General features: G+C 45.1%; 1 long non-coding RNA gene across 1 annotated transcript; it reads left to right on the top strand.

Moving 5' to 3' along the window:
- Nucleotides 1-18289: 18289 nt before the first annotated feature.
- On the top strand, nucleotides 18290-36187 carry LOC122459623. The gene is made up of 3 exons (XR_006280429.1): nucleotides 18290-18467; nucleotides 27895-27897; nucleotides 36177-36187. It is a non-coding gene; the product is annotated as an uncharacterized LOC122459623 (long non-coding RNA).
- Nucleotides 36188-72089: the final 35902 nt, after the last annotated feature.

Genomic DNA, 72089 nt, shown 5'->3' on the forward strand with positions numbered 1-72089 from the left:
CACAGATGTAGTGGCAGGGACATAGGGATGTTGAAGCACCGTAAGGACAAGGTTTCACTGGAAAAATTCATCAGGACCATATTCAAAGTTGTCCTTGATGTCCATATATTAGATGTATCTATTGCTGCTACTGTATATTTATTATTTTACAGCACAGAGTGGGAAAGGCAACTTATACAATACCGATAAAAAGACATGGTCTCTTCCCTATAGAATTTACTATTTAATTTCAGACACTACACAATGAAGATAGAGGTAATAAGACAGTGGAAAGGAGCATGAGAGAAAGGAAAAAAAGAGTTATCGCATTGTAGTTACACAGCAACGCTGTTGAGCAATGAACACATCATAATGGTTATACACATCTATGTTACTGATGATTCACTACTGGTAGATGTCATAGTAGCAGTGGGTCTTAAGAAGTGACCAATTCTGCAAAGGTGCTTCATGCATAGGGAGTGACATGAGAAAAGGCATAGAGATGGCTGTGGAAGAAGCAGCACAGTGGGAGCATCAAGGTCTCTGCATTCAGCAGAGGAGGTACTGTCACAATACCATAAAAGGCGAGGTTTGAATTAATTTAAATTCAGTGCTGTGACACAATTCACTGTGTGAAAGAAAAGTCTGTCATGCTACATAGTGGATAGCATGTTTTGAGTTCTAATCGATTCAAGTATTTGTCAAGCAACAAAATGGAGATTACATTATTTTTAAGGACAAGATTATCATATCCTTACTCACACTAAATGGCACTGTGCTCTAAAAGTGCGTCCCATTCAATACAATGGGACTACTTTTAGGTTTAGGAGTAAAGATAGCAGAATCTGAGTATAGGAGTCCTCCCCAAAAAATCCAGTAGTGGAGATTAATTTGCGCTATGCATTAAAACCATCCTCTCTCCACATTGATGAAATACCTTTTTTTATATTGGAAGATAATCTTTATCCATCCAACATCACAGGACTTTTCAATTGAGTTATTTCTCTAGCAAGCAAGATGGAATAGACATTATACCCCATGGCCTATATATCTGTTGCTGTTTCCAATACCATTTACATGAGTAAAAAAACCCCTGCAAATACACAAAGTCATTCAGGTAAAGGGAACATATTTTCTCATCCTATGGATAAACATTTTTATGATGAAAGGTGCTTAAGTCATGCATATTATGAGTTGCAGATTGAAAATACCATCAGAAAATACCAATTCCAGAGAATTGAAATGGTTCCTGGGAATGTCTCTATTCTGCTTAAACTCTTGATGGAAACCAGGCATGCTGACCAGCCTACTGGCTAATTGCTGACTTGCCTGCCAGCTGTCTTTCTTATTTCCTGCTTTGCAGCTACCTGGCTATCTTGCTGGACAACCAAGCAGTTGGCCAGCAGGGAAGCTGGTGAGCTCCTTCACTGGTAATTGTAAGGACCCAGGTCTGCAGAACCTGGGACAGCTGATATTCCTACAGAGTCATCAGAAGGTCCAGCAGAGGCATGGCCAGGGAGCAGTGTGGAGAATATGTGCCACAGGAAGTACCACACTCCGATTGGCCAAGTGCCACTACTTAACCCTAAGGGTTGGCCTAGGAAGTTGTCTGGGCAATTACACAGACCTTGGCCTGTTACTATGCTGGACTTTGCCACATCTCCTGACTTCTGGTCTCTGACTCTAGCCTGACATCAACCCTGACTCCTGTCTCATGATTCTAAGCTGGTACTGCCTCTGATCTCCAGTCTCTGATTCCAGCCTGACTCTGACCCTGAATCTTGTTTATGGAACCTAGCCTTGTGATTCCTCTAACTTCTGCCCAGAGACTCCTGTCCCTGGTGAGCAGACATCAGCCCAGCTGCAACTGCTAGGTAAGACACCTGTGCTCAGCAATGATATTCTCTTCTACCAGTTCTTCAGGATTTGTGCTTTCTTCCTCTTTCTCAAAGAGATTTGTCAAATACCTGTCTATATATGTCATAATTTAATAAAGTGCCTGTGTCTGTAGGATATAAATGCCAAAACAAAAGCCAATAAACTTGTAATAAAAATAAAGCCAGATGGGCTGAAAATAGATGGAAAACTTCAGTTGTTTACACCACCAGGTTTCAATCACAGATTCTTACACTCAGATTAGTATTTTTGCTATGGTCTTTTCAGTTTTTAACAAAGTGGTTACTCTAATGGAAAAGCAGTAGTGGAAATTTTCTTCTTGCATTTCAGTTTCTCTCTCTCTCTGGTCATACATTTCTCTCTGTAGACAAAAATGTTATTTAGAGAGTGTATATGGTTTATTCTCTGGGCAGAGATTTTTCATTTCAGCACACCACAAAACATGACCACCATCTTGCTATTCCAATTTTTCATATATGTGTGTGTGTTCTATCACTTAAATCTCATCATCTCAGCCTTACTGTCAGATGTTACAAGCCTGGAAGAAATGATTAAGAAAAAAAGTACAGTTGCAGAAGACAAAGGATTGGACCACAACTGCTATTATGGCTGACTTCACTGTTTAGCAAGTCTTGATGCATTTAGCATAAAGCGGCATGCTCTTGCTGCAGTATCCATTGTTAGTGTGCGAAACATCCAACAAACCACCACCTGTTAGGTTCTGACATTTAAAAGAATATCTACAGCCTACATTTCCAAAAGGGACTTGTGATTTTGTGTTCCTCAATTTTGAGGCCTTGCTGTTTGGAAATCAGGTCCCTTTAATGTGTTGGGCACCCAAAATGACTTTCGAAAATTTAGACCTACACATGAAAACCAAAAATTGGTTGGGAAAATAAATCTACTTCAACTTCCAATGTAAATTGTTTAGAGCAGAGACTGTGTTTTACCATATATTTATAGAGGGACCAACACAATGGGGCCCTGATCTTGATTGAGGATCCTAGGCAATACTCTCATACAACACTATTATTAATAGGGTTTATTCAGCACTTTAAATAGACTCAGCAGGTATTAGCTCATGAAATCACTATGGTTCTTAACTCTGTAATATTACATTGCAAGATGTGCAAAAAGTACTAAAATCTTGCAGTATTAATTACTTATTATTAATTAATTATACATTGTTGATTGTTGTTATATTTTAAAGCTCCATGGTGTGAGCTGGTGTGTTTAAGGGTGAATTGTTTTGTCTGTCTGTAGTAAGAAATGGAAGTTTGGAACTAGTAATACTAATGTGGCAATGGATATAAAAGGAATCAGTCAGAGGATATGGGGTGAACTTTCAAAGAACTGGGGCCAGATTCTGGGACCCACTCAAGAGCCTTTATTCAGGTGGGTAGTTCCATTGAAGTCAAGTTAGTAAGAACTACTTGACTAAATGTTGCTACACTACCTCCCCTCTCCTGGATGTGTTGGTGAAGTGGGGTTACAGTTATTTACTTGAGGGAGCATAAAAACAACCAATGGATGGGGATAGTTCTATTTACTCACTTGGGGTGGATTTTCAAAAGATCCCAGGTCATGTTTAGACACCAAACTTAGTGGAAGTGTCGAATACTTGAAAATCAGGCCCTTAGGGCAGATTCAGGAAGGTGCTGAGCTTCCCTTAAGTAGAATGTTGAGCCCACTCAACTCCCATTGAATTCAGTACCTTACATAGACATTGGCTGTTGTAGCACAAGTCTGCATTCTTCTCCAAAACTGCACACTTGGGTTAAGCCCAAGGCAGGACAGACATTTCTACTGTGAGGATTTAAAACTCCAAGTGACTCAGGAGTAAAACAGAGTGCTATAACAGAGTGCTGAGAGATGGTCACTATTAGCATTAAATAGGTACCTCCAGAGAAGGCCTAATTGATCAAAGGTGTGCCTGATTACCAGGCCAGAATGGGGTTAGAAAGTTAATGAGCTAATCATCCCATTAACAGGCAATACTCGTGAAAGAATTCTGCACCACTGCATGCACATGATTCATGTGCTGTGCATATTTTTTTTCCACAGAAAATAACTTCTGCTGGAAAGTTCCTGCAGTTCCATCTTTTGCCCACGAGAGGGTCTGTGGTTCTAGAACAGAGCAGCCATTCCCAGCCAGCCCCAGCTATCATAGGGAAGAGAAAGAGCCTGCAGTGCCTTCTTCACAGTGCCTGTTGGGACAGGTCAGGAGACAGAGAGCATTGGGCACATGGGGCTGCTGGGGCGTCACAGAAAAGGGCTCATAAGGGCTAGTGGGGGAGGACAGACTGTGGCAGAGGCTGAATGGGAGTGGTGGTGCAGGGCTCAGGGAGGAGGAGTGCAGGGCCACATGGGGTTGGCAGGAGGGGATGCAGGGCCACAGAGACAGATGGGGACAGGTGGTGCAGGGACACATGGAGATGGGGGAGGGAGCTGGATGAGAGGATTCAGCGACACATGGAAATGGGAGGGGTGACGGGCTACATGGGGGAAGGGGGATGGCTGAGTGGGGGGCACAGAGACACTTGGGGACAAGGGGAAGGGGTGCAGGGACACTTGGAAAGAAGGGGCTGGGGTGGTGAAGGGACACCTGGGCACAGGGGTAGGTGAGTAGGGGTAGAGTGGACATGGGGACAGGACATGCAGGGACACATGGGGACAGAAGCAGATGTGCCTGACTGAATGGGCGAGGCTAGGGGTCAGCCAGGGTCTTCATGGTGGAAGCTCCCTAAGAATCCCTCCCTATCCCACAAAAAACCTGTTCTATACTTTTCCCACCCACACACAACAACCCTCCAAGTTCACACCCTGGCTCCTTCCCAAATTACTTCCCTCTCCTTCAGCTCCTCCATTACCCCTGACTCCCCCAAGACTGCACTGCTTCTAAGTGGCGTGAGAAATACGGTTCTGTACTATATATATTACTGTATATTCCATTCTATGCATCCAATGAAGTGAGCTGTAGCTCACGAAAGCTTATGCTCTAATAAATTTGTTAGTCTCTAAGGTGCCACAAGTACTCCTGTTCTTTTAGTGAAGTTAATGTAAAGACTCCCATTGACTGCAACTGACTTTGGAACAGGTCCATAGACAAATGCAAAGCAGATGTAATATACTATCATTCTGATATGATAGCACATTCCATCCACTTTGCACTGATGTAACTGGTTATATAAGGTATAGGGAAATTGCCCGCTCTCCCTCAATTCTCCTCTGGGGACAAAGTGACAATGCTGCGATTTATGCCTCCCTGTTCCAGGTTCAGTGTGATTCCACTTCTGGAAATAACTACATTACTGTGTGCCTCACTTTCCAAATGAAAGCTTGACATGATGCACCCGTTGGAAACCTCATCCAGAATGCTTGTGCTCATGCAGGTTTCTCTCTGACATTTAACATAACTTTGCATGGATGCTTCACTCTACCAGGAATAGAGAGGGTCTGCTCCTTCTGTCATAGGCAACAATTACAAAACTCCCTTTGATTTCCATGGAAGCAAGAGCAGATACCTGACATCTTTACATGAGCTCTGTCCTTCATGCCATTTAATGCTGCTGTTTACAGAGAGGAGCTTTTTCCTTGAGCCTACACCCTTTTCTATTGCTACTGTGAGGAAACTGGTAAATTCCATGTCTCTCATTTCTGCTAGGCAGGGAAATATTTAAAAAACAATCACGCTGAAGCAGATATACAAAGCTGGAAATGTCATTGTTGTTTCCATTTGCTAGTCTAATGGTGACAACTATCTCTCAGGACTGATCCTGAATTATTGGCGGTAGCTATTTTAAAGTTCAAGATTTTTTTTTCTGCTGCAAGCCAATCACTATGCAACCAAACAAGTATTTTTCTTTTAATATTTCTTCCCATTCTCTTCTCCAGTTATCAATCCTCCTTTTGTCCAAACAGGCTTATTTATTCATTTACTATCTCCTCGGGGACATTCGGTTCCCTTCCAGCTGCTGATGTATGTAGTCAGTCTTTGAAGAATGCCAAGAGAACTTGCTGATTGGCAGGTTGTCATTTTCTATAATTTATGCAAAGTATTGCATGTTGCTAAAATAGTTTGTTGAACCTTTTGGGTACTATTGTGTCTTGGGCTGGATTTTCAGCATTATTCTAGCCTGATCTGAAGCTCATTTAAAGTTAGCGGAAAGATTCTCATTGACTTTTGGATCAAGCCCCAATATAGACCCCAATCCAGCAAAGCACTTAGTCACATTTGTGAGTACTCCCACTGCCACAGTACCCAGTTCCATGGACTTCAGTAGCAGCATCTGTATTTTTAGATAACACATAAGACAGCCTTTGAAGGCAAGTTATACAAGGAGGCTAAGAAAACTGAAAATGAGATATTATCCAGACTATATTTAAATCATTCCCCAGCTGTTCATGACATTTCCACTGATCTCGAATCAGAAATTTGATTTTTTTTCAAAGCTGCAGATTTGATTTAAACACTCTTCCTAAGAGATCTGGCATTTTCCAGAAAATGGAATCTGGAGATTTGGGGGCTCAGTATATATAGAAAGAATTTCTTCAAGTGGTAAATTTCAGTAATCTCATCTGAAGTTCAGTGATGTATTACTTCTCAGCCTAGTGAATGATCTACTGAAGGCAAGGCAGTTAAGAAATGCTTGCAGTTCAGTATCTGTAGCAACTGTACCAGACTCTGTCCCTCACTTGGTAGTAAGGGTGTATAATAGGCAAAAAGATGCTAGACTGTTGGTTAAAGGTAGAGGACTGGAAGTCAGGCCTCTGAATGAAAATCCTGCATTGTCACTGACTCTGTGTTTCCTTGGGTAAGTCTCCTACTTTGTCTATGCATCACTTTTCTCATCTGTAAAAGGGGTCTACTACTAGCATGCCCATTTTAGAAAAGTGTTGTGAAGATTCACTAATTGATCTTTATAAAGAACTGTGTAAAAAGAAGTTCCTCTGATGAAAGGAATTATAGAATTGCTCAATAGTATTATTAGTGTAACCACTTGGACATCGGAAATCCAACCTGTACAGGATTTGAGATTGAAACTTAATCTTTCCCCTGTGAAATTCAGAAACAGATTGACATCCTGCCTAGGGAGTTATATCCTGCAATCCTTGGTTGAAAGGTCCCGTTTTTATGATGACCAAAACTGCTGGAGGAATACAATGTTTTGGGGATGAAAGGAAAATATGGCTTGTTTGACCAGTCTCCTACATAAATTACTAAACTCATAACATTCTGTCTGTCCCTCAGGAAAGCAGTGTCCTTTTTACTTGGATCTCTGTGTTACCTAATGGAATTCAAGTTGCAAGACAGGAAAACTCTTGAAGGTCACAAGAAATATTAAAGGATCCATAAATATAATTGAAAGATTTACCATTAAATAATATTAATCTTCTGTACTTCTGCAGCACTTTCCAGCTGTGTGCTTTATAAACACTAGAGTATTAATTATCACAAGTATTATTTCCATTTGGTATATGAGGAAACTGAAGTACAGAAAGAGGAAGTAGGGTTGCCAGTTTTCGACCGGAATGCCCTTTAAAAGGCCAGTCAGCAGTGCAGTGGGGCTAAAGCAGGCTCCCTGCCTGCCCTGGCTCCACGCAGCTCCCGGAAGCAGTGGCATATCACCACTCCAGCTCCTAGGTGTAGGGGCAGCCAGGGGGCTCCGTGCTGCCCCGCCTGAAGTGCCAGCTCCCATTGGCCAGGAACCACAGACAATGGGAACTGTGGGTGCAGTGCCTGCAGACAGAGCGGTGCACAGAGCCACCTGCATGCCTCTGCCTAAGAACTGGAGGGGGGACATGCTGCTGCTTTCGAGAGATGCTTGAGGTAAACACTACCCAGAGCGTGCACCTCTGAACACCTTCTGCACCTCAACACTTTGTTCCAGCCCTGATCCCCCTCCTGTCCTCTGAACTCCTTGATCCCAGCCTGGAGCCCCCTGCTGCATCACAAACCCCTTATCCCCAGCTCCACCCCAGAGCCCACACCTCCAACAATAGCCCTCACCCCCTTCACCCTAACCCCCAGCCCTGATCCCCCTCTCACCCTCCGAACCCTTGATCCGAGCTAAGAGCACCCTCCTACACCCCAAACTCCTCATCCCCAGACCCACCCCAGAGCCCACATCCCAAGCTAGAGCCCTCCCCATCCCCCCCGAGCCCCAACCCCCTACCCCATCCTGGAGCCCTCTCCCGCACCCCAAACCCCTAATCCCCAGCCCCACCCCAGAGTTTGCACCCCCAGCTGGAGCCCTCACCCCCCCCCGAGCCCCAACCCCCTGCCCAGAGCCCCCTCCCATACTCCAAACCCCTTAGTCCCAGCCCAGAGCACCCTCCTACACCCCAAACCGCTCATCCCCAGCCCCTCCCCAGAGCCCTCCCCCCATGCCCCAACCCCTGTCCCAGCCCAGAGCCCCCTTCTGCATCACAAACCCCTCATCCCCAGCCCCATCCCAGAGCCTGCACCACTAGCCAGAGCCCTCATATCCCCTGCACCACAATCTCCTGAGCCAGCCCACTGAAAATGAGTGAGTGAGGGTGGGGAGAGTGAGCGACAGAGGGAGGGGAGATGGAGTGAGTGGGGATGGGGCCTCAGAGAAGTGGTGGGAGCTCGGAGGAGGGGTGGGGAAGGGGGCGGAGCACGGGTGTTCAGTTTTGTGTGAGTATAAAATTGGCAACCCTAAAGGGAAGTAATTTGCCCACAGTCAAAAAGTCTATGATAGGGCCAGGAAGGATCTCAAATAGCATGACTTTAACTTCATGATCATCCTTCTTCTACAATGTTTTTTTAATCCCAATTTTTATGTGAGATGAAGAAACTAGGGCTGATCTTGCTGGCTGCTAAGAGCTTTCTGAGAGGAGCACAGAAAAAACAACTTTCATTGACTTCAGTGGGAGCACATAGTGCTGAAAAGATTTCTAAAGCTGTGAAGCAAATTGCACGACCAGGCCCATAGCTGCCTATGGTACAATGGAAAACAAATAATGAAGAAAATAAAATGAAGTAGAAATGACTTGTTATACAATGGATGCTCTCTTGCATCTGAAAATTAGAATTGTGCCTGGAATCATGATTGTACCTTATATATTTTATTGAATTTTATTGTTCCCTACAAGCTCATTATATAAGTGCAACTGAGCAGAGAATCCGGCTCTTTGATTAGAAATGATGGGTAAAAATATCTGATGTGGGCTTGGAAAGGAGTTTTATTAAAGTAAGTTATATAAAGTGATAATGGTGGTGTGGGGGGGTTGTAACCATGTTCATATGCAGTGATTCTCAAGCCCAGAGCATAATATAGTAGGTGTGATGTAAAACATGATATAGACCCTTAAGGGTCCCAAAGGGGTCCTGAAGCACTGCTGCCCCAGTTTTCTTATTAAAGAGAGACAGCATCAGCCTAACTACTGAGGATTTAATGGTCTAGGACAGAGGGGAGTTCTTCATGTGCTTACAATCTATAAGTACATACATGGGAAACAAATATTCTGTAATGGGTTCTTCAGTCTATCAAAGAAAGGTTTAACACGATCCAAAAGCTGGAAGGCAAAGCTAGACAAATTCAGACTGGCAGTAAGGGATAATTTTTTAGCCGTGGGAGTAAGTAACCATTGGAACAACTAACCAAGGGTTCTGGTACATTCTCCATCACTAGCAATTTTTAAATCCAGATCAGATATTTTTCAACAAGATCTGCTCTAGGAATTATTTTGGGGAAGTTCTCTGGCTAGATGATCACAGTGGTCCCTTCTGGCCTTAGCATCTGCTCATTTATAGATTCCAAGTACTAACCTGATGGAGTAAGAGCATCAGAGTCTGACTCATCGTCAGACAAATTTAAGATCAGCATCAGAACTTCTGGATTTTTCTCCTCTGTAAGTGTGTGACAAAGGAATAACAGCCCCGGGTTGAGACATTGGGGAAAATAGTGCATCACTGTTATTGCACTTGGTCTTCAGGTTTTTGACTCTAACCCTTTGCCAAAGCATGGGTTGTAGCTTACTGTCCTTCGGGAGGCATTAGACAGTAAGACCCAGGAGCACTAATGCATTTAAATACTTCGGATGAAATTCTGGCCCCATTGTGAGAGTTTTGCCATGGACTTTACTGGGGCTGCATTGCTGACAGAGAGGTTTACATAAGAGGTATCTTATAGGCACAAAGAGCTGGCAGTGGGAAACTTCATTCCCAGGCAGCCCCCATAGGCTGCTTGGGCAGACCTGGGAATCAAGCTCTGCACGATGTTGTAGTAGACCTGACAGATCTGGGCCTGTTGCAGCTCACTAAGTTGCCATCTGGCCTTCCTGCTGTTCTTTCCTGAACTGTTAGAGAGCAGGCAGCAATTTGAATTTCACTCCTGCTGCTCATGAACTAGCTGAACTCGTTGCTGGTCTTTCATCATCTATACTGCTGCTGTTGGGCCATCCATTTTATTGTCTTCCTCATGCTCCCACTTCCTCAAGTCCTCGAGTTATAAGCCTGTTATTCGTGCCAGGATTGGGTATGCCTCAGCTCTAGGCATCCAACCACCAAAACCTCCTTGGCAATAGGGAAGAAAATAGCCTCCTTCTCAGAGAGACCTCACTGCTTCATTTGAAATCCTATCAGAACAAAGGAATCCAGATTCAGATGCCTTGCTCAGTGCCTCCAGCAGGCTACTCAACTGAAAGCAGAGTAACCACCAACTAACCATCAACACATCAATTTGCAACATGCACAGTTTGATCCTTGGGATGTCCCAAATAGATTGTCTAAGCTTCCTAATAGAAATGGAGAGAGGTTCCTTCAGGCAGTCTTTCTTCCCTAGTTACTGCCCAGTCTTTATCAGCACCTCTATAAGTGATGAAGCACAGCTACCTTTGCTAGTGAATCAGTCTCTAAAGGAACTCAGATCCTCTCTGCTAGGTGAGAAAGTTCCTCTGGATCTGAGCTTCCTCTGGAGTTCTGCTGTTCCGAGGTGATGCTGTCCTCTTTGATTAGAGAAAACGGAACTGGTTGCCCCATTAGGACATTGATGCCCAACCTCAGGAGCCCTGAAGGGTCTGCACCATGTATCACATGCAATCATCACCTGGAGTCAGATCCAAATTCTCACTTTACCTCATATGACATCCCACTGAGATATCTTTTGTTCACTCCCCTTGGGGTACTTTACATGAGTAGACACTTTCACTAATGCCTGGAAAGTCAGGGTTAGGAATCTGTTGGGTTTTTTTTTTGGGGGGGGGAGAGGGGGCTAAATATGTTTGAAAATATATTTATGCTTATGTTTATATAGGAACCTGCCTTGTGGGTACTTAAAAGGGTGTTCTGTACACTCCCTTATAGACAGAGACACACACACTCAGAAGTCATTGCTATCTCTTTTCTTATCTCCTCCTGCTGATGTTCCTACAATTCCAGCATCTCTGTCTGCTCTAATGTGCTGACTGTTAGGATGCACAAACACACACACAAGCAGAAACTGAACAATTCAGCATTGCATGGACAATTACCTGCTTCCTCATCTTTGTTTCTGTGGTACCTACATGTCACTAAGGGACCTCACCTCTGGCTTAACAGCGTTGCCTCCATTTATCCTTCCTAATTCTCGGAGCTGCAGAAAGCTGTCTTCCTACTTATTTAATAAATCAAATCTTAGCAGTCTCTGGGTCTCCTAGGAAAGCTGTGACAGGACACTCCTTGATCTTTTTTCTTAACGTGTTCTCTCTTAACATCCTTTTGACTGATAATGGGACACAAGAACTTGTCTCCACTGGGATTTCTGCCACCCCTGTTAGCTGCACTAGTACAAACGTCTAATGAAAGCTGCACCAATGAGTGAAAATTGCATGGCACCAGTGTAAATTGTGTTTACATTAGGGGTTTCCAGCAGTGCAGCCACACTGGTGGCTGAAACCCGAGTGCAGATAAGGCTTTTCTATTTGACCTTACAAATACAAAGTAGCCCTATTCCACTCAGGCCTTGATCGTGCTTTATTCCCTCTGAACTCAAAGACAGCAGAGAGGGCTTGGCCGCATGCACCATCCGGTTCATAGGTTCTTTTTGTATTAAAGAATGAACAGTGCTCTTTGCTCTAATATTCAGAATACTCTGTAGCTGCTGCAATGATACATTATCTTAATTACAGATAAAGGCCACTACCTCAGGTTAAAGTGCTGTGCATTTAGCAAAAAAGCTGCATCTGCCCACTGGGAAATGCATCTTTGATAGGCATATCAGAAGGCTGCAAATGATCAAAAATTATGTTCACAGGAGGGATGGGATTTTGTTGTTCATCTTTTATATCTGTGTCTGGAGCAGCTCATTGTGTATTCAGTTCAAAAGGGAATGTAATAATTTCCTGGATACCAAATGGAAATTGTGGTTTATAAGGGAGAAGCTATATTGACCTGGTCAAAGCCAAGAACCATTACAGATCTCACAAGAAAGCCTGCTGTCACAAGATTTCCAGCATGATTTCTCACCAAAGAGGGTCAGGCAAATTTAAGATAAGCATCAGAACTTCTGGATTTTTCTCCTCTGTAAGTGTGTGACAAAGGAATAACAGCCCCGGGTTGAAACATTGGGGAAAATAGTGCATCACTGTTATTGCACTTGGTCTTCAGGTATTTGACTCTAACCCTTTGCCAAAGCATGGATCGTAGCTTACTGTCCTTCAGGAGGCATTAGACAATAAAACCCAGGAGCACTAATGCATTTAAATACTTCGGATGAAATCCTGGCCCCATTGTGAGAGTTTTGCCATGGACTTTAGTGGGGCCAGGATTTCATCCTTCAAGCTTTATTAATACTTCCCCAGTCACCTTGACAGAGCAAATACAACACAATTGTTCCTTTTTAATGTGAGTGGTCAGGCTGCATGGAGGTGCACATTCTCTCCTAGCATGTGCCATCTCTCCTACCCCTTCAGCTAGCATTTTTTATTCTTTATTTGTTTTAGTACCAATTGTGTGCTCAGCCCTTTACATGACACAAAATAACCTTCCCCCCCCCGAAATTTATCAGCTACTAGATGCTTCTCTGCACCCAGGACTGTTTGGGAAGAGTCTAAAGTGGAAAATAACCATCTATGGAAGAAAGCATTTAGTTATGAGGGCTATGGAAAGTAGGAGGTGTGGCTGGGGATGTATCTAGTCAGCTCTAGTACTGGGGATTAGTCTACTCAGGGTTAGCTCTGGAGGAGGGAAGCGACAGAGAGACCCAGGATGCTTTCTTTATATTGGTCAATGCGATTCATGTTCAAAGCTCCCAATTTGGCAGTTAAATGAGCAGCACTCAGCTCAGCACCCAGCAGCTGCCATGAAAATCTAACCCCAGTTGTGGGACCTGAACTCTTGTAAAAATCCGGCTTCTTACGTTTAAAGCGCTGAGCGTTGTGTGAAAGAGTGCCCTGGGCTTTGACTGCTGCTGTAAAAGAGACTGACATCTACATTGTAGTGCATTGGTTTGACACTTCATTTACACCGACGTAGTAGCTGACGGTCAGCTTGTCTGTTATTTGTGTTCACATTCTCACCTGCATGCTGTGATCATATTTGATAATAAAAATTTCCCACACGTGCATTATGCCCCAAGTCTTGATGCAGGGCTGTTACTTACCATCCTATGTAAAACAGTCTGATGATTTGGAGTGGATTGTACATAAATGGATGGGTTAGGTTGGGTATCAAAGAGTCAGTTGGTCCTATGTTGAGTCACATGGTTCTCTGCAAGTATCTCAGTGTAAGTAGGTAGGCCAACTCATGAAAATTGCAAACCACTGATAATTAAATAGGTTGTTTCATGCTTGGCCCATGCTTCTGCTATTACTTTCATGTCCATGATTCCCAGACTGAGTCACCAGTCTAACCTAGAGTTTGTCTCATTTGCACACAAGAAAATGATAAATTCTAAATGAGATCAAGCTGAAATTGACTCATGCTGAGCCATTTGAATTAACTGCCAGCTCAGTGACAGAATCTTCTGCACTTTGTTTAAAATGTCTTTTTTTTACGTGAGTTTAAACTGCTTCTTGAAGGCTCATGATGAAGAGTAAGTTTATGTTTTTCATAAATATAAACGGAAGGGTAACCACCTTTCTATATACAGAACTATAAAATCCCTCCTGGCCAGAGGCAAAACCCTTTCACCTGTAAAGGGTTAAGAAGCTAAGATAACCTTGCTGGCATCTGACCAAAATGACCAATGAGGAGACAAGATACTTTCAAAGTTTGGGGGGGGGGAAACAAAGGGTCTGTCTGTCTGTGTAATGCTTTTGCCAGGAACAGATCAGGAATGCTCCTCAGAACTGTAAAAAGTTAGTAAGCAATCTAGCTAGAAATACATTAGATTTTCTTTTGTTTAATGGCTGGTAAAATAGCTGTGCTGAATGGAATGTATATTCCTGTTTTTGTATCTTTTTGTAACTTAAGATTTTGCCTAGAGGGATTCTCTATGTTTTGAATCTGATTAGCCTGTAAGGTATTTACCATCATGATTTTACAGAGGTGATTCCTTTACTTTTTCTTTAATTAAAAGTCTTCTTTTAAGAACCTGATTGCTTTTTTATTGTTCTTAAGATCCAAGGGTTTGGGTCTGTGTTCACCTGTACAAATTGGTGAGGATTTTTATCAAGCCTTCCCCAGAAAAGGGGGTGTAGGGATTGGGGGGATATTTTGGGGGGAAGATGTCTCCAAGTGGGCTCTTTCCCTGTTCTTTGTTTAACACTCTTGGTGGTGGCAGCATAGGGTCCAAGGACAAGGCAAAGTTTGTACCTTGGGGAAGTTTTTAATCTAAGCTGATAAGAAAAAGCTTAGGGGGTCTTTCATGCAGGTCCCCACATCTGTATCCTAGAGTTCAGGGTAGGGAAGGAACCTTGACAATGTTGGTCACATAATCTTAAAATCTTGATCTCTGAAAGACTTTAAGATAGTTTGAAAGTGCAACCCCATTAAAAAATGTCTCAGTTGGCATGTCAAACTTATCTCCTTGTTTCTCATACTACTCATTAGAGTTGCCAATTTCAGTTGGATGTATTCCTGAAGGTTTCATCACATAACAATCTTTAATTCCTGGTGACTCCAGGACAATCCTGAAGGTGGGCAACACTCATGGATATGCGTTGGTACTGTGCCTACTGTAAGACTAAAAGGATAGGGCACTGGACTGGAGGCAAAAGAGTTATCTGTTCATGATTCTACCACTAACCTATTGTCACTTCCCATCTCTATGCTGCTATTTCTCTTCCCACCCTTTGTCGGCCTGTCTATTTGGGGTAAACTGTTTGGGGTAGAGACTATATCTTACTATGTGTTTGTGCTGTGCCTAGCACAATATAGGCTACTAATAAACCTGTCCAATCCTTTTGTAACTATTCCCAGTCTCATCTCCACACAACATAATGCATCCCCATCATGCTCTACCATGAAAGAGAAAAGAAGATTCCCTTTACGGGGCCCATTTCAAGCTTTGGTCTTAATTTAAAAAAGCCCCTTTTTGCAGTGGAGTCAGCTAACTCGAGACAGCTTTCTCACGTAAAATCTCAGCAGACACAAGGCACTGTAGTTTTGACCTCAGTGTAGCATGTTGAGGTAAATGCCAGCTATGTGTGGTTTAATGTTTAATCTCAGTGGTGTAGGCTTAATCTCAACTAGCTATATCAAGGAAAAAACTACAGAGCCTTGTCTCCTCTAGGATTTTACATTGAGACCACTACCTGGAGTTAGCTATCTTGATGTAAAAACCCACCTATTTTTTGTGGTGAAGACATAGCTTCTCAAACCACCAAGTGCCTCCTGCAAGGTGCTATTACCCAAATCATACTGAAGTCAGTGGGAGGTGAGAATACTTACCATCATACAGATGACACTTATAAGTTTATGGGCCCTACAGCATCTCTCCATCCTTCACTTTATATCCTTTCCTTCTCTAGAAAGTCATGAGTTTGCAACTAATTTGACCTTTATCCCTTGTCACAATGTTTGCATTAGCAGTTTTAGAAATAAAATATACCTTTTTTACCCTCTTTTCCCGTTAAAATCATAACTGAGGAATATATTACTGTTTTGTTTGCAAGTTGACATTGTCTCTCTTTTTGCTCATTTAATTATCTTTTAAAAGTAGTTGCTCCTTATTTATGTATAGCCCCCCTCTTCTTTCTAACCAGTTTTTGTGTTTGTGATTTTGTGTTTATGGCCTGAAATATTCTTCACATAAATATTTAGTACAATAGTCCCTGATACTGTTGCCTATTTAAGCTTAACTAGGATGGAACTTTACAATTTCGCCACCTATTTAATTTTCTTCTGTATTTCTCAGGAAACATCTTTTTCCCAATCCACTTCCAATCCCTATTGCTCAATCCCCTACTTATGATTTTGAAAAAAGAACTTTCTATAGCAAGGCTAGCATGAAAAGTCTATTCAATCTTTGAGAGACATAAAAATGACAACCTTTTAACATTTCCTATATCAAAATTCCACATAATTTTCAGTGAACTGTGATTAAAATATGGTACAGCAAAACCAATAAATTTGGGCCCAGCTCCTGCAAACTTTGAAGCATATGTTTGACTTTATTCATGTAAGTGGTCCCACTGTAGTTGATGGGACCACTCACATGCGTAATAGCTTTAGTGGAAGTAGAATGACTTAGGATGTAATGGATTCTTAATAAATTGCAGTCATTAGGTCAATTTTTTGTTATTTAGGCTAGCAAGGACCATCAGATCCTGTATAACCCAGGCCACAGAAATTCACTCAGCTGCCTCACTATGGAGACCAATAACTTGTGTTTGGCTAAAGCATATCTTCCACAAAGGCATCCAGTATTGATTTGAAGACATCAAGATATGGAGAATCCCACACTTCCCTTGGTGCTTTGTTCCAATAATTAATTGTCATCATTGTTAAAAATGTGTCCCTTATTTCTAATTTGAAGTTATCTGTCTTCAGCTTGTAGCCATTCATTCTTCTTATGTCTTTCTCCACTGGATTAAAGAGTCTGTAGTACCTGGTACATCCTCTGGATAAAGATACTTACAGAGCAGTGATTCTCAAACTTGTTCCGCCGCTTGTACAGGGAAAGCCCGTGCCGGGCCGGGCCAGTTTGTGCCAACATTTTTATGGCTGACTTAGAACAACGCTTCCTCAGCTCTCGTCCCCTAATGCCCCTACTCTACTTGCACTACATTGATGACATCTTCATCATCTGAACCCATGGAAAAGAAGCCCTTGAGGAATTCCACCATGATTTCAACATTTTCCATCCCATCAACCTTAGCCTGGACCAGTCCACACAAAAGATCCACTTCCTGGACACTACGGTGCTAATAAGCGATGGTCACATAAACAACACCCTATACTGGAAACCTACTGACCACTATTCCTACCTACATGCCTCCAGCTTTCATCCAGACCACACCACATGATCCATTGTCAACAGCTAAGCTCTAAGATACAACGGCATTTGCTCCAACCCCTCAGACAGAGACAAACACCTACAAGATCTCTATCAAGCATTCTTACAACTACAATACCCACCTGCTGAAGTGAAGAAACAGATTGACAGAGCCAGAAGAGTACCCAGAAGTCACCCTACTGCAGGACAGGCCCAACAAAGAAAATAACAGAATGCCACTAGCCATCACCTTCAGCCCCCAACTAAAACCTCTCCAATGTATCATCAAGGATCTACAACCTAATCTGAAGGACGACCCATCACTCTCACAGATCTTGGGAGACAGGCCAGTCCTTGCTTACAGACAGCCCCCCAACCTGAAGCAAATACTCAGCAACCACACACCACACAACAGAACCACTAACCCAGGAACCTATCTTTGTAACAAAGCCCGTTGCCAACTCTGTCCACATATCTATTCAGGGGACACCATATAGGACCTAATCACATCAGCCACGCTATCAGAGGCTCATTCACCTGCACATCCACCAGTGTGATATATGCCATCATGTGCCAGCAATGCCCCTCTGCCATGTACATTGGTCAAACTGGACAGTCTCTACGTAAAAGAATAAATGGACACAAATCAGACGTCAAGAATTAGAATATTCAAAAACCAGTCGGAGAACACTTCAATCTCTCTGGTCACTCGATTACAGACCTAAAAGTGGCAATTCTTCAACAAAAAAACTTCAAAACTAGACTCCAACAAGAGACTGCTGAATTGGAATTAATTTGCAAACTGGATACAATTAACTTAGGCTTGAATAGAGACTGGGAGTGGATGGATCATTACACAAAGTAAAACTATTTCCACATGTTTATCCCACCCCCCACTCCCCACTGTTCCTCAGATGTTCTTGTCAACTGCTGGAAATGGCCCACCTTGATTATCACTACAAAAGGTCCCACCCGCCCCCGCTCTCCTGCTGGTAATAGATCACCTTAAGTGATCACTCTGGTTACAGAAAAAAAAAAGGAGTACTTGTGGCACCTTGGAGACTAACAGGTTTGTTTGGGCATGAGCTTTCGTGAGCTACAGCTCACTTCATCGGATGCATTCAGATGAAGTGAACTGTAGCTCGCGAGGGCTTGTGCTCGAATGGATTTGTTGGTCTCTGCGGTGCCTCAAGTACTCCTTTTCTTTTTGTTATAGAATGTAATCAGTCAACTCTCAATCTTCATTTTGATAAATTAAACAGATTGAGTTCTCCAAGTCTCTCACTGTAAGCTCCCAAATCATTTTTGTGGCTGTTCATAGCACCTGTCCAATTTTTCACCTTTTTAAAAATGTGGACACCAGAACTGGACAGAGTATTCCACCAGTCTGGACATTAGTCTTACACATGCCATATAAAGAGGTAAAAACCACTTCTCTGCTCATGCTCACTACTCCCCAGTTTATATATCCAAGTATTACATTAGCCCTTTTCTCCCTAGCATTGCCCTGGGAGCTCATGTTAAGTTGGTTGTCCACTATGACCCCTAAATCCTTTTCATAGTCATACTTTTCAGGATTCAGTCCCCTATTGTAAAAAGAAAAGGAGTACTTGTGGCACCTTAAAGATTAACAAATTTATTTGAGTTTAAGCTTTCGTGAGCTACAGCTCACTTCATCGGATGCACTCAGTGAAAAATACAGTGGGGAGATTTATATACACAGAACATGAAACAATGGGTTTTATCGTACATACTGTAAGGAGAGTGATCACTTAAGTCCCCTGTTGTGTATGTATGGCCTTCATTCCTTGTTTCTAGATGTGTGACCTCATATTTGGCTGACACACCTCACATTTGGCTATATTAAAGCACATTTTCTTTGAATGGGCCCAGTTTACAAAAAGATCCAGATTGCTCTTTGGGGTATTCAGTCATCATACAGTGCTTAAAGTGTTTGCAAGTACACTGCTTTATTCTGTCTCCAGTTCCTGGGTGTGCATATATTGTTACTGATTCATCTAGGATTTCCCTATTTAGATATTTCTAAATAAATTGAATCAGTGCTTGTGGTTTACTTCATGCTGTTTACCTATATTTATACACGTTACGCAGTGAAGCATATGGCAAATTAAATACGAAATAAGGGAAATCCAATCTGTTATGCAAGCACACCTACTTTTCAGTAAATATTCTAGTAATTCAGGGGAAAGGCTGTAACGAGATTTCATTCTAATATAGCTCAGTAAATCTGCATCTGTATGTCTGAGTATATAAAATACTCTATGCAGAAAAGACACATTCAGCAGAAAAACATTTTAAATCCTTAATACTTTTAAAAGGCAGAAAATAAAAATAAAACAAAAATGCCCACAAAATGATACAAAATGCATAATATATTTGTGCACATGATTTAATTCCAATATGCTTTTTTAATATTGTCTCAGAATTAGTAAGACAGGTATTAAAAATTAATGTTGCCACTGAATTATATAAGTAGGATATAAGTATGAAGGAAGATGGTGCAGCAGCAACATATTTGTAAGATTTACCTTCTGAAGAGCTGAAAAAATATAGGAGTCCATCTACCAGTTATATTATTCACCTACTACAAAAATGTAAACACATTACAGAGTGTGTAATAGTTTTAATTCTAATTACACTGGGAATGCTCAATTTGGAGAGAACAGGCATCACAGGTGGTTTAAGTTCTATGAGATAATCAATGCCTCAAGGCTCGTTCTGAATGCTAGGCATGGAATATGACAGAAAAATGTATCTGTGTATGAAGTGTGCTGAATCTCTGCAGCAAGCTAGGAGACCAACATGTAGGAGGGACAACTGAGTTTACACATATACAAATGTACAGCAGGTGCACTATGTCCTTGTATTTCCATATGAAATTTCCAATACTGTACCTGGAAGAGTCCCTTTATGGTATCATTATGCACTTGAATAACATCACTATTACTCAGATAGATTATAAAGGAGCCCTTTCTAATATATAGTATACAGTCAGAAGGGAGGAAGAACCGGCAGGTAACTGGGATGCATGTTGTAGGTTTGGCTAGTATAACAGAAAATTGTTTTGGCACAGGTTTTTCATCAAAGTGATTTATAGTCTGACAGTGCAAAAGTGCTTTTTTTTGGGACCACTGAATAGTTGTTCCGAGGTCCCTTAAGATACAACTATTCTCTCTTTTTTAAAAGCATCTTTTCTTAATTTTATTGCAATTAAGAAATATGCATATGACCCACAAATAATTCCAAATTGTATAATATTTGGTCTTGTTCTGGAGTCTTCTTTCCATTAGTTTCCCATACCTCTTGGCAGAGGGATTGAAAAACTACATACAAATCATTGCTGTTCTCATGTGTACCACCAGTCTTTAGGTACTTCATTCTCTCGTCATACTGATCCAAGGGTCTGATCCAAAGACCTTTAAAGTCAATGATTCTTTCCAGTAGACTTTAGCATGGGCTCTATTATATTCTATTGCTATACTGCCCTCATCACCATAGTATCTGAGCACCTTCCAGAAGTTTATTATGACATGAGTAGCATGTGAGGTTCATTTTAAATTTATTTGTAATCCATTTATTTGAAGGCAAGGTTTAAGAAGCATGTCTTGCACCTAGAATAGAAAATATTGAGGTTTGAGGTGGTTCTTAGTTTTTATAGGAGTTCATCCCACAGCTTTCAACCAGCACCAGAGGAAACTCAGTTTTCTGTACAAATGAGCTTTATCCTTGGGGTGAACATCCCTGCTATGCCAGAATGGAGTTATCATCACAGTCCTCATCCCCGAGCTTTAGATGACCTTTTAGGTACCTGAGCCAAGGCCATTGAGCACGCTGAAGATAAGGAAGAAGACTTTGAACTTGATTGATATTCTATGGGAAGCTATAGAAAGAGGGAAGAGAGCAGGTCAGATGTGCTCCCAGTACCTGCATTGATGAAAAGATGCTCCACTGTGTTCTGAACTAGATGGAGTTTCCTAACAGCCACTGGCTTCATGCTGAAGGCATATTGAATTGCTGCAGTCGAGATAAGGTGATGAAGTACAGGTTAGGAGGTGATGAAGGTGTGTATAGCTCAAGCCAGCTCATCATCCACTAGGATGCGATGGAGTATTGTCATCAGTCAGAGATGGTAGAAAGTATTATTCATGTGCACTGTTATGTGAGAGCAGAGTGTCAGCAAGGGATCCAGTAGCACTCCTAAACTGCAGACTGAATTTGCCAGTTACGGTCATGTCTACCAATGGAAAATGCACATGGTTGCAAACTCCTCAATATATCTCTGACTTGAGCTGGTTTGGCTTTAACCAGCTGCTATTCATCCATGAACTCCTCTCTGCCAAGCACTAGCTCAGTTTGATGATCATAGTGTTATCATATGTCATGATAGAAAGATAGAAGTATGGGTCATCTGCATAGTGTTGGCACTTGAGTCCATGAGTCCTTGAATCCTAGTGGCTGCACACGAATGTTGAATAGGACCAGTAAGAAAATTGGTCCTTCCATACCTCCACAAGTGAGAGATCTAGCTGTGGATGTGCAACTTTCCACCATTACTTTTTGGGGGCATCCCTCCAGGAAGGTGAAATATTTCAGCAAATTGCCTTGGACCCCTGCAACCTCCTTCAGGATGCCTCATGATCATCTGTGTCAAATGCTGCCAAGAGCTGCAGTAAAATGTGAATGGATTTCTGTCCTCCATTCATTGACAGCAGCAGATTATTGAACAAAGCTTCTAATGCTGCTTCTATCCCACGTCCTGGTCATCCCTTATCTTGCACTATCCCTTATCTTGCAGCTATTGTACATTCATTTTTCCTTCTGATATATGTTCTTAGTACCATTGCCAGGATTCACTAGTTAATTGGGATTTCTGCCAAAAAAAAAAGTTATTTAAAGATGCCCTGGACCCCTTCAAATCAACAATATTTCAGGGATATTTTTTCTACATAGTTGGGATCTCTTTCTGACTCAGAAAATGTTGTCTAGCACACATCAAAATAAAAAGGATCAAAAAGCAGTAAAAAAAAATTGTCCGTAAGTGGATACAACTCTCAATATACAAAGGGAGCAGAGCTGAGTAAGACAATGCGATTTTTGCTTTGCACCAAGCAATTCAAACAGAAATGCTGAATTCAGATCTGGGGAACAAATTCTCCCCTCTCTCCCAGTTTTTAAGGATTTAGACATGAGGTTCTAGTTCTGGCATAACTCTAGGGAAAAGGAGCTTCAAAAGGTTGAAGGCAGATCATCACAAACAGAAGAAACCCATGACAAAAAAATTACAGAAACCTTGTGCAATCATTTAGTTTGCCTGGTTTACAGAGCTGCTGTGCTCCAATTTCATAGTAAAATAAATAATAAATAATAATAATAATAATAATAATAACAAATAATAAGCATAGCTAGGTGCTCTCGTCATGTCAGAGACTCTAAGCAAGAGAATTCAACCAAGAGGCTATAATGAGCTAGTGGACATAGAACAAGAGAGGAATCATAGCAAAGAGCGTCCAGAGATTTGCATGGGAACAACACTTCTGGCTGTCCTTTACAGCACTGCATTGAAAATGGCTCCCTGACCAAGTAATGGTGAAAGATTACAATCATGTATGAGCATCAGGGTGGAAGAGAGATTGCAAGGACCTTTTTTTCCCATTCCCTTGAGCTCACGTATGTAAATGTAACCCACACACTTTCTGGGTGTGGTGTTCTGACCCATCTAGTGCCAAGACCACTTAAAGAGAGAGTTTAGCTCATGCTATAGAGGCTCATGCACTACGCTCCAAAGGTCTCTGGTTTGATCCTGCCCGCCGGGGTCTGTTGGTGTTACATAAAGTCCAACCAAAATCTCTGTCCTTTTGCATCTAGCGTGGAAGGGGGAGTCATGGGGCTGCTCGTGACAGTACCATCCCCAAACCTGAGGCTCCTCCCTCTTCCATGACGGCTGTTGGACTACACTCAGTAAAGGGGAGTAGATGCAGAAAAAGGTGTAGCAATGGCTGCTAAAGTGTGTGGTTCCCCAGCATCCTGCAGGCATTTAGCTCTGAGGAGGTGTTGCTGCATGACAGTCCATCTGTGGTCCTGTTTGAAGGCTGTGGTTTTAAAAGCCCTAATGAAGGCCTTAGTGTATTAATAAAATTCCAAAACCACAATGTGTTTTTTCTTTTGCCTTTTCCCTTGCTGCAAAATTAGAGCCCTTGTTGAAAGGAGTACATTATGGCTTGTCCCTAAGAGCTGTCTCTCATGTACGCCCACAGGTTACCATTCAACAGACCCAGAGTATGAAACTTTAATTGTTCACAGGATGAGTCAAACCTGGCAAAGACTTCTCAATTCGATTTGTTCCTCAGAACCAGTCAAGAAAAGGACTTTCTGAGCAGCCTCACAACACATTTAAAATCAAAAATTTGACCTCCGTAAGCAGAAGAAGAAAATGGCACCAATCACAGATTCTGCTGCTTGTCATTCTGAGCTGGCTGTTTCCATGAACTCAATTCTCTTTGTGATTAGGCAGGTATAAATCAGAAAAGACTCAACTGAAGTAAAATTTATTCTGGTGTAACTGAGGGGGAAAATCCCCCAATCTCTCCCACAAACAAACAAGCCTCTAAAAAAGCAAATCAGTATAAAAACCTGCTAATATCAAGAAATACCTATTGCTACACTTTTGGTGGGGATTTATACAGAGCTATTTCTGTTAGATGCAGAGTAATAGAGACAGTTACAGCTCCAAGGAGACAGGGTAAAACAGAAAAAGCTACCCTGTGGCTTTTAAATTACAGCCTGTAATGGGGGACACTGCAAAAAGTCCAGAGAAGCATTCATGCTGACTCAGCTCCAGAACAATGCATCCCAGAGACGTGGTTCAACTACCTTTTAATACAATGTACCCTACAGGATTTCCTATAGTCCAAAAGTAGCTGTTGTGCATATATTGTTGTTACTCTCCCCCAGCAAATAGTGTAGTAGTTTTTTTTTAAAGGGTTATCCTCCCTAACAGCATCTTGCCTTATTTGAGTAGATTAGTACTTGTTAGTCTCTAAGGTGCCACAAGTACTCCTTTTCTTGTTGCATGACTAGAAAACATGTGACCTTTGACCTCCCTGCTGGAATTTAGGGTGGCTCCCAAGCCTTAGGACAATAGGGAAATGTGAAAATGGGAGAAGATTTCCTCTCCTTCCCTTCTGAGCTCATAAAAGGCCAGTCACAGCACAGCTTAGTTTTATCTGAGACAAATAAATATTTTGGGTTTCTCTTTCTGCGCACTGGAATGCACAACAATTAGCAAATAGGGATCCCTGTTCATTGTATATTAAAGCAATATTTAAAGATTATGTTTGGAGTAACAGCACTGAAACAGAAACAAAACCCTTCTGAACTCTCTTCAGCAGCATAACAACTCCTAAGCTAGGAAAGCACCTGGGTCCAGTTTTATATATAAGGAATGCTGTTGGGCCTAACTGGGGTGGAGTAATAAGAGGGCTCAGTTCACCTGTGCACTGTTAAGGCTGTTTGCAAGTATAAAACCCTGACTTTGGGAGCTTAGGGAGAGATAGGGCTGTAGCATAAGGACGTATTTGTCTAGGGAAGGGTTTATCTAGTGAGTTCTTCCTCAGAGGCTTATTTATGGAACAGAGGTTCAGATGGATTTTAAAGGTGTATTCAATTTTGTTTGAGGGGGTGACATTTTTTCCATAAGAAAAAAAAAATCTTTCAGTGTAGGATAACTATACTTATACTATCCAATTTGCTCCATGCTAGACTTAAGGTTAGACCTTTAGTATTATCATTTATTTTTTAGTATTATATTAGCACCTGGAGACTGTTATATTAGGCACAATACACTCATAGAAAGAAACAACATTGCCATGAAGAGTTTACAATCTGTTTCTCAAAACTAGAAATCCAGCAACATGACAACCAGAATTTGTTTTTTCATTTTCATTCCTTTTTTTCAAGACTCATTCTCACTCTTCTCTTCCTCCCCTGCCCATTTACATTGACTGCCGAATGGGGAGAGGAAACAATAAAAAGAGGAAAGAAGCAAAGCTGGCATTTTATTGGGTGGGAGGGGTGCTGAAAATATCAGATTTTTTTTGTCAGTGTCCTGTGAAAGATGCTTCTTGTTTTCCAAACAGCATTTTATGCTAGGTGGACTCTGCTGTTGAAATGCATGGAGGAGGAATCCATGGGCAAGTACAGTGGCATCTCTGCAATTCCCCTTCCCCTGTTTACTAGCACTTACTTCAATAAGGATGCTGAACTTGAGCAATTCAACATGCAAAAGTGAAATAAGAGCATGTTTTTGATTTGGGGAGGTTGTACGATGCACAACAAAGCAGTGGGAAACAGTAGCCTAGAGCCACAGTCAGGGTTACATTGCTCTGTAGTGAAAGACAGCCTGTGGACTGTGCAGGGGCCGATGCACGATCTCTACCCGCATTCTTCTCCCTGCCTCACCTGATCTTTCTCCTGCATGATGGCATGCGGGGATCCCATGTGAAGCTGAGCTGTGTGCTATGGTGGGGATAGAGAATGTGTGTGCTTCCTAAATCTTTTCCTTGTGCAGCAGAACTGTCCTGATTCAACTTCTTCTTGAGAATCCCCAAGAGATAAGGACAGTGTACATACTTCTTTGCATTTGTTGATAATTATTGCCTTTCAGACTGGGGGAGGGGCAAGGGGCCAGGAGCCATGGCTTCATCACTTTTTACTGGCCATAAGGGCAAGTGACAGGACGGAGAGAGAGGAGAGGAGTGAGTGAGGGTGGAGTCTTGGGGGGGAGAGGCAGTGCGGGAGCTGGGCCTTGGAGGAAAGGGGATAGGGCCATGGTTTGGGTACTGGTGCCCCCTGCCCCTTTAAGGAGCTTCTGCCACTCCAACTTTCACAATGCCAACAATGCTGCATGTATTTGTCCGTAGTCCATTTATTTGTATTACTGCAGAATGTAGCAAAAAGAAAAGGAGTACTTGTGGCACCTTAGAGACTAACAAATTTATTTGAGCATAAGCTTTCGTGAGCTACAGCTCATTTCATCGGATGCATTCAGTGGAAAATACAGTGGGGAGATTTATATACATAGAGAATATGAAACAATGGGTGTTACCATACACACTATAAAAAGAGTGATCACTTAAGGTGAGCTATTACCAGCAGGAGAGCGGGGGGGGGGGGGGGTAAACCTTCTGTAGTGATAATCAGAGTGGGCCATTTCCAGCAGTTGACAAGAACGTCTGAGGAACAGTGGGGGGTGGGGAATAACGATGGGAAAATAGTTTTATTTTGTGTAATGACCCATCCACTCCCAGACTTTATTCAAGCCTAAGTTAATTGTATCCAGTTTGCAAATTAATTCCAATTCAGCAGTCTCTTGTTGGAGTCTAGTTTTGAAGTTTTTTTTTCTGAAGAATTGCCACTTTTAGGTCTGTAATCGACTGACCAAAGAGATTGAAGTATTCTCCAACTGGTTTTTGAAAGTTCTAATTCTTGACGTCTGATTTGTGTCCATTTATTCTTTTACGTAGAGACTGTCCAGTTTGACCAATGTACATGGCAGAGGGGCATTGCTGGCACATGATGGCATATATCACATTGGAAGATGTGCAGGTGAACGAGCCTCTTATAGTGTGGCTGATGTGATTAGGTCCTATATGGTGTCCCCTGAATAGATATGTGGACAGAATTGGCAACGGGCTTTGTTGCAAGGATAGGTTCCTGGGTTAGTGGTTCTGTTGTGTGGTGTGTGGTTGCTGAGTATTTGCTTCAGGTTGGGGGGCTGTCTGTAAGCAAGGACTGGCCTGTCTCCCAAGATCTGTGAGAGTGATGGATCGTCTTTCGGATTAGGTTGTAGATCCTTGATGATGCGTTGGAGAGGTTTTAGTTGGGGCTGAAGGTGATAGAATCATAGAATCATAGAATATCAGGGTTGGAAGGGACCCCAGAAGGTCATCTAGTCCAACCCCCTGCTCAAAGCAGGACCAAGTCCCAGTTAAATCATCCTAGCCAGGGCTTTGTCAAGCCTGACCTTAAAAACCTCTAAGGAAGGAGATTCTACCACCTCCCTAGGTAACGCATTCCAGTGTTTCACCACCCTCTTAGTGAAAAAGTTTTTCCTAATATCCAATCTAAACCTCCCCCATTGCAACTTGAGACCATTACTCCTCGTTCTGTCATCTGCTACCATTGAGAACAGTCTAGAGCCATCCTCTTTGAAACCCCCTTTCAGGTAGTTGAAAGCAGCTATCAAATCCCCCCTCATTCTTCTCTTCTGCAGACTAAACAATCCCAGCTCCCTCAGCCTCTCCTCATAAGTCATGTGCTCTAGACCCCTAATCATTTTTGTTGCCCTTCGCTGTACTCTTTCCAATTTATCCACATCCTTCTTGTAGTGTGGGGCCCAAAACTGGACACAGTACTCCAGATGAGGCCTCACCAGTGTCGAATAGAGGGGAACGATCACGTCCCTCGATCTGCTCGCTATGCCCCTACTTATACATCCCAAAATGCCATTGGCCTTCTTGGCAACAAGGGCACACTGCTGACTCATATCCAGCTTCTCGTCCACTGTCACCCCTAGGTCCCTTTCCGCAGAACTGCTGCCGAGCCATTCGGTCCCTAGTCTGTAGCGGTGCATTGGATTCTTCCATCCTAAGTGCAGGACCCTGCACTTATCCTTATTGAACCTCATTAGATTTCTTTTGGCCCAATCTTCCAATTTGTCTAGGTCCTTCTGTATCCTATCCCTCCCCTCCAGCGTATCTACCACTCCACCCAGTTTAGTATCATCCGCAAATTTGCTGAGAGTGCAATCCACACCATCCTCCAGATCATTTATGAAGATATTGAACAAAACGGGCCCCAGGACCGACCCCTGGGGCACTCCACTTGACACCGGCTGCCAACTAGACATGGAGCCATTGATCACTACCCGTTGAGCCCGACAATCTAGCCAGCTTTCTACCCACCTTATAGTGCATTCATCCAGCCCATACTTCCTTAACTTGCTGACAAGAATGCTGTGGGAGACCGTGTCAAAAGCTTTGCTAAAGTCAAGAAACAATACATCCACTGCTTTCCCTTCATCCACAGAACCAGTAATCTCATCATAAAAGGCGATTAGATTAGTCAGGCATGACCTTCCCTTGGTGAATCCATGCTGACTGTTCCTGATCACTTTCCTCTCCTCTAAGTGCTTCAGGATTGATTCTTTGAGGACCTGCTCCATGATTTTTCCAGGGACTGAGGTGAGGCTGACCGGCCTGTAGTTCCCAGGATCCTCCTTCTTCCCTTTTTTAAAGATGGGCACTACATTAGCCTTTTTCCAGTCATCCGGGACTTCCCCCGTTCGCCACGAGTTTTCAAAGATAATGGCCAAGGGCTCTGCAATCACAGCCGCCAATTCCCTCAGCACTCTCGGATGCAATTCGTCCGGCCCCATGGACTTGTGCACGTCCAGCTTTTCTAAATAGTCCCTAACCACCTCTATCTCTACAGAGGGCTGGCCATCTCTTCCCCATTTTGTGATGCCCAGCACAGCAGTCTGGGAGCTGACCTTGTTAGTGAAAACAGAGGCAAAAAAAGCATTGAGTACATTAGCTTTTTCCACATCCTCTGTCACTAGCTTGCCTCCCTCATTCAGTAAGGGGCCCACACTTTCCTTGGCTTTCTTCTTGTTGCCAACATACCTGAAGAAACCCTTCTTGTTACTCTTGACATCTCTTGCTAGCTGCAGCTCCAGGTGCGATTTGGCCCTCCTGATATCTTTCCTACATGACCGAGCAATATTTTTATACTCTTCCCTGGTCATATGTCCAACCTTCCACTTCTTGTAAGCTTCTTTTTTATGTTTAAGATCCGCTAGGATTTCACCATTAAGCCAAGCTGGTCGCCTGCCATATTTACTATTCTTTCGACTCATCGGGATGGTTTGTCCCTGTAACCTCAACAGGGATTCCTTGAAATACAGCCAGCTCTCCTGGACTCCCTTCCCTTTCATGTTAGTCCCCCAGGGGATCCTGGCCATCTGTTCCCTGAGGGAGTCAAAGTCTGCTTTCCTGAAGTCCAGGGTCCGTATCCTGCTGCTTACCTTTCTTCCCTGCGTCAGGATCCTGAACTCAACCAACTCATGGTCACTGCCTCCCAGATTCCCATCCACTTTTGCTTCCCCCACTAATTCTACCCGGTTTGTGAGCAGCAGGTCAAGAAAAGCGCTCCCCCTAGTTGGCTCCCCTAGCACTTGCACCAGGAAATTGTCCCCTACGCTTTCCAAAAACTTCCTGGATTGTCTATGCACCGCTGTATTGCTCTCCCAGCAGATATCAGGAAAATTAAAGTCACCCATGAGAATCAGGGCATGCGATCTAGTAGCTTCCGTGAGTTGCCGGAAGAAAGCCTCATCCACCTCATCCCCCTGGTCCGGTGGTCTATAGCAGACTCCCACCATGACATCACTCTTGTTGCACACACTTCTAAACTTAATCCAGAGACACTCAGGTTTTTCCACAGTTTCGTACCGGAGCTCTGAGCAGTCATACTGCTCCCTTACATACAGTGCTACTCCCCCACCTTTTCTGCCCTGCCTGTCCTTCCTGAACAGTTTATAACCATCCATGACTGTACTCCAGTCATGTGAGTTATCCCACCAAGTCTCTGTTATTCCAATCACGTCATAATTCCTTGACATCACCAGGACCTCCAGTTCTCCCTGCTTGTTTCCAAGGCTTTGTGCATTTGTATATAAGCACTTGAGATAACCTGTTGATCGCCCCTCATTCCCAGTATGAGGCAGGAGCCCTCCCCTCACAGACATTCCTGCCTGTGCTTCCTCCCGGTATCCCGCTTTCCCACTTACCTCAGGGCTTTGGTCTCCTTCCCCCGGTGAACCTAGTTTAAAGCCCTCCTCACTAGGTTAGCCAGCCTGCTGGCAAAGATGTTCTTCCCTCTCTTCGTAAGATGGAGCCCGTCTCCGCCCAGCACTCCTCCTTCATGGAACACCATCCCATGGTCAAAGAATCCAAAGCCTTCTCTCCGACACCACCTGCGTAGCCATTCGTTGACCTCCACGATTCGACGGTCCCTACCCAGGCCTTTTCCTTCCACGGGGAGGATGGACGAGAACACCACTTGCGCCTCCAACTCCTTTATCCTTCTTCCCAGAGCCACGTAGTCCGCAGTGATCCGCTCAAGGTCATTCTTGACAGTATCATTGGTGCCCACGTGGAGAAGCAGGAAGGGGTAGCGATCCGAGGGCTTGATGAGTCTCGGCAGTCTCTCCGTCACATCACGAATCTTAGCCCCTGGCAAGCAGCAGACTTCTCGGTTTTCCCGGTCAGGGCGGCAGATAGATGACTCAGTCCCCCGGAGGAGAGAGTCCCCGACCACCACCACCCGCCTTCTCCTCTTGGGAGTGGTGGTCGTGGAACCCCCAACCTCAGGACATCGCATCTCATGCCTCCCAACCAGCGGAGTCTCCTTCTGCTTTCTCCCCCCAGACATATCATCTGGTCCACTCTCCGCATTGGTACCTGTGGAGAGAACATGAAAGCGGTTAGTTACCTGTGTCTGTGTTACTGGAACCCGGACATTCCGCTTACCTCTTCTGGAGGTCACATGTTGCCAAGCTTCTTCACTGGCCTCTTGGCTCCTCTGTGCAACCTGCTCTATATCTTTAGAGCTTTGTGCCCCTAGAAGGCTATCCTGAGTTTGGTCCAGAAAATCCTCAGTCTCTCGTATACAACGCAGGGTCGTTACCTGTTGCTCCAGACCTTCAATCTTCTCTTCCAATATGGAGACCAGCTTGCACTTTGTACAGACAAAGTCGCTTCTGTCCTGTGGAAGAAAGACAAACATGGCACATCCAGTGCAGGTCACAACAGCTGAACCCCCCCCTTCCATATCACCTACCTACTATGAGCTTCCTCAGAGACGTTGGCAAGATGTAAGCCTCACTGGGCTCACTCCAGGCGAACTCCCAGGCAAACTCCTGCTGTGAGCTGCTCTGCTGTCCCCGCTACTCCGCTGCCGCTCAGCTGGTTCGCGAGGCTCTGGCTATTTTTAAACAGCCAGGCTTCCCTGACGCAAACACACAGACACCCTAATGCCCGCCCCCTGCAGGCTAGCAGCCAATCAGACACTCACTCAGGCTCTCTCCCTGCCCTCCCAGCAAACACACGCTCGGATACTTCCTCAGCAAGCAAACACACACACTCGGATACTTACCAGTCCCAGGCAAACTCCTGCTGTGAGCTGCTCTGCTGTCCCCGCTGCTCCGCTGGTTCGCTGCCGTGATGGCTGGTGGCGTTCTGTTATTTTCTTTGTTGGGCCTGTCCTGTAGTAGGGTGACTTCTGGGTACTCTTCTGGCTCTGTCAATCTGTTTCTTCACTTCAGCAGGTGGGTATTGTAGTTGTAAGAATGCTTGATAGAGATCTTGTAGGTGTTTGTCTCTGTCTGAGGGGTTGGAGCAAATGCCGTTGTATCTTAGAGCTTGGTTGTAGACAACGGATCGTGTGGTGTGGTCTGGATGAAAGCTGGAGGCATATAGGTAGGAATAGCGGTCAGTAGATTTAGGAGACCTGGTCATGGACCAGGACCCCAGTATATGAGGCATGGTCCAACACGGAACAAAGAACTTAGTCTAAGTATAAAATGAGATAACAGACAGGAGTACAAGGAAACAATGAGACCGTATTGTTTAGCATAAGTAGTGATGTTAGGGGCCTTTTTCGTTCACCCACTTACTTCCCTGGTCCTTCTTGCATGAACAGAGAGCAACAATACCCGGAGTCCAAAGGTGCAAACCATTCGATGTTTATTGGGGTGAACTTCCAGCAAGCATGATTCCACCCTTCCCAGCTCTGACACCACAGAGCCTTACACCTGTGTCCCTGTTCCCATTCATGCCCTTAGCAAAACATGATTCCAATTTCCCCACCCCCATTCCCTGTTCCCATTTCCCCCCCACGCACACACACACTTCCTGCTTGATTGCAGACTATATACTAAAACTTGAGTTCTGCTTAGCTATACCTTATCCAATCATTATACTGAAATTTAACTAACCAGTCCTAACATATTGTAACATGATTATTTAACCAATTATATCCCACCACCTTAATTAGTTTACACCCAGCAAAATTAATTACACAGCAGACAGAAACAATCACAGAACCAGACAGAGATTATACAGACAAACAATAGGGAAATGGGAACTACACTGATAGAACAAACACAGAAATGAGGATTTCACATCCCAGCTACTGATAAGTGAGTTCCTGCCAGACAGGATGCTATCAAACTAAGTTTCCTTTTACATCTTCTAGGCACTTCCCTTTGTCTGGAGGTTATAGGCATTATCAGGACAGGATTGTATCCTAACGGCCCAATAGCACCTTATTTCAATGTGACTAGTTTGGAATGTGAGGATGTGACCAGTCGCTTCCCAGCTTATGGCTGCCTCTGCTGCTTAGTCAAAGGTCTTAGCCTAAGAACAGAGCCTCAGACTGTCACAGTAAGAGAAGGACCTTACGCTGGCAGACAGTGATTTTGATTCTTTCTTTTATACCTCTAGAACTAGCTAAGTGAATCCTAGAATCATAGAATATCAGGGCTGGAAGGGACCTCAGGAGATCATCTAGTCCAACCCCCTGCTCAAAGCAGGACTAATCCCCAACTAAATCATCCCAGCCAGGGCTTTGTCAAGCCTGACCTTAAAAATTTCTAAGGAAGGAGATTCCACCACCTCCCTAGGTAACACATTCCAGTGTTTCACCACCCTCCTAGTGAAAAAGTGTTTCCTAATATCCAACCTAAACCTCCCCCACTACAACTTAAGACCATTACTCCTTTTTCTGTCATCTGCTACCACTGAGAACAGTTTAGATCCATCCTCTTTGGAACCTCCTTTCAGGTAGTTGAAAGCAGCTATCAAATCCGCCCCCCGGATTCTTCTCTTCTGCAGACTAAACAATCCCAGTTCCCTCAGACTCTCCTCATAAGTCATATGTTCCAGTCCCCTAATCATTTTTGGTGCCCTCCGCTGGACTTGTTCCAATTTTTCCACATCCTTCTTGTAGTGTGGGGCCCAAAACTGGACACAGTACTCCAGATGAGGCCTCACCAATGTTGAATAGAGGGGAACGATCACGTCCCTCGATCTGCTGGCAATGCCCCTACTTATACATCCCAAAATGCCATTGGCCTTCTTGGTAACAATGGCACATTGTTGACTCATATCCAGCTTCTCGTCCACTGTAACCCCTAGGTCCTTTTCTGCAGAACTGCTGCCTAGCCATTTGGTCCCTAGTCTGTAGCGGTGCATGGGATTCTTCCATCCTAAGTGCAGGACTCTGCACTTGTCCTTGTTGAACCTCATCAGATTTCTTTTGGCCCAATCCTCTAATTTGTCTAGGTCCCTCTGTATCCTATCCCTACCCTCCAGTGTATCTACCTCTCCTCCTAGTTTAATGTCATCTGCAAACTTGCCGAGGGTGCAACCCACACCATCCTCCAGATCATTTATGAAGATATTGAACAAAACCGGCCCAAGGACCGACCCTTGGGGCACTCCACCGGATACCAGCTGCCAACTAGACACGGAGCCATTGATCACTACCCATTGAGCCGGACATTCTAGCCAACTTTCTATCCACCTTATAGTCCATTCATCCAGCCCATACTTCTTTAACTTGCTGGCAAGAATACTGTGGGAGACCGTGTCAAAAGCTTTGCTAAAGTCAAGGAACAACAAGTCCACTGCTTTCCCCTCATCCACAGAGCCAGTTATCTTGTCATAGAAGGCAATTAGATTAGTCAGGCATGACTTGCCCTTGGTGAATCCATGCTGACTGTTCCTGATCACTTTCCTCTCCTCTAAGTGCTTCAGAATTGATTTCTTGAGGACCTGCTCCATGATTTTTCCAGGGACTGAGGTAAGGCTGACTGGCCTGTAGTTCCCTGGATCTCCTTCTTCCCTTTTTTAAAGATGGGCTCTACATTAGCCTTTTTCCAGTCGTCCGGGACCTCCCCCGATCGCCATGAGTTTTCAAAGATAATGGCCAATGGCTCTGCAATTGCATCCGCCAACTCCTTTAGCACTCTCAGATGTAGCGCATCCGGCCCCATGGACTTGTGCTTGTCCGGTTTTTCTAAATAGTTCCGAACCACTTCTTTCTCCACAGAGGGCTGGTCACCTCCTCCCCATGCTGTGCTGCCCAGTGCAGGAGTCTGGGAGCTGAAAAGAATACACCTAAATTCTTAGAGTATAGGCCTTTACAGACAGGCCTGAATATTTATATCCTAACAAGTGGTATCAGCACAGCAGCAGCCTATCCATTGTCAAGTTTCTTGTAGATATCACAGCAAAGGGGAGTTTTAAGGAGGGATTTGAAGGACAGTATGTAGGTTTGGGGATGCTTTGGTAATGTTAAATATAAAGTTACAAACTAAAAAAAGATAGAAAAATGTGTGTGTGGGGGGGGAGAGTTGTTAACTGTCAGAGGGTGGGTGGTCCCAGTAAATGAAGTAGGCCCACTGTCGCTGTGCCAGGACATGTGCTCCCATTTGTCCAATTAAGAAGGCAGGGCTGAACCTGGAGGTTTTAAAGGACTGGGATGAAGCCAAAGAGAAACTCATTGAGGAAAACTCAGGATATTAGAGGAGGTCTCTAGGGAAAGCTGCAGGGAACAGAAAGCTCTCTGCAGGGCCTCCCTTGGAAAAGGGAGGAATTGGCTAGGAAACTGTATGGTTGGGGCCTGGGAGAAGTCTGAAGGCAGGACAGCAGAAAGTGGATTTTGCTGGCTGGTGTCCCCAAGACAGAGACTGAGGGCTGAAGAGGGCAGCAGGATCAGGACACGGTGGTGTGTGTTGGTGCTGTAGTGGAGAGAGAGAGAGCCTGGAGCACTGGGCCTGGTGCAATATCTGAGGCCTGAACCAAAGACTGTGAACCAAAGTCAGGTCATATATTAAAGTAGATGTTTACAAGTTCACTGTCCAGTACATGAAGTGGGGAAAGTTGTTGTTAGTGTATAAGCACTACATAGTTGTGTAAATACATTCCAGCTAGTGCAGGTAAACTCCAATCTACCAGATACAATGGTTTGATAAAATAATGAATAGGGATATTTTGTCCAAGATATCAGGAACAAGGGGAGGTAACAAACAGTTGCCATGAAATATGTAAGGTGGTGTGGAAGTCGTGTATGTTAGTTGTTTGTTTTTAGCCTATAAATGTCAGGGTACTTTGCCTTAATTCTTTGTGTGGCCTAGGGTACAGCAGAACTCTGCCTGCTGACTGAATCATTCCTTGCTACTAGACACCCATGTGTCAGTGCACCTGTAACCATGGAGCCAGGGAACTGAGACTGTTTCTAGGGAGCAATAAACCTGGATGAGTGACTTTGTCACTGAGCTGTGCCTGTGGTCTTTCTTTATCAGTAATATCAAAGTCCACTGAACTAACATGCTGCACTATCTGCTAATAACATTAACATTCCAAGGACAAAAAAGCACTGAGCAAAAACAGTGCTTCTGAGGCAACAGCATTCTGGCCCCCAGCACTTGACCACACTGGGTGGTACTATCAAGGTTTGCAGAACCACTATCTGCCGAGAGCTGGGAAAGCACATGGAAAGAACCCACGAACTCTCAAGCCAGCTGATAACAGGCACTAAGGTGGAGAGCTGGAGCCACAGGGCAGAATGCTGCAGGCAGGGAAAGGGCTGACACCTCCAGGGCTGGAGAGCTGGATCCAGAGGAACCATGAATAGGCCTGGGGGAGTGAGGAATGCTACCTTGGCAAGGATGCTGCCAGCAGAGAGAACATGGGGGGTGGGAAGAGTAGGGTGTCCTGGTACAAGGACAGGAGATGACTACACGAGAGAGCCAGGCACAGTGGGGAACGCCAGAGCTGTATGTTGCATGCAGTGTCTGGACTATGTTGGAGAAATTCCAGACTATGGTTGTAGGACTTCTGTTACACAGGACTTTGGTAATAAATGAGCCCCACAAGGGCTGTAGTTACACTTGGAGAAGATCCTCTGGGCTATTTGGGGGATCCAAAGGAAGAGGGGAAACTGGAACATGTCAGGTGAACTTGTCATGCTTCAGCCTGCCCATGGAGGATGCTACAGGTAGGACTGCCCTTCTGATAACATTTAACAGAATTCCCACAGTTCAGTTTCAAATTTCACAAAGTGCTCACAGCTCTGTCTAGTGGGTAGTAGGGAACGCTCTCTATCTTATGCCATTGCATAAGGATTTGGGGTTCAGGCTTCTTATTTAGATTTCATTTATAAACAGTTTATAAAGATTAATAAAGGACCAATAGATGTTAGAAGCATCTTACAGGGCGAGTAGTATGTGATGTAGAGGGTTCTGAGCACATCAGTAGGAAATGTTTGTATTTGGTTAAGCATCTAAAACAATTTAATTACTATTCATTAAAGCTTCTATACAAACACTTTAAAGATGAAACCTTATTACAACATGTGAGGTTTTTTAACCTAAAATTTAGTTTGGTTCGTTTCAGGGGTTTTTACATTATTCATTCCTATCTATTTCTTCGAAAATAGACATTACACAGTAGGTAGCCCAATGCTCATTGTTGATGAACAAAATAAGCACTGTAGCTGAAATTCATTGACCCAATTGTAGGAGGATAAAAAGATTGAATCACACAGGTCTTGGTTTGCCAGACTCTGCAGGGTAAATCTGTTGTTCCACTTGCTGATCTCAGAAGAGCTTCAGGACCTCTCATATCCTTTGAATTCATCGAAGGCTTTGGAGCAGTGGCCACTGTAATGTACAGTGAGATTAACTACAGGGTCTGTGGCAGTTATCTAAGTTATCTTAGTCTGAAATTTGCCCAGTACTGTAAAGGGCAATTTCACACAATAAATTTATGGAGAAATCCACGCTAGATCCATTCAAAATGAGTTAACTGGAGCTCACAAAATGTGACATTGAGGCATCATATCCCACTCATACTCAAGGAGGTGTGACGGGGCAAGGCCAGATGGCTATGGAAGAGAAGTGGGAGATAGATATATTAGCTCCAGACTAAACAAATCCCTGGTACCAGGTTAAGTGAAATGGAAGCTGCTTCAGGTCAATTAAGACACCTGGGGCCAATTAAGAACTTTCCAGAAGGCAGGGAGAAGGCTAGGTTGATTGGGACACCTGAAGCCAATCAGGGGCTGGCTGAAACTAGTTAAAGGCCTCCCAGTTAGTCAGATGGGGAGTGCATGTCAGGAGCTGTGGGAAGAGGTTGCATGGTTGGAGAGGCTGAGTAGTACATGCACATCAGGCACAAGGAAGGAGGCCCTGAGGTAAGGGTGAAGTGGAACTTGAGGAAATGAGGGCTGCTGTGTGGGAAGTAGCCCAGGGAATTGTACATGTCATGTTACTAAAAGGTCAGCTACCATAGCTGATACTATTAGGATCCCTGGGCTGGAGCCCGGAGTAGAGGGTGGGCCCAGACTTCCCCCCCCACACCTTTGCCCCCTGATTAATCACTGAGACTGGGAGACAACAGAGACTGTGCAAGGAAGGATAACTTCTCCTCACCTCTCTCGCTGGCTTATGATGAAAATGGCTCAGTAGACTGTGACCCTTGTCTCTAGAGAAAGAAGGGTTATGTGGAGAGTCACAGTGAGCCTCTGAGGCTAGCGAAATCCACCAGGAAACGTGGGACCCACGGAGGCAAGGACAGAGCTTTGTCACAACTGCTGTCAGGACTGGGATTTCATTCACAGCATGGCACAAGAAAGAGATTTTTTTTTTTTTTTTTTTTTTAAAGTGCACTGGGGGTTTGGATTTTTGTTTTGGTTTTTGTTTGTTTGCTTTGTACCACAATGGAGGAGGTGGTAAGAGCTCTGGTACAAGCCACGGCAGCCCAGCAAGAGGCAACCCCGGTTCAGGCAATGGCACAACAGGAGTCTATGAGGCTACAGCAGGAAACCAATCAATTACTGATGAGCCAGGCAACCCAAGATCGTGCTCTCTTGAGAGAGGTGGTGGACCAGCTGAAGATCCTCACCACACAGGCCCAGGGGTCCAATGGGACGCAAACCCTGAGGGCCACTGGTTGCCTGACAAAGATGATGTCAAGAGATGACATAGAGTCATATCTCCTCTCATTCGAAAGGGCTGCTCAGCGTGAGGTGTGGCCCCAGGAGCAGTGGGCCAGCATCCTCACCCCTTTTTTTGTGGAGAGGCCCAGAAGGCCTACTTTGAGTTGCCTGCCACGGATGCCACTGACTATACCCGCCTGAAGGCAGAGATCCTAGCACAAGCAGGGGTAACGGCAGTGGTAAGGGCCCAGAGGTTCCGTGAGTGGAAATACCAGGAGAACAAACCCCCAAGGTCCCAGCTATTCGACCTCATACACCTCGTGTGGAAGTGGTTACAGTCCGAGGTGTGCAGGCCGGAGGAGATTTTGGAAACCCTGGTCATAGACCATTACATGTGTGGACAGCCGCCAGATCTCCACAAATGGGTAGGCCAGAATGATCCGTTCACGTACGACGAGATGATAACACTGGTAGAAAGACGGATGACAGCCAGGGGACTGACCCGACCACCCAAGGAAGGCCCCTTTCAAAGCAAGCACCCGACCCCAATCCTGGAAGGTTGGGCAGCCAAAACCCTGGGGAGTCCTAGGTGGAAGAAAGGGGGGGCCAAAAACCAGCGGGGATCCCAGAAGAAAGGGATTGGCCTGAGTGGGGGGAGCCTCGGGACTAAACCCCCTAACTCCCGGAATAGGGGAGTGATTAAAAGAAATTATAGATATTATGCATGTGGGGAGTGGGGACACATAGCAGCACAGTGTCCAAGCACCAAGGAGCCTATGCAATGTAACTTGGAGGATTGGGAGGTCCCATGCTCCCTTATCCACCTCGTGGGGGTCGCATTAGCCCCGCATATTTACACCAGGCCAGTGAGGATAAATGGAGCAGAGACTACAGTGCTTATGGACTCTGGGAGTGCTATCACCCTCATATCGGGTAAGCTGGTAAAAAATAATCAGCTGCTACAAGCCAAACGCGTAGAAGTGACGTGCGTGCATGGGGCTGTGAGCCATTACCCCACCATCCCAGTCGAGATAGAGGTTCAAGGAAACCCCATTGAGGTGACCATGGGCGTAGTTCCTAAACTCCCATATCCTGTAGTCATTGAAAGAGACTATCCAGGGTTTGATAATTTAATCCCCCCCGGGGAGGCTGGAGGAAGGTGGGGACTCTGAGGACAGCGACTCGTCACCGGGGGAATGTCAACACCCGATGTTCGCTGAGATTTCTCAGGATCTGTTCTCAGCCCCCGAAAGACCCGAAAGACAAAAAAGGAGAGGAAGGCCGTGAAGGCCTTGGGAACCCGGATCCTGACCCAGGGCCAGAAGACCTCCCTAGTAGGCAGATGGACGCGAGCAGCCAACAGAGAAACTTCCACCACAGAAGGTGAGCCAGAAGCTGCCCCCAGCCACGACGGCGGCGAGCCATTGGAAGAAGCAGAAGCCGGCCCCTGGGAGCTTGGGCAGATTAGTCCCAGGAGATAGACTTTTGGGCGGGACCAGGCGGAGGACCCCAGATATGATAACACCAGGAAAGAGGTGGCCGAGATTGATGGGATACCCGTGGATGGGAAGGTCCGGGGTCCCGGACCTTACTTTATAGTGAAGAAAGATCTCCTGTACCGCGTAGTGCAAATGCAGGAGCAAGAGATACAACAACTTCTGGTGCCACAAAAACACCAAAAAGCCATATTGAGTTTCGCCCACAGTCACCTGTTTGGAGGACATCTAGGGGTAGAGAAAACCCAGGCATGGATTCTGCGGAGGTTCTTCTGGCCAGGAGTACATGAAGATGTCTGGCGATACTGCACTTCTTGTCTGGAGTGTCAGTTACATAGCCCTCGCCCGCACTTGCAGGCTCCTTTGATACCTCTTCCAATAATAGAGGTTCCTTGCGAACGGATAGCCATGGATCTGGTAGGGCCCCTAGAGAAGACAGCTCGGGGCCACCGACATGTGCTTGTCATACTGGACTATACAACCTGGTACCCGGAAGCTGTTCCCCTGCGCAACACAGCTTCCGAGACAATAGCTAAGGAGCTAGTACAGATCTTTGCCCGGGTTGGGCTACCCAAGGAGATATTGACTGATCAAGGGACATCTTTCATGTCCAAGTTGATGAAAGATCTCTGTTCATTGCTCCATGTACAAGCCCTACGGACCTCTGTATACCACCCACAAACAGATGGGCTTGTGGAAAGGTTCAATAGGATCCTCAAGGCCATGATCAGGAAAGTGGTGAGCCGGGATGGGAAAGATTGGGATACCCTATTGCCTGACCTCATGTTCCCCATCTGGGAGGTTCCGCAAGCCTCCACGGGTTTCTCTCCATTCGAACTACTATATGGGCGCCACCCTCGGGGCACATTGGATATAGCCAGAGAAGCCTGGGAAGAGGAGCCAAATCCCGGAAGGAACATAGTTGAGCATGTACTGCAGATGAGAGATCTGATAGCCTGAGTTACGCCCATTGTACGGAAACACTTGGAGAGAGCACAGGAGACCCAATAAACCCATTATAACCACCAAGCAAAGCTTCGATGGTTCCAACTAGGGGATCGGGTGATGGTACTGGTGCCCACAGCAGAAAGTAAACTGTTGGCCCAGTGGCAGGGACCCTACAAAATAATCGAAGCCGTGGGAGAGGTGAACTATAAGGTGTGGCAGCCAGGCCGCTGGAAAACGGAGCAAATATACCACATCAATCTCCTAAAACCTTGGCATGATCGAGAGACATGCTTAGTCATGCAGGAGACCCTTCCCCAGGAGGATAACTTACACGAGCAAGTGAGGATATCATCTGACTTGACGCCGATCCAAAAGATTGAGGCAGCCGACATGATTAATCGCAACAGAGATGTGTTCTCTACAAAACCAGAGCAGATGACTGAGACCTATCACCATATCTGCACGATCCCCGGAGCCAAGGTAACATTGAGACCCTACCGAATCCCAGCAGCCAAAAGAGAAGAAATCAAGGCCGAAGTAAAGAAAATGTTAGAATTAGGGGTTATTGAAGAATCTTACAGTCAGTGGTCCAGTCCAATTGTTCTAGTGCCTAAACCTGATGGTACCTTGAGATTCTCTAATGACTTTCACCGACTGAATGAAATATCCCAGTTTGATACATACCCCATACCACGCATCGACGAATTGGTTGACCAACTGAGTAGTGCCCGATTCTTGACTACACTGGATCTGACAAAAGAGTACTGGCAGATTCCTCTGACCAAAAAAGCTAAAGAAAATACTGCATTCTCTACCCTCGATGGGCTATTCAAGTACACCGTCCTCCCTTTTGGGCTACATGGAGCCCCAGCCACATTCCAGCACCTCATGGATAAGCTGCTGCACCCCCATACTAGTTATGCAGCTGCATACCTAGATGATGTCATCATCATAAGCCAGACTGGGGAACCCACTTGGAGAAAGTTGAGGCAGTACTGCACACCTTAAGGCAGGCTGGCCTCACTGCTAATCCCGCTAAATGTGCCATAGGGCTAGCAGAGGCTAGGTACCTGGGATATATTGTGGGAAGGGGCATAGTGAAGCCCCAAACGAATAAGCTAGAGGCAATTCAAAACTGGCCCCAGCCGACCTGAAAGAAGCAGGTCCGTGCGTTCCTAGACATGGTAGGCTACTACAGATGGTTTATTCCCCACTTCGCCACTAGGGCAAGTCCCCTAACAGACCTGGTGAAGGCCCGAGGTCCAGACATGGTAAAGTGGACCGATGCAGCAGAGGGGGCATTTAGAGATCTTCGGATGGCCCTCTGTAATGACCCCGTATTCATAGCCCCGGATTTTAACAGGGAATTTATTTTACAAACAGACACTTCCGAGGTGAGGTTGGGAGCAGTTCTGTCACAAATGGTGGGAGAAGAGGAACACCCAATCTTCTACCTAAACAGAAAGCTTCTCCCAAGAGAACAGAAATATGCAGTAGTTGAGAGAGAATGCCTTGCTGTCAAATGGGCTATGGAGACACTGCGTTATTACCTCGTAGGCCGGTGATTTACTCTTGTGACGGACCATGCACCCCTCCAGTGGATGCAGCGGAATAAGGAAAAGAATGTAAGGGTCACCAGGTGGTTCTTATCCCTCCAGCCATTCCAGTTCCGCATACGGCACAGAGCTGGATGACACCATGGCAATGCTGATGGTCTGTCACGAGCATACTGCCTGGCGTCCCAAGTTGCCCAACTCTATGGTGTTGAGCAGAGCGGGGGGATATGTGACAGGGCAAGGCCAAATGGCTATGGAAGAGTAGTCCTTTTGGGATAAAGGAAGTGGGTGGGTGAAGCCCATCCACCGCTAAAGGATCCCCCCCAGCCTAGAAGGGTGACCCACAGGACCTAAATTCCAATTAATTTTGGGGGACAACTAATGAAATAACAGGGACAGGAGTGTGATCAAAGGGTCAAATGAAGGAAACCGGACAGGGACACCGAGCAGAGAACCCCGGACAGCGCCCACTGCTCCTCAAAGGCATCAAGGGAGTCAAAGGACGCCGCCCAGAGGAACTCTGCCCGGATACATGAATGGACCGAGGATCGGAAATAGGCCCCACAGTCACAGGAGACTCCATCGGCCAACTCCTCACTCTGGTTTTATAGATAGCCATTTTAGCTAGGGCCAGGAGGAGGTTGACCAGGAGATCCCGTGACTTTGTGGGGCCATGGATAGGGAGTGCATAAATAAGAAGGTGAGTGGAAAAGTGCAACCAAAAACGTAATAAAATATTGGTGAGGAGCCGGAATAGGGGCTGCAGCCTGGCACACTCCAGGTATATATGTGCCAGGGTTTCCTTCACGCTCAAAAGGGGCAGGTGTCTGGGATTGAGGTGAACCGCGCCAAGTACACGCCCGTGCTCACAGCTCCGTGAAGAAGCCGCCAACTGACATCCCCGGCGGGCTTTTGGACTAAGGTGGAATATAGACTGGCCCACCGGGGCTCCTCACCTCCAAAGGTGGCAGGAGGTCCCGCCATTTTGTATTGGGGCGGGACAGGAGGGTGAGGGCGTGAAGGCTGTGGAGCACGAGCGTGTAGAGATGTTTTCTTGGCGCGGTTTGAAAGCAGACCGGCTGCATCTCGTGCAGCTGGCTTACAGTGAAAGGGTGAGGCGGTTGGTTGGGTCCACGGGGCAAGGGTCCAATTAAAAGGTCCGGTGGGCCTGGGGTAAGGGGTGGGCGGGGCGTGCCCTCATGCAGGATCCGGTCGAGAGAAACCCGAGCAGCGGGTGGCAAAGCGGCCTTCATCTCCTGAAGTATGTGCCAGGGAGTACAAGGTCTGGAGAGCCCCATGCGTTGAGTGAGCGTCAGGGGATCCAGCCAGTCTCCCCGGTCATAGTCCAGGAGGTCTCCGACTCTTGTGACTTTTGCCAGGACCAACCTCTGGTACACCGAGCAGGACTCTGCCTCCTGCACACGGAGCTGAGGGTTGTGTAGCAGGGGCTCTGCAAGTAGATCTACCCCCTCGGTGGCCACCACGGTCCTGGTCATTGAAAAGAGTTTCCACGTCCGAAGGAGGTCTTGGTAGAAGACCGGCAGCCTGGAGAGGTCTCGCGGAAGACCTCTCGGATGGAGATAAAGGAGCTGTCGGTCGTATTGGAGCCCTCGGAAGAGGTATAGGAAGGCGTGCACCAGTATGCTCCACGGCCGGACTACCTGCACCATAAAGGAGCCTCTGCAGGGTCTGGAGGCGGAAGACATGGACCTGAGTAAGCGGACATTTCAGGCCCTGCCCTTCCTCCTCCAGAGGTAGATGGAGAACCCCTGCAGGGACCCAGTGCAGTCCTGACCAAAAGAACTCTAAAATGAATGTCCGGAGGTTGGCCAGGAAACCCGGGGCCAGGACCAGGGTGTTGAGCCAGTACCAGAGCATGGACAGGACTAGTTGATTAAGCACCAGCGCTCTCCCTCGAAGGGAGAGGCACTGAAGTAGTCCTGGCCATTTCTGGAGCCGCTCTGTCACCCCGCCCTCTAAATAATGCCAGGTCTCCGGTGGAGAGGGATACGTGGCAGAAAGGTAAACTCCTAGATAGAGCAGCGGACCCGTACTCCACCGGATGGCGTGAAGCGCGGGTGGGAGGGAGCTTGCCTGCCACCAGTCCCCTTCCACCAAGCCAGAGCTCTTTACCCAGTTGATCCGCGCAGAGGAGGCTGCCGAATAGATGGCCTGGCAAGCCTCCACCCGCGCCAAGTCGCCCAGGTCCTGGACCACGAGGAGCACGTCATCAGCATACACCGACAGGACCAGCTGCAGCTCTGGCTCCCGCAGCACCAAACCTGTCAACCTCCTCCGGAGGAGACAGAGGAAGGGCTCGATCGCCAGAGCGTACAGCTGGCCCGAGAGGGGGCACCCCTGCCATACTTCTCGCCCGAAGCTGACCAGTTTGGTCAGGGTCCAGTTGAGCCTGACCAAACACTCTGTGGAGGCGTACAGCACCCGGAGAAAAATCACAAACCTGGGTCCGAAGCCAAACGCCTGCAGAGTGATCAGGAGATACCCGTGATCCACCCTGTCGAAGGCCTTCTCCTGATCTAAGGACAGGAGGGTGAACGACAGACCATCCCTACACCCGAGTTTCAAGAGGTCCGGGACCAGATATAGGTTGTTGAAGATGCTGCGGCCCGGGACGGTGTAGGTCTGGTCTGGGTGGACCACGTCCGCCAGCATGGACCCTAGCCGCAGCGAGATGGCTTTTGCCAAGACTTTGTAGTCCGTGCTGAGGAGCGAGATGAGACGCCAATTTCGTAAATCGCGGAGGTCCCCCTTCTTCGGCAATAAGGCGAGCACAGCTCGCCTGCATGAAAGAGGGAGGACCCTGCTCTGCAAAGACTCGGCCCAGACAGTGACTAGGTCTGGGCCGAGGACGTCCCAGAATATGCGGTAGAACTCCACGGTCAGCCCGTCTATGCCCGGAGATTTAATGGTGGGCATGCGACGGAGGGCTTCTGAGAACTCGGCCAGAGTGAGAGGCAGCTCTAGCCGGTCTCGGTCGCCCGCGCTGAGCGTCGGGATCTCCTCCCAGAGAACTCTCAAAGCGTTAGGATCGGTCAGATCCAGGGAGAAAAGGCTTGCGTAGAAGGCTCTCACCGTCCCGCACATCTCCACCGGATCCATGAGAGGGGTGCCTTCTTCTGCCAGTAGGCAGATGACATGTTTTTTAGCCCCCCTCTTTTTCTCCAGGATGAAGAAGAAGCGGGAGCCGCGATCCATCTCCCGAAGGAGACGAATGCGGGATCGAACAAAGGCACCCCGAGCCCGATGGTCCTCGAAGGTCCGGAGCTCCTCCCTCTTCTCCCGGCATGCTCCGCAGAGCGGTGGATCCTCGGGGCTGGCAGCCAGACGCCTCTCCAGCTCTAAGACTTCCCGTTCCAACTGCTCTATCGCCGCATCCCTCCGTCGGCTGGTGCCCCGGGTGTAGTCACGGCAGAAGAGCCGGGCGCGCACCTTCCCTAGGTCCCACCACCATTGCGCCGAGGGAAAGGCACGCCGATGCCCTCGCCAGGCCAGCCAGAACTCCCGGAAGGACGCCTGCATCCTCCAGCAAGCTGTTATTAAAATGCCAATAGGCCAGCCCCGGCCACTCTGCGCAGAGGGAGGCTGTCACGGTGGCTATATGATGGTCAGAAAATGGGGCCGGCCAGATGCTGGAGGAGTGGGCTCGTGAAAGATGAAAGCCTGAGAAATAAATGCGGTCCAACCGGGAGTGGCGCGACCGATGGGCCTCCACCCGGACAAAGGTGAACGTGGAAGTGTCATCCGGGTGGTGGTCGTGCGATACGTCCACCAGGGAGTGGTGTTTGACTATCTCCTAGAGGACGGTGACAGTGGCCGGGCTCTGCTTGGTCCCTGAGCGGTCCCGCTCCTCGAGGGTATTGTTAAAGTCCCCTCCCAGGACCAGGCACTCATGAGGATCCAAGGTGCCGAGGAAGGTGGACGCCTGCTGAGAGAATTGCAGCCGCTCCAGGCTCGCTGCTGGGGCATAGATGTTGATGAGGTTGACTACGAGCCCCTCCATGCGGACCCGGAGGTGCAGCAGGCGACCCCCAGCACCTCGGGCCGTAGGTTGGGTGAGAACAGGGTCGCCACTCCAGCCGTACGAACTGTGAGGTGGCTAAAGTAGACCCTGTCCCCACAATCCAGCCGCCAGCTGTCTTGGGCGGTCAGATCCATATGGGTCTCCTGCAGGAAAACCACAGAGTACCTCCCCTCCCGAAGGAAGGAGAGCACCTGGGATCTGCGGAGACCCATCCTACAGCCGAGGGTGTTCAATGTTGCGATGGTAAAGGGTACCATGAGGAGGGCTGGGGGGGATCGTCGCCGGCAGGGATGCTCGCGGCTACCGGCGGGCCGTGCAGCAGTCCGTGACCCACCCCATAGGTGAGTAAAGGGTCACGGAAGAGGCAGACCCGCTGGTATGCCGCGGCGCCCTGCCTCCCCTTCCTTTTACCCTCCCCCAGAGGATTTGATTAAAGTCCCCCCATCGCTGGAGGGCAAGCTGTAGCTTGTTGCAGGAGCCACAGACGTCTTCTAGAAACTCCCGAAACTCCTCTCGCAGCGCATGGGGGGCTGGGCTTACGGTCTGGTTACTCCCCAACGGGGCCCTTGCTACAGCCCCATGGCCCACCGAGATCGGCAGACAGGGTGCGGACCCCCGATAGAGATCCTGATGGGTTGACCTGAATGCTGGGGTGATAGGGGCGGCGGAGGGAGGATAGCAGCCCCTGGTGGGTCGGGACGGGTAAACACAAAGGCCGCTCCCTGGGAGTCATCTGTTGGAAAGGGGAAGGAGACAGTCCCAGGGGCGGCAATAACATCTCGGGAGGTGGACGGGATAAGGGCAAGGGCAGGGGTAGAGGTGAGAGTCTGGGTGGGGCTCTCAGTGATGCCGGGCGCAAGCTCTCTGGTGGATTGGGCAGCCACGGCATCAGGAGGTGGACTTTCTTCTGTAGGGTCCTCTCCCGGGAAGGAGGTCAAATGCTCCTCACCAGCGAGGGGTGCCCCTGGTAGCTCAGGTTCCAGCCGCGTGACACTGGCCGTTGCCTCAACAGGCTCGGCGGCTCTCAGCGGGGTGCCCTCTGCAGCCGGGTTGATGGAGGAGTCCAGGGGCTCCTCGGAGGTGGGAGCGGAAGCAACGGTTAGGAGGAGGGAACATGGGGAAATGGGGGCTGGAGTGAGGTCGCCCAGATCGAGGCCGCTGGCATCGGATCGTCCTCCCCCTGGGTGACCGGGGTCAGACCCAGGGCCTTGATCTCCTCATATATAGACGGGAAATTGTTTTCCGCTACCCTGGGATTCTCCCCGCTGGCACCTGATGCGACGATTGCTTCAGGGCACACTGGGGTTTCAGATGGTACCTCGGGGGTCTTGGAGGGGAGAGACTCCCGTCGAGGGGAGATACTGCCTTCCAGTGCTGCCACGTCTTCACCAGCCGGCTCTGGTGGATGGAACACACCCGTGGGTAGAGCGGAAGGCTCGGCATCGGTGCCCCCCTTCCTGGTCTTCCGGGGGGCCTCCGCATCAGATAAAAGGAGCGGAGCTCAAGCCTTCTGCTTACCCCACTTCCCCTGGACTAGGGCCTAACCCTCCATGGCATCATCCGGGGGCTGGCTAGCAGGGGTTGTGTCAGGGGGCAGAGGCGATGGCTCAGGGACTTGAGGGGGTAATGGTGGGGCAGCACAAGGGAGGGAAGATTCCCCTTGGGGCGGGCCCTCTCCCATGCCCAGCGGTGTCCCTGCCGCACCCTCCTCCACAGGCCCTGCCAGATTGCAAGCAGAGGGGGCGGGGCTCTCCCGCTCCTCTGGGCATAGTTAGGGAGGTGCCCCTGGGGCCCGAGCGGGAGCAATGGTGGACTGGGAAGGAGGAGGGGTGGTTTCGGGCGCCGGACAGCCGGGGGCACCGGCGATGACGGGGCCGGTGCCCTGCTGGGACTCGGGAGTCCCGGATGCCCCTCCTTGCCGGGCCAAGGGGCAGTCCCTCCAGACGTGCCCAATCGCCCGGCAGAGGTAGCACCGGGCCTCCCCCGTGGAGTAATGCACCCGGTAATGAGCCCCCGGTAGGGGACTAGGAAGGACCCCTTCAGCACCTCTCCATCACGCGCTGCCGGCGGCAATTGAAGCTGTACTTGCCGGCGGAATGAGAGGACATGACGGAGGGCGGGGTCTTTGCAGCCCAACGGGAGAGGGCTGATGACAGAGATGGGCTTCCCCAAGGTAGAAAGGGCGGGTAACAGGGCAGCATTGGGGAGAAAGGGAGGACGGAGGTCAGGACCAGGCGGACGCCCAGGTCCTCTAGCAGCTCTAAGGGGACAAAGACGCCCCATACTGCCAGGCCCTTCTCCACCGCCTCTTGGGCGGCGGCCTCCGATGTTAAGAAGAAGATGACCTTGCCATACATTTTGGAGGCTGCCACAATGTCCGTGGGCCCCACCACCGTCGCCAACGCCTGCACATAGATCTCCACGTGGGGCGAGGCGGACACCAGGAGGCAACGGACACCGTGCTTCCTGGTCATGGTGGGAAAGGGGCCCCGGCCGCTATAGATGGTAGTGGAGGCGATGGGCAGGAGAGATGACATAGCGGCAGGCGGGGGGGCTGCCGCCACCTGTGCGTACACCCTGGGGGCCGGGGGAGGGACACCCGCAGAGCTGGTGGAGGGAACAGTGGGGAGGGACGCCCCAGCCGGCGGTAGGGCCGGGGCATTGGGGGCAGCCCCTGCCATGGAGGGCCTGGTCTTCTTAGCAGGGCCCTTCCCTTTCTTCTTCCCTTGGCCCTTCCCGCCAGCTGGGGGGGCTCCCCCCGAATCTGAGGGGTTAAGAGACGTGGCAGCAGTGGAGGTCACCCTGGTGCCCATCGCTGCTGGTGCCCCAGCGGGGGTGGTGGCAGATGGTTCAGCAGCGGAGGTAGAAACTTGGGGGCGTGACGGAGGGGTAGGCGGGGGACGGGGAGCTCGGGCTGCTGGAGGGGTCCCACTCGTCTCATCCCCCGCCATCATGAGCAAGGAGGGAAGGGGGGACACCAGAAGGAGGAGGGGAGAGGGGAAGCAGGTTGACCACTCCTCCCCGCTAGACTGCAGGCAGGGGAGGAGGGCGCCAAAACGGGTGGGCTGGACGGGGGGCAATCAGGGGTTAGGGGTCAGTCACCGAAAGAAGGTGGAATTCCGGATCCTCTTGGTGCACTAGGGGAGGGGGGATACAACAACATTGGGGGTGAAGTGAAGAGGTTTGCAACTAAAATGGGGAATTGCACAAGCGCATGGGAAGGGGCATGGGCACGGAGCGAGGGGCTAAGCGGTCTACAGGGAAACCAAGGGGCTAGCTTCAGAGGCTGGGGCGGGGCAAATAAACAAATGGTGCAGAAAGAAATGGGCGGGGCAGGCAAACAAACTGAAGCTAGTACAGGGGGCTGGGACAAAAGGGGGGCAAAGCTACAAGTGGCAAATGGGGCAGGTAGGAAAGGGCAAGCTGGGGGGTAGACAGTCCGGGGGGGCACGTGCATCCACGTGCGCTTGCACAAGTCTTTTTAAGCTGGCTGCTGCTTCTGGCCCAAAGGGTGGAAATAGGGCGTGGCAAGCCAAGCAAGCAGCTGAGTCCAGAGGCAGGAGCTGAGGCAGATGGTATACAGCCAGTGGGGGTGGTGGAGGGGGCAGCGGTGGTGGTAGTAGTGGTGGGGGTTGGGGGGGACACACAGATGGATCGGGGGGGCAGCTCCACACCACACCCCCTGTGTCCCTACAAACACAGTCAAGACCCCCACCACAAGAGCACAGTTTGAAAGTTACTCAGTCTTAGGGCTCCCTCCACAGTGGTCTGCAGAGTCTCTAGGTGCTCCCCACTGGTAGATGATCCTCTTCTTCTCCTCCTTGGGCTTCAGCAGCTCCAGGCAGCGGCCTCTGCAGCAGTAGCAGCTCCAGGTACTCCAGGTGATGGTCCAGTGAGGCAGAAAGGACCCCTCTCAGGTGGTGGTGCTGGTGGTGGTGTACACAACAGCAGTGGCTGGGGTCCCTCACTCCTCCTCTCTGGGGAGTGGGCTAGCAGCCCTCCCCACCCCAGGGCTGCAGTTGGAGCAGTAACAGCACCCGAGAGTGGGGCGTCCAGCAACCAGGTAGCAGAGAATGGTGCGGGGGTGTCTGGCCAATCAGGGAAGCAGCTGGAGCAGCAGGGAGAGCTTAGGGCCTAGTAGCAGCTTCCCACCTCCCTCCAAGCTCGCAGGCTGTGGGAGAGTAGTAGTGGGGGAGAGAGAGAGAGATTCGCTCCAAGCTAAATAAATCCCTGGTACTAGGATAAGTGAAATGGAAGCTGCTCCAGGTTAATTAAGACACCAGGGGCCAATTAAGAACTTTCCAGAAGGCAGGGAGAAGGCTAGGTTGATTGGGACACCTGAAGCCAATCAGGGGCTGGCTGAAACTAGTTAAAAGCCTCCCAGTCACTCAGGTGGGGAGTGCATGTCAGGAGCTGTGGGAAGAAGTTGTGTGGTTGGAGCGGCTGAGTAGTACACACCATATCAGGCACAAGGAAGGAGGCCTTGGGGTAAGGGTGAAGTGGAGCTTGAGGAAGTGAGGGTTGCTGTGGGGGAAGTAGCCCAGGGAATTGTACATGTCATGTTTCTAAAAGGTCAGCTACCATAGCTGATACTATTAGGGTCCCTGGGCTGGAGCCCGGAGTAGAGGGTGGGCCCGGGCTCCCCCCCCCGCCCCACCTTTGCCCCCTGTTTAATCACTGAGACTGGGAGACAACAGAGACTGTGCAAGGAAGGATAACTTCTCCTCACCTCCCTCGCTGGCTTATGATGAAAATGGCTCTGTAGACTGTGACCCTTGTCTCTAGAGAAAGAAGGGTTATCTGGAGAGTCACAGTGAGCCTCTGAGGCTAGTGAAATCCGCCAGGAACCGTGGGACCCATGGAGGCAAGGACAGAGCTTTGTCACAGTACTCATAAGCAGAACATATACACTGTGTTCATCCTTTTTAAGAGTGAGTTTCCACAGACAGAGCAAGTGTTATATAACATCTCTGCAATTTAATATATCAGCACTGCAGTTTAATGTTCCCCAGAAGGAGTTTCAACACTGCAAATTAAATGATATATTTTCCAAATACCCACCTATCTTTCAGACACATCAAATCAAAGTTGCTTCCTACTGGTTATATAAAATGTAAGAAAAATTTAGGAAATGAATGAACATAAAATACTCTCTAATGATCTAGGATTGAGTGAATGGTAATATTAAGTTTCCGGAATGAGAGAAAACTGGTCTTTATGCATTCTCTGCTTTAGAAAGCCTTTATTTGAACAGTCTCCTATTGAAAATAGTAATGTTCAAAAATAAATTCATAGCATTTGCAGAGCCACGAATAATACATTCATTTTAATCAAATGTATTTGGTACAAGTATTTCACTTTATATTGCAAAAAGAAAGAATGTAGCTGGATTCATTTTTTCCTTCATGCATTTAAATACCTGCTACCTAAGGTTACTAGTACTTTCCAGCTGATGTCCAAATAAGAAATTCAAAGGGTTTAAAGCTATTAAGAACCCAACTCTCATAGATTTCCCTTTGATTCCTCCACTGAAAATCCCAGATGTAAATAACTAACATTAGCAAAGAATTACCATTTTGTGACCTGTAAAGAATAGCCTTACTTAAATGAGTGCTGAATCCATTCAGATAGTAAAAATAATGCATAGTACTTCCTATTCTGACTCATGATGTGAAAGTTTGGTCACACCTGTAATGACTCATCACAATCTAATTCACCCCTCTCCCTCCCACTCACCACCTCTTTTAACTCTTTCTCTTTTGGCGTTTAGGAGAGAGAGTCTCATTTGCCTCATAGCTATAAAACAAGAGCAATCCTTCCCATCCCTGCAGTTAAATACAGTATATAAACATAATAGTGGGAGTTTAATAGGAGGGAAGCATCAAGAACACCCCCTTCTACTTCTGGGACAGCTTTCTTATTCTAGAAGCTACCTTATCCAGTCCATGAGGTGAATACTTACAGCTCTCCATTCTTCCTAGGCCCCAGAACTCCTCTCCTTGGTGACTCTAATCAGGATAGTTGACCAGCAGTGCCTGGAGTCTAGGCTGCCAAATTTCTCAAACTCCCAACGATCTCTAGGGTCTTTGAGACACTGTACTTTCACTGTACTTGTCATTAATGTAGTATGTTATATTCACAGCATACACACAAAAGTGAGATAAATACATAAATATTCTTGCTGGAAGATTGCAACATAAAGAAGCAGTGAGAGCAACTTCAAAAAACTCAGCAAACTGGGAGGTAAAGTCCCATGGAAAGAAACATCTAAGGAAAAATGGAGTTCAAGAGAGCTGTCAGTTTCTCAAGGAGACAATATTAAAGAAACAACTGAAAACTATCTCAATGAGAAGGACAGATAGGAAACATACTAAGGGGTCAAATGGCTTCTTGAGGGACTCTTTAATGACCTGAAAGTCAAAAAGGAATCCAACAAAATGTGGAATAATGGATAGTTAAGGAAGAGAACAAAGGAATAACACAGGTGTGTAGGGAAAGGGTAAAGTACACAATGAGTTATACTTAGGAAGGGACATAAGAGGTCATAAAAAGAAGTTTTTGAAATAAATTAGGCTCAAGTAAAGATGAAGGAAAGTGTAGGTCCTCCACTTGGGAGGGAGGGGGGAAGAGAGCTAATAACTGGTGACATCAAGATGGCCAAGACGTTTAATGCCCAACCAAAAAGGTTAATTGTGACCAGATGCTCAACACAATATTAACAACAAGGGGGAAGAAACACAAACCAAAACAGGGTAAGAACAGGTTAAAGAATATTTTGGTAAACTGGATATATTCCAGTTGGCAGGGCATGATGAAATTCATCCTAGGACACTTCAGAAAGTAGCTGCAGCAATCTCTGAACTGTTAGCAATTAAGCAATTATCTTTGAGAACTCATGCAAGACCAATGAGGTTCCAGAGGACTGGAGAAGAGCAAACATAGGACCTATCTTTAAATAGGGAACAAAGAAGACATGGGGAATTATAGACCAGTCAGCCTAACTTTGATACCAGGAAAGATACTTGAATGAATTATTAAACCACCAATTTGTAAGCACCTAGAAGCTTATAAGGTTATAATTATTAGGCATCATGGATTTGTCAAGAACAGATCATGTCAAACGAACCTAATTTTCTTCTTTGACAGGGCTACTGGTCTAGTGGATAGTGGGGAAGCAGTGTATGTGATGCATGTTGATTTTAGTAAGGCTTTTGATACAGTCCCACTTGACAGTCTCATACACAAATTAGGGAAAACCAATCTAAATGAAAGAACTATAAGCTGGGTACATGACTGGTTGAAAGACCATACTCAAAGAGTAGTTATCAATGGTTCACTGTAAAAGTAGGAAAATGTATTGAGTGGGGCCACACAGGCATGCTCAGTTTTGGTACTAATCAATATTTTCAATAATGACTCGGATAATGGAGTGGAGACTATGCTTATAAAATGTGCAGGTGACACCCAACTGGAGGACAGGATTTGGAGGACAGGATTCAAAATGACCTTGACAAATTGGAGAATAGGTCTGAAATTCAGTAAAGATAAGTGCAAAGTAATTCACTGAGGAAGAAAAAAAATCAAATGCACACCTAAAAAATAAGGAATAATTGATTACGTGGTAGTACAGCTAAAGAGAATTTGAGGGTTATAGTGGATCACAAATTGAATATGTGTCAGCAATGTGATGCAGTTGTGAAAAAAGGCTAATATCATTCTGGAGTGTATTAACTGTTGGGATATAGATATTCAGGCCTGTCTGTAAAGGCCAGACTCTAAGAATTTAGGTGTATTCTTATCACTTAGCTAGTTCTAGAGGTATAAAAGAGAGAATCAAAATCACTGTCTGTCTGTATAAGGCCTTTTCTCACTGTGACAATCTGAAGCCCTGTTCTTAGGCTAAGGCCTTTGGCTAAGCAGTAAAGGCAGCCATAAGCTGGGAAGCGACTGGTCACCTCCTCGCATTCCAAACTAGTCACATTGAAAGAAGATGCCATTGGGCTGTTAGGAATACAATCCTGTCCTGATCATGCCTATCACCTCCAGAGAAAGGGAAGTGCCTAGAAAATGTAAAAGGAAACTTAGTTTGATAGCATCCTGTCTGGCAAGAACTTCACTTATCAGTAGCTGGGATGTGAAATCCTCATTTCTGTATTGTTCTATCATTGTAGTCCCCATTTCCTGATTGTTTGTCTGTATAATCTCTGTCTGGTTCTGTGATTGTTTCTGTCTGCTGTGTAATTAATTTTGCTGGGTGTAAACTAGTTAAGGTGGTGGGATATAATTGGTTAAATAATCATGTTACAATATGTTAGGACTGGTTAGTTAAATTTCAGTAAAATGATAGGTTAAGGTATAGCTTAGCAGAACTCAAGTTTTACTATATAGTCTGCAGTCAATCAGTAAGTAAGGGTGGGGGATGGGAACAGGGAATGGGGGTGGGGAAATTGGAATCATGTTTTGCTAAGGGGGGGAAATGGGAACAGGGACATAGGTAAGGCTCTGTTGTGTCAGAGCTGGGAAGGGTGACACTAAGGAAGGAAACTGAAATCATGCTTGCTGGAAGTTCACCCCAACAAACATCGAATTGTTTGCACCTTTGGACTTCTGGTATTGTTGCTCTCTGTTCATGCGAGAAGGACCAGGGAAGTAAGTGGGTGAAGGAATAAGCCCCCTAACATTAACTGTCATCTGTGAGACATGGGAGATAATTATCCCACTCTACTCAACACTGGTGAGGCCTCAGCTGGAAGTACTGTGTCCAATTCTGGATGCCTGTAAGGGACTGCGGAAGACTTTGTTATAGCCTAGTCAGGGAACTTCCGCTTTCTCAAGCCGAGAGGCTACTGTGGGACATAGATAGTTTTTGAAGGACACAGCTGCTTTGTTATTGTAGGAGATAGTTCTTGAAGGACACAGCTGCTTTGCATGGCCCTTCACCAGGTAGTAGAAAGCCCCCCTTTCAGAAGCACCAAACTTTATATTCATGAGCTGTTTTTGTGTAATGCTTATTAATGCTGACTGTCTGCCCCTCCGTCGGACTCCGTCCCAGGCAAAGCTCCGGTGTGCTGGGTTCCCCGTGGCTGCAACGCCTGGAGTTCCTGTTGCGGGTGGGTCACTAACCTTCAATAAAGCCAATAACTCACAGCTGTGTGTAAGCCTCATTTTTCTCAGAGTACTCCTGCTAGACCTGTGGTGCTTCGAGCACCATGGCCCAGAACAATGCCGTACTTTAGGAAAGATGTGGACAAATTGGAGGGAGAACAAAGGAGAGCAGCCAAAATCATGAAAGATTTAGAGAATCTGACCAATGAGGAAAGGTTAAAAAACTGGCTTGTTTAGTCTTGAGAAAAGAAGACCGACTGTGAGGCAAACCTGCAGCCAAACCGAAGGCAAGAGACCCTGGAGGGCCAGTCCGTATTCCACTCTGGTCCCATGGCCTGACATTAATTGGTGGCTCTTTCACAGAGTAGGGAGCATGGGTGTGGAGCTGGCATGGTTCACCAGCTCTCCTGACATCTGCTCCTTTTGTGGTGAGAGGGAGACCCTGGTGCACATTTATATAGGGTGCACCAGACTGCAATCCCTATTCTGGCTCCTCCAAAATCTCCTCCTTAAGTTCTGAGTGCACTTTTCCCCACACCTCTTGATCCCTGTTCCAGTCTTGTCATTGTCCTACTCTGACCATGCTCCAGCACTGTTACTGACCTGCTCCAGCCTTGCCTCCATCTCCTGATTGCCTTGGACTCTGACCACCCAGCTTTGACCTCTGGTCTTCACCTGGACTGTGGCTACAGTACTGACTTTAGCTTGTCTGTGGACTCTGATCTTGGTTCTGATCCTGGCCTGTCCCCACATCTCAGTTTCAGTGCTACCACTACCCTCAACTCAGTTCTGACCCTATGTCTGGCTTTAATCTCCATTCCAACCACTAGGCATAACACTTGGGAGGCAGTGCCTGACACTGAGGAGGGACCTGATAACAGTCTTCAATATGTTATAAAGAGGACAGTGAATGGTTGTTCTCTATTTTCACTGAAGGTAGGACATGAAATAATGGACCCTTAATCTGTAGCAAGGGAGTTTTAGGTTACATATTAGGGAAAACTTGCTAACTATAATGGTAGATAAGCACTGAAGTAGGCTTCCAAGGTTGGTTGTGAAAAACTTCCAGTGATGGGGATTCAAGAAAAGGTTGTTCAAACACCTCTCAGAAATGGTTTATGTTTATTTGATCCTGTCTCAGTGCAGAGGACTGGACTTGATGACTTCTTGAAGTCCCTTTACAGGCCTACATTTCTCTGAGTCTCTAACATTACTTTTTTTCATAGAATTAAAAATGATAACACACAAGACCCTAAAAGCAGGCTGCTCCCTAAACTTGAGAGCTACAACTCACCCCACTTACTCTAACTATAGGTGAGCTGATTGCACACTGACTGCTACTCACATGCTTTCCTATAACCTGCAAGCAGGACCAGGAAACCTTTGAGAATTTAAAGTGATAATTCTACAATTTGAATACAGCAGCTATCAGTCCTAATGAAATAAGTGAGCATTCATGTCTTTCCTAATTTTATGCACCTAAGGAAAAGCACAAACCATTGTGTAAGTAGTCCACTAAAAACTAGTTAAATAGCCTATCTATATAGGAGCAAGCTGCTTCTGAGCTTAAGGTATACACCCTAGAGAAGGAACGGTTTTGGTATACAATTCCTGAGGAACCAGAAACCAGGCTCCCTGATGCAGGATACCCAAAATTCAAACTTGGATCTAGCTCTTTATAAAAGAAACAAACTCCTGACCAGAACATAGAAGCATAACTCAAAATGAACCTGACTCTTCCTGGAGGAATGAGATGGGAAGTCAAAAGATACCTTGACTGTCCATGAATCTGCCACAGCAACCTAAGGGCTAAGGGCTCAATCCAGCAAAACATTCCAGCATGTGCTTAACTTTCAGCAAAAGAGTAGAACCATTGAAATAATTGGTTCATATTGAAGTGCAGAGATGTTATATTAAAGCGTAAATTAATGGGTTTACTCATTCTTTTTGATTGATTGGGGTCTAACAGCAAAGGCTCTCTCCACATTTCAAACCTCACCTGGAAATAGATCTTCGCTCCCTAAACTTGTTATTATTTTCTTCCTCTGCTGTACCTTGCAAGCTATATGAAATAAAGCTGTGTTTTATTGTATTGGAATCAGAGTCCAGAATGTCTGTCCTTAATGCAGAACAGAAAAAAATGGGCTTTTGACAGTATGTAGTAGAAACAATCTTCATGAAATTCCATTAAGACTTTTTTAAATTTAAACTGGAGATTGCTGAAATTGACCTTTTACCTCTTCAGATAGTTCCATGGTACTAAGGATCCAATGCAAAAGACTGTACAGTTAGGCTTATTCAGCAATATTCTGCCTGGCTAATCTTAATTATGTTATGTTACTTGCCCAATTTAAAATTTTAAACTGTCAAAATATTTAAAAACGTTAAAGAACTATTTTCAGATGTCAATAATGACCTTTTAAAATATCTTATCTTGGTATTTAAAAGCTTTATAACTCATTGGCCTATTTTAAATATTGTATGGGAGGATAATCAAACAAAGTCATTTTGAACTGAGTAAAGAAAGAAAAGTCAACTAATTCTACATTAGTGAGCATACCTCCAATTGAAAGATGGCCTTCATTTTCTTTTGTTTGAGGTTAATTCCTGTTGGAATTATTTTTTGGTTTGAGTTATTTTTGTATGATTTTTTCCCCTCAAGCCCATTCATAACTTTTTTAGAAAAGCATCTGTCTTAACATTTTTTTCACACATACATGGACACACACACACATAAATTGTATGCATTGTTCATACATGTGCATATGTATTAAGCATTTGGCCTGCATACATGAACACACACACAGACACAGCCAATTTCTAGTAGGTCCCTGCACACAAGAATGGGCCATAAAACCTGAGCCCAATGGGACAAATAATGGGCAAAAAATTTAAACTTCAATTTTGTCTCTTCATACAACCTCACAAGGAATCATAGAAACGTAGGACTGGAAGGGACCTCAAGAGGTCATCAGGTGCTGCCCCCTGTCCTGAGCACGACCAAATGTACCTAAACCATCCTTGACAGATGTTTGTTCCTGACGGATGCTCACCTTACAATCCACCCATCATGGGGATTCCACAACCTCCCTTGGAAGCCTATTCTAGGGCTTAACTACCCTTAAGCTGGAAAGTTTTTCCTAATAGCTAAAATAAATGTCTCTTGCTGCAGATTAAGCCCACTACTTCTTGTCCTACTTTCAGTATATATGACCACTGTCTTCTTTATGACAGTCCTTAACATATTTGAAGGCTGTTATCAGGTCCCCCTCAATCTTCTTTTCTCAAGAATAAACATGTCCATTTTTTTTAAGTATCAGAGTGGTAGCCATGTTAGTCTGTATCCACGAAAACAATGAAGAATCTGGTGGCACCTTAAAGACTAACAGATTTGTTTGGGCATAAGCTTTTGTGGGTAAAAAACCCACTTCTTCAGATGCATGGAGTGAAAATTGCAGATTCAGGCATAAATATATATTGGCATATGAAGAGAAGGGAGTTACCTTACAAGCAGAGAATCAGTGTTGAAGACCAATTCAGTCAGGGTGCATATGATCCACTCCCAATAACCGATGAGGAGGTGTCAATACCAAGAGAGGGAAAATTGCTTTTCTAGTGAGCTAGCCACTCCCAGTCCCTATTCAAGACCAAATTAATGGTGTTGAGCTGCAAATGAATTTGTCGCACTGCAGTTTCTCTTTTTTTTAACCTTTCCTCATAGATCAGGTTTTTTAAACCCTTCATCATTTTTGTAGCTAACTTTCGGACTCCAATTTGTCCCCATCTTTCCTAAAGTGTGGCACACAGAATTGGACCCAGTATTCCAGCTGAGGCCTCACCAGGAAAATTAACTCTCCTGTCTTACAGATAACACTCCTGTTAATACACTCCAGAATGATATTAGCCTTTTTTGCAACTGCATCACATCAGTGACTCATATTCAATTTGTGATTTACTTTATTTGTCCCCAGATCCTCTTCAGCAGTACTACCACCTAACCAGTTATTCCCCATTTTGTAGCTGTGCATTTGATTTTTACCTTCCTCGGTGAAGTACTTTGCACTTATCTTTACTGAATTTCATCTTGTTGATTTAAGACAAATTCTCCCATTTGTAAAAAGAAAAGGAGTACTTGTGGCACCTTAGAGACTAACAAATTTATTAGAGCATAAGCTTTCGTGAGCTACAGCTCACTTCATCGGATGCATCTCCCATTTGTCAAGGTCATTTTGAATTCTAATCCTGGTCTCCAAACTGGTAGCAACACCTCCCAACTTGGTGTCATCTGCACATTTTATGAGCATAGTCTCCACTCCATTATTGAAGTAATTAATGAAAATATTGACTAGTATCCCACTAGATATGCCCTAACAGTTTGACACCAAACCAGTGATAACTGCACTTTTCAACTGGTTGTGCACCCTGTGTCATAATTCAGGGCAACTGCATCTGTATTTCCTCTTAGGGGTCCAGCAACGGCATGCACTCTCAGGCTTTTGTTTCCCTAGGTATTGCCTCTCATGCATGAAGACACTTGTCTCTTCCTTCTGACCAGTGTATTTTCAGGGTGCACAATACTCTGTCTATAGCATGTTCTTTCCCAGCAAGGCAGACTGCCTAAACAGGCCAGCATCTGTGCTTTGCTTTCTATTCAGAGACAAATAACAGTGTAATTTCCCCAGTTAAGCTTCCACACAAATATTTCTAAGCAAGCACATTTTATTGCTCAGGTAAAAGCAATGCCAAGAAAACATTAAAAACAATAAAAGGACCCACACATACTATCAAATTAATAGGGAACCTGCCCCCCCCATAGAGTGGGCTCTGCATGTCTTTAAAAAACCCAGTAGAATGGTGTACCTGTGATTTCGAATTCATAACACCCCTTTGCCCAGAACAAGAAGACTCTTGAGTAAGAAAGTCCCTTTTTTATCCAGTTTTCTTCTTTGAAGAGATTCTGAATAAGCAATCAGCCATACAATGGGTCTCTGCTCACTGTGTAGGTTGGTTTCAAGGTGGACCATTTGCATTCCTCTCAAACCCAAGTATTTCCTATGAAATCAACTTCAGGCTTTTGAAGTCTTTTGAAGTTCCTAATATTACAGATTACATTACTCCTGCCTTCCTCTGAAAGAAATTCTATACAATCTCACAACAATACACAACCACTTGCATTTTCAATACAATTGAGTTCTCCAATACTTAAATTTAATTCAATGAGTTTATCTCAATTTCAAAGATTTGTTCATATTATTGTCATCTGTCACACCCTCCTTATTAATTTTATTTAGCCCATATTTCCCTAGTTTGCTTGTGAGAATGTCACTTGGTACTGTGTCAAAAGCTTTACTAAACTCAAGATATATCATTCTACTGCGTCCTCCCACTCACTAAACCAGTAACCCTGTGAAAGAAGGAAACGAAGTTGGTTTGGCATGATTTGTTCTTGACAGTTCCGTGTTAGCTATTACTTATTACCCTATTATTGAAGGTGCTTACAAATTGATTGTTTAATCATTTTTTCCAGTATCTTTCCAGGTATTGAAGTTAAGTGAAGTGGTCTATAATTCCCCATGTTCTCTTTGTTCCCCTTTTTAAAGATAGGTACAATGTTTTCCCTTCTCCAGTACACTGGAACTTCACCCTGTCCTCCAGGAATTCTCAGAGATAATTGCTAATTGCTGATTATTTCAGCTAGTTCCATAAGTACCCTAGGGTAAATTTCATCAGGCCCTGCCAACTTGAATACATCTAACTTAACTAAATGTTCTTTAACCTGCTCTTTCTCTATTTTGGCTTGCATTCTTTCCCCCTTGTTGTTAATATTTATCATGTTGAGTAACTGGTCCCAATTAACTTCTTTAGTGAAGACTGAAGCAAAATAGACATTAAACATCTCAGCTATCTTCATGTCATCAGTTAATAGCTTTCCTTCCCTGCTAAGTAGAGGACCTACACTTTCCTTTGTCTTTCTCTTGCTCCTAGTGAATTTAAAGAACTTCTTCTTACTGCTTTTTATGTTCCTTGCTATGTGTAACTCATTTTGTGCCTTAGCCTTTCAGATTTTTTTCTTACATGCTTGTGCTATTCTTTTGTGCCCCTTAGTAATTCAGCCATGTTTCCATCTTTTGTAGTATTCCTTTTTGATTTTCAGGTAATTAAAGTGTCCTGATGGAGTCATATTGGCTTCTTATTATTCTTCCTATTTATCCTTCACTTTGGGATAATTTAAAGTTGTGCCTTTAATATTGTCTTCCTGAGAAAAAAAACAGCTCTCCTGAACTCCTTTATCCCTTAGATTTTCTTCCTGTGGGACTTTATCTACCTGTTCTCTGAGTTTGTTAAAATCTACTTTTTAAAGTCCCTAGTCCTTATTCTGCTGCTTTCCTTCCTTTCCTTAGTATAATGAAATCTATCGTTTCCTGATCACTTTCACCCATATTACCTTCAGATTTGTAACTAGTTCCTCAGTTTTCAGAGTAGCAACCGTGTTAGTCTGTATTCGCAAAAAGAAAAGGAGTACTTGTGGCACCTTAGAGACTAACAAATTTATTAGAGCATAAGCTTTCGTGAGCTACAGCTCACTTCATCGGATGCATTTGGTGGAAAAAACAGAGGAGAGATTTATATACACACACACAGAGAACATGAAACAATGGGTTTATCATACACACTGTAAGGAGAGTGATCACTTAAGATAAGCCATCACCAGCAGCAGGGGGGGGAAAGGAGGAAAACCTTTCATGGTGACAAGCAAGGTAGGCTAATTCTAGCAGTTAACAAGAATATCAGAGGAACAGTGGGGGGTGGGGTGGGAGGGAGAAATACCATGGGGAAATAGTTTTACTTTGTGTAATGACTCATCCATTCCCAGTCTCTATTTCCCCATGGTATTTCTCCCTCCCACCCCACCCCCCACTGTTCCTCTGATATTCTTGTTAACTGCTGGAATTAGCCTACCTTGCTTGTCACCATGAAAGGTTTTCCTCCTTTCCCCCCCCTGCTGCTGGTGATGGCTTATCTTAAGTGATCACTCTCCTTACAGTGTGTATGATAAACCCATTGTTTCATGTTCTCTGTGTGTGTGTATATAAATCTCTCCTCTGTTTTTTCCACCAAATGCATCCGATGAAGTGAGCTGTAGCTCATGAAAGCTTATGCTCTAATAAATTTGTTAGTCTCTAAGGTGCCACAAGTACTCCTTTTTTTTTTAGTTCCTCAGTGATAGTCAAAACCAAGTCTAAACTGGCTTTCTCCCTTATTAATTTCTCAATTTTCTGAAACAAAAAATTATCCCTGGTATTACAAGAACTAATTGGAAATTTTGTGTTTTGCCATCTGACTTTTCCAACAGAAGTCTGGTACTTTAAGTCCTCCAATACTACCAGGTCTTGTGTTTTGGATATATCTGTTATTTATTCTAGAAATGACGCAATCAACTCCTCTTCCTGATTTGATAGTCTATAGTAGAGGTTTACTATGACATCACTCTGATTTTTTCCCTTTTTCTTTACCTCAGATACTTTTGGCTGGTTTGCCTCTCACCTCCTTCTGGACCTCAGAACACGTGTATATATTCTTGATGTATAATGCAACACTTCCTCCTTTTTCTCCCCCTCCATAAAAAAATGCAGTTCAGAAGTCATCAAGGGTTGTCTCACCATTAGGAACCTTGTCTACAAATTTTTCATAGAATTTAAATCCTCATCAATATTTAAGTCTCCACCAATCTTTGTCATGCACAAATTTTATCAGTAGTGATTTTATATTTACTTCAGATCATTGATAACAATGTTGAACAGAGCCAGGGCTAGTACTGATCCCCATAGATCCACACTAGAAACACCCCCATTCAATAAAGATTTCTCAAGGACAACTACTTTTTGAGTCCTGTCAGTTATCCAGATATCAACCTATTTAGTATATCCTTTATTGATATGGTATTGTGTTAATGTGTTCTGGAACTGAAGTGCCGTGGTATGGTGTAAATGAGGCAGACAGGTAGATTATATAGACCTGGAAATATTCCCTGTGCGCACACACTCATACACTGCAGATTATACATGCTCCTGACAGGCAAACTCTGCCCAAGGGGATTAGAATAGGGAGTCTTTAAATGATTACAATACAAATACATAACAATGATGCTTTTGCATCCTATTTGTGCTGCCATTTTACTGTCCTTATGCAGTGGGCTACAATATGGCTCATAAGATACATACTCAGGAGAAAAAAAGGAGAAATATCAAAGTAAAGTCTAACTGGAAATATCTCTCAGTGAGTTCCCTGTAACACTTCTTTGCATTCTAAATAATACAACAGTGTTACCAAGCTGTGGCATTAGTTTTGTAAATTATAATAAATATGGTATATTAAGTTTGACAGATTTGACTATAATATACATCCTGATGGCAAATATGTTATTTAGGGCAGCTATCTGTGATAAAGTAAGATGTAGACCAGAAATAAAGCCAAACATTAAGTTGTCCAAGAATGTGAACTATGGCCCTGAAAGAATCATTTTTGCTAAAATTAGGTTTCTTCTGCATGTCTTTAAAGTCAGTCTAGAATTTGATTTAATTTCTAGTCAGAGAAGCAATTCTGTCATCTAGTTTACTAGTTTACTCTCATCTAAATCATCAAATTGACATATATCACCCTAATTAGGTAAAATCTATCTGCTGTTTGCTTAAGGGAATATCAGCATCACGTACCTAAAGACTGATGATATTGCATTGTTATACCAATAAAATAAAAATCAGCAGGATCTTATTAAAGGGGAAAAGGCAAAATGCCACATTTATTGTGAATACAGAAAGAATCATAGTAAGCAGTTAGTTATAGCTATAACATTCCATTCGATTTCATATTTATTCACACATTCATTCATACACACACACACAGGTTCTGCAAGGTTGTTATCAAAGTTACCAGCCTTAAAGTTGCTCATGCCAAGCCGGTGGCCTGGTGGCCTAGACATGAGGAGGGAGCAAGGCCTTGTCAGATGCTCATCTGATGCTCCTGGAAGTTGGTTTGCAGAATCAGACCCCAAAGTTCTCACTTTCTAGAGTCCATTTTTATAGGAATTTCTTCCTATGCCAGTCTATGGGAATTGCTTCATCATGCTGTTGCTGAATCAATCAGCAGATGGCACATTCCTGACGGCTCCGTGCTGCCAGATGTTATCTGGTTCTTTGGTTCTCCCATTCTTGAGGCTGTTGGGTGGATTCCAGTCTGCCCTCCGGGGGTCTTCTGGTTATTTCCACTTGACGCCTTCTTCAGCCGATGGATATTGAATTTTTAGGCTGGCACCTCCCTGATCATTCAGCTATTATCCACACCAAGCATCCATCCACATACATCCTCTATCTCTATTTTAATCACAATTGTTAACAAAGCGAGATGAATAAAACAAAAGGGCAGGGAGTCTCTGGGTGCTGTTTCTGTTGTTACAGAGTATTGCTTTGAGTCTCTCTCTGTGTGAGTAGTTGTTGTTACAAAGAATTGCTTTGAGAAAAGACTCTGTCTTAGAACTAGGACCAGAAAAGGATCATCCTCTTCGACATCACGGTCTCCTCTGAGAACAGGACCCCGGCCTTCTGCGAATCCTGAGCTTGTGAGCTGGAAAAATACGCCCCCCTGGCCGACACCCTGAGAGCGAATGGCTACGAGGTACAGATGGATGCCCTGATTGTCGGAGCCCTGGGCACTTGGGACCCCTGCAACGAGCATGTGCTGCGGACCTGTGGGATTGGTCAATGGTACACACGGCTCATGCGGTGCCTCATGGTCTCAGACACAATCCGATGGTCCAGGGACATCTACATCGAACACATCACCGGCCACCAACAGTACCAGGAGTTGTGAGCCGGTACAACATCATGCATCAACCATGGGAAAGGGACTGAGAGACTTTTTTTTTTCATTGGACCATATGAACTGCAACCATAAACTCACTGAACATTAAATCTCACCAAATGAGGGTAGATCCATCCTCATCATTGTACCCGCTCATTATACTCCACACCTGAACATAGCCATTATATGGACAACATACCCCCAATCTCGGAGAGATTGCAGATTATGTATTTCTTACGCCACCCGCTCCTAAACTGAACTTCGCACCCCTTGATAATCTGTACCTTATTCCCTGATAACCAGAAACTTCTATGCCTAAACTCTGTACCATTTTCTTTTTACTTCAACATTATCTTAATCAAATTATTAAATCTGTACTAACACAATTAGCAGCTTGCAAGTTTCACACATAGTGGGAGAGAAACAGTACCAAAAACCAAGAGATCTCTTAATTAGTAATACTCTGGAATTTAAACTATGGGGAATCAAACTCATTTGTGATTTTAATACAGAACTTCTTTAATATGATCCAACATAATAACTGAAATGAGTAATCTCTGCAAGTTATCCTAAGGTCAATAGCATAAACACAGCATGTGAGGAATTGTGATCTGTACCTACACACTAAATATATAGATAAAATTGTACTTTTCCTCTGTGGTATCACTCACTTATGTTTCCAGAAGACTAGATGAAGCAGACAATTTTTTTTTCCACCAAATGCATCCCATGAAGTGAGCTGTAGCTCACGAAAGCTTATGCTCTAATAAATTTGTTAGTCTCTAAGGTGCCACAAGTACTCCTTTTCTTTTTGCAAATACAGACTAACACGGCTGCTACTCTGAAACAATTTTTTATGACAGGTTTGCTTTACACAATGGCACATTCAATCCTGCTATAAGAATAGAAGAAAACAACGTGCAAGTATAGGCAAAAATCATTATAACAGGAAAATTACTTGGGGTGATGATTACATTTTTTCCCTTAAATTCTAATTAGGTAGCTAGACGGATCACAAATAGATGTCCCATAACTTTAACTTGTGATCCCATAAAAAATGCCAATTTGGAATGTGAAGTGCGGAAGAACTAGCTCTAGTGGATAGTCTACTGTGCCACAAACAGAAGGAAACACTCTAAATTAAGGATTTTCAGGTATTCCAAATTATAAGAAATTTGGGACTCTCTCTGAGTGTTCCATGGAATCCAGTCTATGGAAAATTAACCTTTATTACCGCAAATAGTGATAAAATAATTGTATTATGGCCAGATACTATACTAATATATACTAAAGTTCTAATTTCTGAGATTTTAATTTTTTTTTAATTTCTTTTAAAATCACTGCTAATGAGGCTTGTGCATTTTTATTCAGATACTTTTCTTACAAAGCAAATCCCACAGGTCTATTGTAAGGAGTCATATCAGGTGTTCTAACAGAAAAGAATATAGAGCTATCATCTTTGGGAAGGGGGTAATGGATGGCTCAGCTGATTGGCAGTGGGACCCTGAGCTCTTCATGTAGCAGTAATTGGATTAAATATGGCCCAGGTCAATAGCTGAAATCCAGCGCATGCCAGGAGTGAGTGAGAGTTGGTCAATAATAATTTCCAGAGGTGCTGAGCACTTGCAGCAACTGCTTAAAAGATTGAGTGGGAATTAATCTCTTGCCCTTAGAGGCAGTCCTGCCAAAGTTCAGGATGGAGCCACTCTGGACAGGCAGTGCAAATATTTTAAAGTGGTAAAATGCTTTTATTAGTTCTTGGATATGAATGGCCTAATTTTTAAACATGTTTTCACAATGGCAGAACACAATACTTTCCCACTGGAAGATCAACAACAATATCTCCAGCAAGAGTAGGGTTAGATGAAATGGTGGGAGAAAACCCTGAATCCTGTCTACACTACAGTTTCACTGTTGTTAATGGTGGAGCTGTATTGTTGCTGCATTATGTGAGCCCAAGTATTTCTTGTATAGACAAGGTCAGGGAGTCTAAATAAGTTAAGTGACACTAGGCACAGTCTAGAGGGAGTCTCAGTTGGTGTAATGTACAGGATTGGGGACCAGTAGGATATGCAGCTTGTGCCAGCTGAGACTCCTTCTAGACACTTGTAGGCTGTAAATTTGGCCTCATATATCTATAATGGGGAGAACCAAAACATCAGCACGCAGTACCCTCAACCCTGAGGGGTTGAAATCCAGATCTGAGTTTGAACTTCCCCAGCACTTAGCGTGTTTCATCAGTAAATTATAGCTTTGCATTGTGAATGCTGATTCGATCCTACTTCTGGGATTCAGATACAAGACCATTTTAATTTTTTGAGGAGACCTCCTCTTTTGGTCTGCATGTAGGATAAAATGGGTTAGACTTGGCTGTTGAGGAAGTGGAGAAAAAACAATTTTCAAACATATCCTATTTATAGTACACATTTCAATGGAAGAACAATGTATTCATACCGCAAAAGTGATATCAGAATGCATGAGAATATTGGAAGGTGAAATCTAATGTAGAGGAGTGGATCTGTGCAATAGGGAAATAAAAAAGAAATTCAACATTTTAAAACAGAGAACATGATGAACATTAACCTTGCACTAGCAAACATGGGTTGTTTTAGTTACTCATCAGTTATACTGAGAAAGAAATGGCAAAATGTACTCTAGTGCACACGTTAGTAAAATCTGAGCCAGCCACTTACTCATTCTCCCCTCTCACAATACACACACAGCTCTATGTTACAATGCTTTGGCTTTAGTGTCTCTCACTCCATCACCAACAGGCTAACCATAAACCATTAGGGAACACTGGGAGCTGAATCCCAGGGTTATTGTGATTTGACTAGTGTTATTATCCCAGATGTGTAAGGGGGGGAAAGCAGTGATGCAAACCCACAGTTGGTTATAAAATTTTTAAAGGGAAACACATAATTTTTATTAAAATGTATAACAGTGATGGACCTTTACCAGTCTGCTAAAGACCAGTAAATCAGGCATTTCTGTTTAAGAATCCCTCTTATAAAACTAGATTTAAAATAGCAATATCAAGTAACTCTTATCTGTAATGGTGCTAATGGGCATAAATTAGGTAGTGTTTCTTCTATCAGGCATTGTTTGTCAATGTATCTGTTTGTCAGATATTTCACTGCTTTCAGTGCACACAGCTTGCTTAATAATTTTGTCTGAAAACAGCATTTTTGAATGAAATATTCTTACATAATCACTAGGAAGCAATGTTAATGAGGCTTAACATTCTATATTAAGGCACCAGAGTGCAGCTAGCATTTCAGTACTGCAGTGCAGAAATCCAGCCAAAGGTGGGTAATGTATGATAATCCCTGAATAATTAATAGAGAGAGCCTTATCAGCATGATATATAAAATTCTGTCCTACAAAGGAGGTTACTTTTTTCAGCCTGGTTCTGTGATGAATATACAAAATAATAAATGGTTATATGTTATATTATAGGCTGATTTATATCCCTTGTGATAATTCAGTGGGATATCATCGAGTTCTAGCCAGTGCAGAATTTAGCCTATTGTCTTTAAGGTGGCACACAAAAGGGCACTGTAAAAATAACAAATAAATATGTTAGAAGCTTCGAGCTGATTTACGATCTACCCATCTGTGTCTCCCAAATGTGGATTAAATTATGTGTTGGACATTAATTGGGTAGAGGCAGCAACCCTTGCACCAAATTGCTGCTGTCCTGGGGGGGTACTAATCTCTGAGAACCATATTAGAAATGTACAACTGGTAGTTCTAATGGCAGTTGTGTTGTATCAATCAGGCAAGGTACTAACAAGCTTCAATGGGACTTTATTTTCAAAGTGGAAACCTCTTTACCAAGCTGCTGCTGCACCCTCTGTAGCTTTCTCCCAGCCTCTCAACTCCTCCCCTCTCCTTCCTGTTTCCTGTCCTTTCGGACTCCCAACAGCCAGTGCTCCCAATTCTAATAATTACAAGCAACATCTAAACACCACATTCCCTCCTCTCTTAAGAAACTCTCCCAATTAAAATAAGCATTATTGTTCTAACCACAGGAACAAATATGAAACAAGACACTATACTGTTGGCAGAAATATTACACTGAAAACACTATAGATACTACATAACATAGTCTCTAGTCCAGACAGGTGGTCATCTGGGTATAACAGGCCGTCTCTCAAGCCCTGGTTCCAGTGCAATGTCTTGTTGTGTTGGTACTATGGTGAAGTCATCCAGTGCAGACTAGGTGTTGGCATAATCTCCTCTTGGTGCATAGGCAGGTGCAAGATCAGAAGCATTCCATACCGGCCCATCAAAAAGTCGATACGTGTAAGCTCCCTTCTTCTCTATGATTTTAAGAGGAGCTGTGAATTTATGGTCCCCTTTGCGTAAAATTCCAGTTTTTCGTATTCTAACGAAGGAACCACACTCAAACTTTGGTTCCTTAACACCCTGCTGCTTGTCTGTGAAAGCCTTAGACTTTGTTTGGTTCTGTTCAAATGTTTTTCTCACATCATCCTTGTTTGGGGCATCAGGTCGTGCTCTTAACAATCCAGCAATGTTCAGTTTAGTATTCATCTGTTTCCCATGCAGTAACTCTATGGGTGATCTTTGCGTTGTGGCATGTTGTGTAGCCCGGTATGCTTGCAAGAAATCAGTAGTGAAGGGTATCCACAATCGCCCTTCCAGTTTAGCTATTTGTAAACACTCTTTCAAACTTCTGTTAAACCATTCGATTTCCCCATTGGCTTGAGGGTAATATAGGGATGACCTTCTGTGTAAAATGTTCCTCTGTGCTAGAAAAGTTTCAAACTCCAGGGAAGTAAATTGACTACCATTATCTGAAACCAGTTCTTTGGGGTTACCTTCCCTGATAAAAACTGAAGAGAGGAACTTAATTACTGTAGCAGAAGAGATTTGCGATGTAAATGCTACCTCAGGACATTTACTGAAATAGTCTATTAAAGTGATGGCATAACCGCAGTCAATTGAAACAGTATCAAAGGGTCCTACAATGTCAATCACCACTTTTTTCCCACACAGATTCAGGAAGAAGAACAGGCTATAATGGAGGGGTACATGTCACTGCTGTCTTATCATGCATTTGGCAAGTGACACAGGATTTTATGAGTGCTTCTGTTTGAGAGTCCATCCCTGGCCATCAATACAGATCCCGTAGTTGTTGTTTGGTTCAGACAATTCCTTGATGAGTATCGTGTGTCAAGTGTATGAGTTTTGACTGTAATTCTTCTGGCACAAGGAGCTGGTGTGTACCTCGTAGCACACAGCCATCAAACAAACAAAGTTCATCCCGAACTCTAAAATAAGGCAGCAAAACTGGGTCAAGGTTTTTAGGGTGACTGGGCCATCTTTTCGTTAGAAATTTCCATAGTTTTTGTTGAATTGGACACGCTGAACAAGCAGCTTGAAATTGTTCTCTTGTAACTGCAGCGAGAGTGCTTGTAATAAGTGCAACCACTACATCCTCATCCTCCCATGGACCATCTGGTGAAGGAAAAGGCAAGCAAGAAAGGCAATCAGCGACCACATTTTGGTTTCCAGGCTTATATTACAGTTCATAATTGAAAGAGAGTAGCCTTGCAGACCATGGAGCAATACGGTATCCTACTCTTCCCATTTCTTTTGTGGTGAGCAATGTCGTCAAAGGGCTGTGGTCTGTGCGCAACTTGAACATGCAGCCACACGGGTAAGTTCTCCATTTTTCAGTAGCAAAGATACAAGCAAGTGCTTCTTTTTCGACTGTAGAATATTTTCTCTCAGAATCACTTAGTGTCCTCGAAGCAAATGTAACAGTCCTCTCTTTGTTGTTCTCATGCAGTTGTGTGAGAACAGCCCCAAGTCCATAATCAGAAGCATCAGTAGTTACAACTGTGGGCAATGCAGAACTGAATAGTGCAAGTACTGGACTATGTACAATCAAGTCTTTCACCATTTCGAAACTAGCTTGTGCATCTGTTGTCCACACTAAGGTTGAACTTCTCCGTAGTAATTCCCATAACAGTTCAATGACAGAAGCATAATTGGGAATGAATTTTGCATACCAGGAGGTAAGACCCAAGAAGGAACATAAGGTTTGCAAATCTGTTGGTGGAGGAACAGCATTGGAAATTGCCAGGATATGATCTGGATCAGGTTTTAGTCCAGCCTGTGAAATTATATGCCACAGAAAGGAGAGTTCAGTTTGTCTAAATTTGCATTTGGACCTATTGAGCTGGAGGCCTTCTGTGCTGATGCAGTTTAGTACAGACTGCAGATTATTGTCATGCTCCTCAGAAGTATTTCCAAACACGATAATATCATCCAGATAGCACTGAACTCCATGTTGATTCTTCAGAATCAATGACATCATTTTTTGAAAGGCACTTGGGGCAGATGCGAGACCAAATGGAATACGTTTAAAACGAAATAGTCCCTCATGTGTCATAAATACTGTGTGGTCTCTGCTATCTTCATGCAACATAACCTGGTGGTATGCACTCTGAAAATCAAAAGTAGAAAACATCTTTGCTCCATGGAGTTCTGCAAATACTTCTTCTATGTGAGGAAGAGGATGGGTGTCAATCACAATAGCTTTATTTGGCTCCCTTAAGTCCATACAAAGGCGAATGCCTCCACCCTTCTTCTGAATCACTACTATAGGTGACACCCATTCCGAGGAGTCGATCTCTTCAATAATGTCCTTTTGAACAAGTTTTCTAAGTTCCTCTGAAACAGCTTCCCTGACTGAAAATGGTAAGCACCG

This window comes from Dermochelys coriacea, chromosome 3, assembly GCF_009764565.3.
Source record: "Dermochelys coriacea isolate rDerCor1 chromosome 3, rDerCor1.pri.v4, whole genome shotgun sequence".
NCBI lineage: Eukaryota > Metazoa > Chordata > Testudines > Dermochelyidae > Dermochelys > Dermochelys coriacea.